Here is a 57,646-nt window from a genome sequence, read left to right as displayed (position 1 = left end):
GCCAATAAATGGCTACATTTTCTTCTAAACACTCTCATCCTATCAAGAAGCCTTCCGTTGGCACAGATTGCTTGTGGTATAGTACCTGTATTAATACCTTGTTAACTAACTTCTCTCTACTAAGGAAATACAAGAGGGTAAAAATCAGTTCAATCTATACACAGATTACCCCCAAAGTTCACAAAGACTCACTGTCCCTGTCTCTCTTTCTCTCTCATTCCCTCCACCCTCAACTCCCCCATGTGGTTCTTGACTGAAACTTGTCGTTGCCCCCTTCTTGTTTTATAGTGGAAAGAGCACTGACTAAAGTAAAAGGACCTCTGTTCAAATCCATCCTATTTTTTTCTTTCCTTATCCCTCCTCATAAAATCTGTGCCTATCTGGATTTTGTCAGATAATGTACCTATATAGATGGAGGCAGCTAGGTAGCTCTATGGATAGAGCACTGGGGCTGGAGTCAGGAAGATGTGAGTTCAAATTCAACCTCAGACACTTACTAGCTATGTCACCCTGGGCAAGTCACTTAACCTCTGTTTGCCTTAATCCACTGGAGAAGGAAATGGCAAACTACTCCAGTGTCTTTTAAAAAAATGTGAAAGTAGTCAATATTTTTATTTTTATAATTCACAATACAAATATAAGTTGCATTTCTGTCCCACTCCACTTCAGTGTCTTTGCCAAGAAAATCCCATGGACAGTATTGGCATGCTATGGTCCACGGGGGTCAGAAAAGGTGGAACACGACTGAACAACTGAACAGCAACATATGGGTTGCAGTTCCTAACCCACACATTTCACAACACCTTAGAAGTGATCATGTCACTGTGATGTAAGGGAGGTCAGCCTGTGTGATTCACAAGTATGTCTTGCTGGTTGTCTACCATACTGGAAACTGTCAGGAGGGAAAGACCAGAGAGTTGTGTAAGGAAGAGCATGTGAGACTGACCGACTCTTCCCTGAAGTCCATATTTTGTTCAGGAAGGGGAAAAGAAGACAGTGCAGAAGCAAATGAACACAGTAGCATGCTGTTTGATTAAACCCAAAGAATCTAGTTACTGGTCTAAGAACTCACTATTTGATAAAAAATGCTGGGGAAAATGGAAAGCAGTTTGACCGAAACTGGATATAGAAAAACATCTCACACAGTATGCCAAGACAATCTCCAAATGATATATGACTTAAACATAAGAAGTGATACAAGTAAAATAGAGAAGAAAGGAAGAAAGTCATAAATTCTAAAGGACTAAAGAAACAACAGGCTCGCAGAAAATAAAATGGACAATTTTGATTATATAAAACTGAAAAGGTTTTTCACAAATCTAATATAGTTAAAAATTGCAAGGAATATGACAAATATCGGAGGGACTGCAGGAAAACTGGCACACTAATGCACTATTGGTGGAACTGTGTGTGAATTTGTGCAGATATTCTGGAAAGTGGTTTGGAACTATGTCCCAGAGTCACTAAACCATAAATATGCCTTGACCCAATTATACCATAACTAGACATCCCAAAGAGAGTGGAAAAAGACCCATATGTATAACTATTTTTAGCTCTTTTCATAGTAGCCTCAAACAGGAGACTAAGTCGGGGGTGTCTACCTATTGGGGAATGGCTAAACAAATTGAGCTAGAGGGCTTTAATGGAATATTAGTGAGCCATAAAAAAATGACAAAACAGACAGTTTTAGAGGAAGCTAGAAAGACATCTATGATGCAGAGTGAAGTGAACAGAACTAAGAGAAAAGTTTACGTAATGACAACATTATAGAGAAAAATAACTTTGCTAGACTTTAGAAGGCTAACTAATGAATCATGAACCACAAGTCTAGAGAATTGAAGATGAATCATACCAGCCAGCTCCCTGCCAGAGAGGTGATGTACTTAAAATCCTTTGCCAATGAGGGATTATTGTTGGTGTTGTTAGGCTTAGATATTTGTTGTTTTTTTGGGGGGAAGAGAGGGATGTTCAATTAAAGGGAGGCAGTGGGAAGGAGAAATAACAAATGCTTGCAAAAATAAATAATGATTGGAAGGGGGAAAAACTTGTAAGAGGATTAATAAGTCAGTAGCAGTCTGAAGAGTGGAGTTTGGTGTGTTTATCCCCACGATAACCTGAGTGGTATTTCTCTTATCTTGCTTACATCCTTTTTCATGGAACTGCTATAGGTAGATTGGTAAAAACCTGCTACAAGGACATGTTGTCTCTTCCATTAAAATCTAAGTTTTTGAGGGTAGAGATGGTTTCGTTTCTGTCTATGTATCCCAGGAACTTAGGAAAGTATCTGGCACACGGTAGGCACTTAAGAAATACTTGGGGGCAGCTAGGTGGCGCAGTGGATAAAGCACCAGCCCTGGATTCAGGAGGGCCTGAATTCAAATCCGGCCTCAGACACTTTATACTTACTAGATAGTGTGACCTTGGGCAAGCCACTTAACCCTCATTGCCCTGGGGGGGGGAAAGGGGAATCATAGGAGTTAGAGCTAGGGGAACCTTAGAAATACTTGATTGATTCATCCACAAGCCTCCAGGAAAAAAAAATATATATATATTTTTAGCAGCCCCTGTTGGGTGTATTTCATTCCTGGCCAAGAGCTTCTCATTGCTATAGCAGAGAAATCCAAAATCCATGATCAGACATCATCTTCTTAACCAGCTGGTCAAACATCCTATTTCTCCCTTTCTCTTCCAGTCTTTGATTAGTAGTTGTAATTAAAACATAGCCTGTTGCCTGAGGTCTTCAGTTTCTTGGCCAAGACTTTATACTCCTTAGCAGTCTCTGAGATTCCCTCTGGCAATTATCATTTATGTTCACAGGAATCCCCTGAAGTGGTTAGTGGTCATCAGGTTTAACAAGCCTTGAGGATATCCTACATATATAGCCTGAGACGGTAGCCCAACCGCTCTTTTTGTTAATTTGCCTCAGTAGGGAGTCCTCAGTGCCATTACTTGTCTTCTTCTTTTGAACTTGTTGGCTGATCCCTTATCCATTGCCACCTATGGACTTGTCAGTTCCTTAGAAGACAAGCAGCTGCTTTTCCCTGAGGGTCTAGCCTCACTTCTTTTCAGGAAGAGTAACATATCAATTTCTTAGCTCCAAGTGTTCAATGGTCTTTATTCTCTTTTTCCTCGGTCATGTTGCTCCACCCTATAATCTGCCAAAGGTCAGGATTTTCCTCTGCTTCTTTAATCATTTTTCTTCCATTTTTTTTAATCTTTTTTTTTTTGTTTTTGGTGAGGCAATTGGGGTTAAGTGACTTGCCCAGGGTCACACAGCTAGTAAGTGTTAAGTGTCTAAGGCCGGATTTGAACTCAGGTCCTCCTGAATCCAGTGCCACCTAGCTGCCCCTCAGTCCTTCCATTTTTAAAAGGGACACTTTATTCTCTCATAACTTAAAGCCTTTAAAGTGGGGGTCATGCTCTGACCCCAAGGGGCATGTGATTGGTTGCTTTCTACCTTCCCTACGATAGCTAGTTATGGAGATTGTCTCCAACAAAATCACTCCTACATACAACTGTCTCCTCTTTTTTTCCTCTGGGCAATTATAACCTAACTGCTTCAGACTACCCATAGAAGCAGCTGGTTGGTTGCCAGTGGGATCCTCCCCTCCTCCTCCATCATACCCACCTATTTGTAGCCCTAGATCATCCTGTGGCTATTGATGGCACCCTTTGGAGGGTGGCCTCTGGCTCCAAGAAATGGCCTATGAGTAAGAGTCCCATCTCCCCTTTTTCCATTTGGGGTAGAGCAGAGTGAGTTGCACAGATTGCGCAGACATGCCTCTGCCCCCATATTCTCTATTTCTGTGTATACTATACAGGTGTCTGGACCCTCTTTGGTCTTTGTGGTTTCCAGAGAAGGCCAGATTCTGCACATCTCCAACTCATGGAGTTAAGGTTGGGGACACTGAGAAGCTTGAGTTCCTGAGGGACAGAGGCAGTTGCTTGAGGCTTAGAGCTCTACTGCCTCCACACTATGGGGACTGTGGTTTTGGTATACCTGGCAGCCCCCCAGTCTCAGCAGCCAAAGGGTTTCTGGGGTTTGATTTCCTCGATATTGCCAGAGGAGTCACTCTGAGTGGGGATTCAGAGGCAGTAAGAGGCTGGGGCAGTTGAGTGAAGAGAATCTTCCAAAGGCCTGATCATAGGTGGGACTGGGGTGCCCATGGAGAAAGCTACTGATGGACCACAGTGGGGGTGATCATTGTCCAGGCTGAAGTGGGAAAAATGGGAGACTATGTTCTCCTCAGACAAGAAATGCTTCTGAAGAGTGTCCTGATGCTCTTCCAACAATTGACCGCTGCTCTGAGACTGAATTCCTTGGGGAAGGGAGCAGGCATTCAGGGTCCTGTCGGGCCCCTATGTTTCCCTGGCGTCTTTCTGGGCCCCGATTAGGTGACCCAACTTCATGGGCAGCTGAAGGATCATGGAATTCTGGGAACCTCAGCAGGCCTGGTGCTCATGGGGTCTCCCCCCAATTCCTTTAAATATCCAGGGCCATCTCCAGTCATTCTGATATATATCTTGCCACTGGACCCAGATGGCTTTGGAGGAGAGAGTGAGGTTGGTGACTTTGCACAGCCCTGTCTCCCTTGAATCCAATTCACTGCAAGTCATTACATCACCCTGATGTCATGATCCTCTTCAAGAACAAAGTACAGGGGGCAGCTAGATGGTGCAGTGGTTAAAGCTCTGGCCCTGGATTCAGGAGTACCTGAGTTCAAATCTGGCCTCAGACACTTGACACTTACTAGCTGTGTGACTCTGGGCAAGTCACTTAACCTCCATTGCCCCACCAAAAAAAAAAAGGACAAACAACAACCCTGATCACTGCCTCGAGTCTCTCCTCTCTCTATTACATGCTCCACCTAGGTGCTAAAGGGATTTATTTCCCTAAAGTGCAAGTCTCACCATGTTACTTTCCTATTCAATATACTCTCAATGACCTCCTATTGATTCTAGGATCAAATATTATTTCATCTCTATCTCATTCTTTTTTTGCTATTTTTGTGTAAGTTTTATAATATACATAATTATTAGTACAGCAGTGTATTTATAAAACATATAAGTAAGTGATGATACACATATTTGGCATGCTCAAAACTTTTTTTACTGATAGAAGTATGTAATCGCAAAAGTTTAGAGACCACTGAATTAGAGCATGAAGATTCTTCTTTACCTTATCTATTAAGAAGGAGATTCCCTTTTACTTTGTTTTTGTTTTGGGGTTGTTGGGGGTTTTTTTGTGAGGCAATTAGGGTTAAGTGACTTGCCTAGGGTCACACAGCTAGTAAGTGTCAAGTGTCTGAGGCCGGATTTGATCCCAGGTCCTCCCGACTCCAGGGCTGGTGCTCTATCTACTGCATCACCTAGCTGCCCCCACCTTTTACTTTGAATATATATTACTGATGTAACCGCCTCTCTGAGATGCTCTCCTAAACATGTACTCATACATGTTTTGTCTCCAGAGGGTTGCTACCATTTTGGATTCTAGGTAACTCTATGGTGGTTACTACTAAAAATGTAACTCATGAGACCCCACCAGGGTGCTTCCCATTGGCAATCATCCAGTAGGCTTAATTAGCTTTTTTTTTTTTGCTTTTTTTTTAAGATTAATTAGCTTTTAGCAAAGGCATTTACCAAAATGCTATAGTAAGAACAGTCAGTTCAAAATATTTTTGCCAGAAGCTTGGAGAACAGTCTGTTATGAATACACACAGTTTCTGAGGAAGAGTGGGTTCAGGCCTAGAACAAAATGGCAATGAGGCCCATGTGTAGTATATGCATGTGTCACAGCATAGTTTCTGGTGCTTCATGGCCTGAAAGGGCTCATGAAGCTTGCATCAGGTTCAGCACCTTTTCTGGGCTGATTTGCACAGACAATCACGCTGTTCCATCATTTACCCAAAGAGGCTTCAACCCCACCAAGGGATAACTAACAGGGCATAACTGCATCTTGTTTATGTATTAAAATCTCATCACATGTGATTAGAGCAGCTGGGTAGGGGACTTCCCCTTTACACTAAGAAGGAACCAACCTAGCTCATACCACTTGAGTTCCCTCAGCTCAAAAATTCTCAGCATCTACTGTGTCCTTTTGAGGTATAACTCCTCACCTTCTCCAATAACAGGCTTCAGCACTCATCTTTTGCTCATGTATTTTCAGTCACTCCCTTTTAATTGGCTCTTTCCTATCTTCCTAAAAATGGGATCAGGTTTCCCCCATCTTAAAAACCAGACCAAACCAACTTCTTCTCCTTCCGCTTTCTAACCCATCTCATCTCATTTCTATTCTGTCACTTGTCACTGAACTGCTAAACTTCTTTTTAAAATGGTTCATATTCAATGCTTTCACTTCCTCTCCACTCATTCCTTCCTCAATTCCTTATGTTCTGTGACCATAATTCTATAGAAACTACTCTTTTTTTTTGAAACTACTCTTGCAAAGGTAGTCAGTACCCATGTAATTGACCAATCCAATGGCCTTTCCCCCCATCCTCCTTCACCTCTTTGAAGCAATTGACACTGCTCACCTTCCCTTCTTATGGGATGTTCCATCCACTTTGAGACTTGGAGACATTATGCTTTCCTAGTTCTACTCTTCTCTAACTCTTCCTTGATTTTCCTGATCATACTTGCACGTTGTCCGCCCCCCCCCAAAGTTTTGTCTTTGACCTCTCCTCTTCTCTTTCTAATCTCTCCTCTTTGCAATCTTTTTCACTCCTAAGGTCTTAACCACAACCTCTATGAAGGTGATTTCCAAATTTATATCTCTAAGCCCTATCACTCTTCTGAACTCCAGATTCACATCTCCAACTGCCCCACTGGCACTGAAAACACAGTGCATTCAAGACTGAGGCCATCATCTTTCTCCCTGAATTTAGTCTTCTGTGTGACTGACTACTATTTCTGTCCATAGCACTCACTCTCCCATGTTCTAAAACTCAGTGTCACTAATTCTCCCCTCTCTCATCTCTCATCATCATTCAAGTTCTAGCAGTTCTACCTCCACAAAGCTTTTTGCATCCATTCCTTCCTCACTTTAGCCACCGCTACTGCCATACTACAAACCATCATTACCACCCATGTGGACCATTGTAAAAACTTCCCAATAGGTTTTCAACCTCCACTGAATTGCCCTTCCTTCATACCACTGTCAGAATAATCTTTCTTATACATTAATGGGTTTATCTCGTTTCTTTCCTCAAAAAACATCAATGACTCTTTGGCCTACTATTGAAGTTAAAATTTCTTTGCCCTGGCAATCAGAGTACTTGCTGAACTTTTCCTTGGGCCCTGAACCACATTTTCTTACTTCCATATCTTCACTCATAACTGGAATGGACTCCCTTTTCCTCTTTGTATGTAGAATTATTACCCATCATTGAAAGCTAAACTCAAATACCATCTCCTTCATGCTGCCCCCCCATCCCCATCCACTGCATCCATAATTCTCTTCCCCCACCTACTTCATAATTCATATTATTTTGCTCCCTTCTGGTACACTTACCCTATATAGCATATTAGCATTGTCTTCATATATGTGTTATCTCCCTGCTTGACTACATTCTGTCAGAGCAAGAATAGAGCCTTACCTAAACTTTCTATATATTCTAGCACCTACCATGATTGGCACAATGATTTATGCACATTAGTTCCCATTTCGACTGTCTCTGGTTCCATCATGCACATTAGTTACTAAATTTTTTTAAATTTTAATTTGGTTTCCTCCAAAGAAAAGACAGCTCTCAGCCATCTTATGGCTACAAATCTGATCCTTCCTCCAGATCTTTCTCTAAGCGTCTCTGATTCTCTTCATGTCCTCCAGCCTTTTCTCTGTTTCTGCTTCTGTTAGCCACAGGGCCCTGATCTAAGCAGCTCTTCATTCCTCAGGCCTCACAGGATGTAAAAAGGAGAACTTTTTTTTCTTTCTTTTTTTTTTGTGGGAAGTTGTTCCATCTCATGAGTGGGGGCATTGTCCTCAAGTTTCCTGTTTCTTATGTTTGTGGTATAGCAGCTGCACTGTAAATGTTTGTAGCATGCCTGACAGGCAGTGAATCTGAATGAAACATTCCTCAAAAACAGGTTAAAATCTGGGGGCATTTTGCCTTATAATCACATTCATACTGTTGCATATAATATCATATGATAGATGACAGACCTCCCTCCCCTCTGAAGTTTCCTATCTTGTATCTGCCTCTTCCTCCTAGTGGAGAGAGGGGAGCACAGGGGGAAGGTACCATACATTTCGTTTTAAAGATTGGCACTAGGTCATCTGCATGTTGCATTTTAGATATTTTGTGGGGGGTTTTTTTATCTGTGTCAATTTTGCCTATTTTGCCTACCTAAATCATTATTTTTTTTTAAACAAAAGAACAAGGATCATAGTCTTTCTTTCATATGTCCTTATGGTGACTATGCACATGGTAGTTCTTTGAAGAATGTTAACTGACTGATTAATCAACAGAATAATTCAAGTTATGATGTGATGCTAGCTTTATGGTTTTTCACCAGGGCAGGTCCTGAAGACACAAAAGAAATCCAAATACACATATTCGATACCTTCTAAGTACAACATAATGATTGTTGTTGTTCAGTTGTTTCAGTCATGTCTCAATTCTTCATGACACCATTGGGGGTTTTCTTGGCAAAGATACTGGAATGGTTTGCTATTTCCTTCTCCAGCTCATTTTACAGATGAGGAACTGAGGCAAACAGGGTTAAATGACTTGTCCAGAGTCACACAGCTAGTAAGTGTCTGAAGGTAGATTTGAACTCAGGAAGATGGATCTTTCCAACTTCAAGCCTGGCACTCTTTTCACTATGACACCTAGATGCCCCCCCACATCATAACAATAGTTCAAATTTATGCAGGACTCTTGTAGTACTTTCTGTTCTTCTACTTGCAATTTTAGGTTTGAAAGGTGGTTCTCCAGAAGGTGGTTGCTATCTTGAATTCTAAGGGTAGTAACCCTGTGGGTTTGTACTTCTAATGTTCTAGCTCATGAGCCCCAACCAGTATGCTTTCCATTAACAATCAGCCAGCAAGGGGGCGGCTAGGTGGTGAAGTGGATAAAGCCCTGGATTCAGGAATACCTGAGTTCAAATCCGGCCTCAGACACTTGATACTTACTAGCTGTGTGACCCTGGGCAAGTCACTTAACCCCAATTGCCCCACCAAAAAAAAAAACACCCCACAATCAGCCAGCAGTCACAATTAGCAATGGTATTTACTAAGATGGGATATCAAGAACAATAGTTACAAAATATTCCCCTCATGAACTTGGGGCACACTCCCCCACAGATATTCTCAATGTCCATGGAAAGAATGGGCTCACAATTAGAGTCCAATGGTAATGGCACACACACGTATGGGCTACTCATAACTTCTGGTACTGGAGGGCCTGAACCCTCTTTCTCTGGAGCTTAATGAAACTTGCTCTGAGTGCAGCTTTATTCATATCTGTCTAAAATTTGTGTCTCTTGTACATGCTGGATGTAATGTTTTCTGCTGATTCAGTGGCTCTCTTTCAAAGCTATATGACTGATGATGAAGCGGAGAGAGAAATCCTCTCTTTTTTCCTTGAAGGTGTTTCCTCTACAGGCAATTCCAGGTTTGCAGTGTCTCCAACTGGAACTTCTGAAATTTGTCCAGGAATTGTTGGGGTTTTTTAAAGCTTCCTGAGGTGGGACTAATTTGTTTACTCAGATTATCTCATTGTTTTTCTGTTGACTCAAGGAATTGTTTGAACATATAAAGAGATCAGGGCCATACACACATTTTTTTTTTAAGTGAGGCAATTGGGATTAAGTGACTTGCCCAGGGTCACACAGCTAGTAAGTGTCAAGTGTCTGAGGTCGGATTTGAACTCAGGTCCTCCTGACTCCAGGGCCAGTGCTCTATCCATTGTGCCACCTAGCTGCCCCAACACATTTTTTATGTCTAACTTAATACCTCCTGAGTACCTTCTGATTATATTCTGAACCTTCTATGATTACATTAGCAGGTAAACCAGCCTAATTGAAGCAGTAGGCCATCCTGAGGGTGAGATGGGAGGCTGTATGTGCCAAGTAAGTAGAACCACCACCACCACCTCAGACTCTGATCAAGATAGCTCATGATCCTAAACTCAAGAGTCTTGAGATTAGCGACGCCCCTCAAACCACCAGGCCTGTTTCTAGTGTAAAAAAAATTAATTATTAATAAGTATATCTAACCTGAAAAGTATATAATTTTGGACTTATGAAAAATTATGATTATATGAAAAATGATAAGTTTAGAAAAATTATAATTGGGCCGTAAGTCCTGCCACGGTTGCCATTAAATGTAGAAATATTTTTGATGATTGGGCCTGATTTTGGGGGGCCTAATCTGTGGATGACTAATCTGGGGACTGTTGACTCACTGGCTATCTGACTGCATTTAATTTAATATGGGCCATTTATAAAGTTCCTCCACACTGCTCCACTCCCAAATTGATAAGCAAAATATTAAGAAGCCTCTTAACTAAATAATCAAAGCAGAGTTTATTTATGAGATACTATTGAAAATTAAGAATACAGGGAAATAAAATGCACAACCTGACTGCATTGTGGCACTTCTCTTTCCACTGCGTCTCTTTCCCACCTGCTGTGCCTCAAACTTTTTTAATACAATAAGGGGGGCAGCTAGGTGGCGCAGTGGATGGAGCACCGGCCCTGGAGTCAGGAGTACCTGAGTTCAAATCCGGCCTCAGACACTTAACACTTACTAGCTGTGTGACCGTGGGCAAGTCACTTAACCCCAATTGCCTCACTAAAAAAAAAAAATACAATAAGGGCCTTAGCCACCTCTTGCCTCAGTGTATTTTTACTTGCTCAGCTACTTTCACTAACTCCGCCTGTACCCTTTCACTTTGTAAATTCCCCTGCTTCTAACTTTCCTCTCCTTACTGCCACTGCTGAACCCCTGTGTTTCTCTCTCACCGACCTTTCTGTCTGCTCTGTCAGTCTGCCCTCTGCTGCCTTTGCCACCCCTCTAATCTTGTCTGCCTCTCTTAATCTTGTCCTCCTTTTCCTCCTTGCTCCTAGTCCTGTGTTACTGTTCATCTCGTCCCCCAGTCTCTCTATCTCCAACCTTTCTCAGCCTCTCTCGTCCGCCCTTGTCCTCTCCGTCCTTGTCCACCCCACTGAGTCTAACCCCCAGGTCTATATATACCTTTTCTTCTCTCCACTCAAATCTCGGGGCTTCCTGCACCCCCACAGACCAAGCTAATCCTCCAGCCAGGGCTGAGGCTGGTGGGGGGGGGGTGTGCTCCAGCCTCACGTGTCTCAGCCCAGGCTATCCAGGATCTTTCGGATAGCTCTGCTCAGGTCAGAGGGAGCTGGGGGCTTCCCCCCCCCCCAGCTGTCTGACCTGGTGTCTTATACAGCCCACGGGGCTTTTGGGCTCAGCTGAAGCAGAGGGGGAGGGGCACCAGCCCCTCCCACACAGAAGAGACCCTGAGGGCCTAAGGCTTTCCAATCTCAGCCCAAAGGTAGGGTCCCCAAATCAAAATAAATTTCCACAGTAGCCGTCACTAAGCACAGAAATCATTATGGAGAAGAGGCCCACTTTCCTCATTACCACCACCACAAACTGCTGACTGACCGTTACCAATAGGCAGATAAGCACAGGAGCCCTGAGAATGAAAGCAACCCCTTTCCTAACCCTCCCTCCCCCCAACCCAGCACCAGTTCTCATTCCAGCCCAGCCCTCACAGTCATTGAGATGGTGGCTCCTGTGAAGAAGGGCCCATCATCATCCATGAACTATCAACCCACAGAGCAGGAAAGCCTTAATAAAGCAAAAAGGCACCCTGAGGGAGAGACAGGAGGCAGCATGTGCCAAGCAATCTGAATCACTTATACTTTGACTGCCATTTCCTTTCAGACCCTGATGGAGACAACCAAGGACCATGAACCCAAGAGCCTTTGTCATGTCAATGCTCCCAGCCCAGTGTCTGTAGCCATCATCCTGGAGGCAACCCCTGTGGAGATGCAGCTCTTGCCACAGCATCATGTATTGAAGACTCAGAAAAGAAAGGTTTTGCCACCAAAGTCCTTGGTAGTAATCCTAAATAAACATCTGAAACTGATCTTATCTTCTCAGTGGAAACGGCATTGAAGAAGTGTTGTCATCTGCTTTGTAGCTACACCCTAAAGACCATGGGACCTTTTTATCTGCTTGTAGCTAAAATTTTCTTATGTTATTCTCCTCCCCCCCCACCCCAACCTCCCACTAGAATGGGAACTTCTAGAGAGCAGGGTCTGGCTTACTTTTCTAGTTGTGACCATGTACTTTGTACAGATTAAGGCTTAATAGACACTTCATCCATCCATCCATCCATCCCATTAACTGAGGTGAGAAGGCAAATCACAACTTTACTACTTGGCACTGTAGACATATTATCTCCAATTCATATTTTTCTTGGAAGCTTTAGGCCCTGACGTTGACATCTTCCTCTGAGGGTGCACCTTGATCTTCCTTGTCACTAAAGAAACTTTCTATGATCCTCACCTTTCTCTGTTTGCTTATCTTGCCTTTCTTTTACTTGACTTTTAGCTCCTTAAAGTGGGGCACTATTTCCAGGCTGCAGTATCCCAAGCTTCAGATGTCCCAGGTGGTATGATTTAAGGAGGATCAGGTTCTTCACTCGCCTGGTCGTAGGTGACCCCAGACCAACTTGCTAATCAACCAGCTTTGTGTGTTGTGGTTGTCAGCTCCGACAAGCCTATGCCCCTCCCCCACTGGGTCCACTGCTACTCAAGCCTCCCTCCTGGTTCCCAGCAGGGGTGAAAAACCCAAGTTCTGCCTCAGCACCAGTATAGACCCCTGTAGTCTCCCTGCTGCCAAGGGCTCAGCCCTCTCACCAGACTGTGAGCTTAGTTCCAGTCGAGACTGAGACGCTTCAGCTGATTCAGAGGCTCTGGGAGTCTCCTTCTCTGGTGAGGCCTTCCTGGGACTGGATCTGTGTCAGGGTGACTGTGGGGTTGGGCTCCACTCCTGTATCAGCGCAGCAGCTCCCTCCTTCTGACCTTCCAAGCCGTTCTTGGTTAGAAGATGATTTTAGCACATTCTTCTGCTCCAGGCATTGTCCTATGGCATTATTTGGATGTTTTTTGGAGCGATTATCTGTAGACCTATTATCTCATTTGATCTCCACAACAATCCTTTGGGGAAATTGAAGCTCAGAAAAGTGATTTACTCAGAGGCATAGATCTGCTCTCTGAGATGGGATTTGAATATGGGTCTTTCTGACTATAAGACTACAAGTTCAGTGCCCTGCCCAGTATACCACACAACTGCTCTTGTGATCTTCTTGTGGTCTGCAGCAGGGTACCTTTTTCTAAATGCTTCCCATTTTTTTTTTTAAATGTATGAGGTATTTTATTTTTTCCATTACATGTAAAGATAGTAATGCTTCCCATTTTGAATGAAAAAGGTTCATAGGATTTGACAACTTCAAGCAAAAAACAAAGGAACCATGAACATTTTTGGAGGGGTCATCTCAGACTTGCTGCAATGCTTCTCTTTTTTTTTAATCATAAAAGTATTTTATTATTTTCCAGTTACATGTAAAGATAGTTTTCTACATTTGTTTTCATAGGATTTTTAGTTTCAAATTTTTTTCCCTTCCTCCCTCCCCTCTCCCCTCCCCAAGACAGAAAGCAGTCTTATATAGATTATATATGTACAATCACATTAAACATATTTCTGCATTAGTCATGTTGTGAAAGAAGAATTAGAGCACAAGGGAAAAACCTCAAAAAACAAAAAAACAAAAACAAAAGTCGAAGCAGTATGGTTCAATCTGCATTCAGAATCCACAGTTCTTTTTTCTGGATGTGGAGAACATTTTCTATCATGAGTTCTTTGGAATCATCTTGGATCGCAATGGTTCTTTTAAAAGGTACAGTTGGAAAAGGACCAATATGGTAGCATTCTACATAACTACACATGCATAACCTATATCTGATTACTTGCTGCTGCAGGGAGGGAGAAGGGGAGGGAGGGCAAGAGGGATAGAATTTGGAACTCAAAACTTTAAATAAAAATGTTTATTATCAAAAAAAGTATAGAGTCAGTCAAATATATATGTTTATATACATATATATAGTATAAGTGAATGTCAATTTATTATTTGCATGTAGGAAATGGCTGAAAGGAATATTGGAAGAATCTGAAAGTTTATTGATAGGGTACTCCCTCCATCAACAGAGCTGATAACTTTTCTCTAACTAATCAACATGGTCAAAAAAAACAGTCCCCCTGCAGGTAAGTGGTCATGAGACTAGGAATATCCATCACTCTTTGAGAACTTACGTCCTTTGAAACATTTATTTTATTTATTATTTTTTTTTTTTGCAGGGCAATGAGGGTTAAGTGGCTTGCCCAGGGTCACACAGTTAGTACGCGTCAAGTGTCTGAGACTGAATTTGAACTCAGGTCCTCCTAAATCCAGGGGCAGTGCTTTATCCACTGTGCCACCTAACTGCCCCTGCAACATCTTTTTTTTTTTTTTTTTAGCAATAAGAGAATAGAGTTAATGTTCTGCTGACATTTTTGAGTGACTTTATCAGCTCATGTAAACTTAATCAGCTCTGTGATGATTGAGGGCAGTCAGGTATTGCTGTGGATAGAGTACCAGGTCTGGGGTCAAGTAGACTCATCTTTTTAGTTCAAATCTGGCCTCAGACACTCACCAGCGACAACAATATATTTGGTAGACAAGGCATCCTTTGGAGCATGCTGACACTTCCTTGAGGGAGCATAGCACCCAATCATTACATGCCCCAACATTCAGAATGAGAAAAATATATTTGGTGCAGAAGAAATACAAGTCATAGCCCTTGAGGTTGAGGAACTCATGACAAACCAAACCTACTGATGGAGATTTAAAGGATATTGGAATAAAAATATTAGACCTGAGAAAGAATTGCTGAAATACAGTCTAGTAATATAAGGATTTAAATTTTCTGCATCCTGTCACATCTATGAAAAAATCAGTACTTATAAGATGTTATTTGTGTCTCCCTGTATGGAGCAAACTGCCTCAGTTTACCCAAATAACTCGAGGAGACCACCAAGTCAAGCAGAGACAGATTTATTACATCCTCATGAGGACGGGCAAAACCCAATTACACATTGAAGTCTTGCAAAGATATGCCCAATCCTCTAGGTTTTTATAGTAATCTTGAAAAGGATTGTCCCCACGTACACCTAGGGTGGATGAGCTCACAATCTAACATCCAATCCTGTCTCATCCAAGGTGCGTGTTCAGCTCGTGATCAATGTATGGAGACATGCATACGTGTTCCAGGAGCAAGGGGGAAAAGGGGAGGGGGAACAAGGTCAAACCAAAGGAAAAGGAAACAGGGGAGTGAGAGTCAGATGTTTCAAATCTCACAGTTCCCACTGACTCCCCTCTCCAGGCCCCTGTCTCTAAAGATAAGGATGACAGGGTTAAAATTTATCTTCGGCTATGTTGGGAAGTCAAAGAAATAATTGGCAATTAAACTTAACAGAGACAGTGAGAATTTGACAAGCAATAAACTTCTAAACTAACTATATTGGGTTAGGGCTGGGTACCTTCCAGACCCCATCCTCAGAGTTTAATCTGACTCAAATCCATAATCATATCATACATCCCCAACACTGGTGTCAAAAAGAAGTTACACTTTATATCATGAGCAGGTCAAAGGTGAATGTGTTTATGATTAATATGGTAGTGTTTTACATAATCATACATGTATAACCCATATCTGCTTGCTTATTGCCTCAGGGAGGGGAGAGGAGAGGGGAGGGGAGGGAAAGAGGGATAAAAATTGGAACTCAAAACTATGAGTAAAATCTTTGGGGTTAAGTGACTTGCCCAGGGTCACACAGGTAGTAAGTGTTAAGTGTCTGAGGCCAGATTTGAACTCAGGTACTCCTGACTCCAGGGCCGGTGCTCTATCCACTGTGCCACCTAGCTACCCCCATTTTTTTTTTTTTAAAGGTGAATGTATTTTGTGAGTGAAGATCAAGAACTAGTACACTGAGAGGGGGATTGAGAAAAATAGCCAAGGCAAGGCATTCCATATCCAGATTAGAGGTAGAGAATTACTGATATGAAGCAGACTGGTAATTCTAAAAAGACCTTCTGGAGGAGATGGGATTTCAGAAGCTTCATCTTAATCTCATTAATAACTAAATGCTCACATTTATATAAAATGGAGCTACCTGGGAATCAGGAGGACCTAAGTTCAAATCTGACCTCAGACACATACTGGCTATGTGACCCTGGGCAAGTCACTTGACCCTGACTGCCTCCAAATAAAATAAAATAAAATAAAAATAAATAAAATGGAGTTAGATCTTTCTTGCACCACTTAATCTGGAGAAAGGATATATGTTTGGCAAGAAGGATTCAGGAACAAGCTCATTTGGCTGCTTTTTGGGGTGCTTTTTACGAGTCTCAAGTTGTCTGGTCTGGAGGGTGAGGCAGTGGGGAGGGGATGACCATTTAGGTCCATCAATTCTGAACAGTTAGGACACTGTTATTAAAAAAACTAAAAAAAAAAACAACCAGGAAGTAGAGGATTGCTGACCAGTTGAATCATGAAATGAAAGTGAAATCACTTTGCTTCCTCTTTATGTAGGACTCATGTGACAAGTTCTAATTTACCAAAAAGTAAATTCTACAGATCTCCTGTTGCTTTGAAATCTCAGAAGGAGCTCACCGGCAGACATGGGGAGGTAGGTTTTTACTTATCTTTTCCTTTGTTTTACTACTTAACTCTAAATAGTCGATTTACATTTTTATCTTCCTCTCCTAGCCAAATTTCAAGTATGTAGTTTGAGGAAGTAAACTAAGACATTATGTAGTCCATTTTGCCTTTTCCCCCCCATACTCTAAAAGGATTAAACTCTTTTTTTAAAAAAAAGTTTATATTTGGCCTGTATGTCAAGGACATAGACAAATTGTTTTTTGTGTTATAAACCAAATTCAGGAATGGATAAACTCCTTGGGTCTTTGGACTGAAAAGAAGTTAGAAAAGAGAGAGAAGTTAGAAAAGAGGAGAGGAGAGGAGAAGAGAAGCCCAAGTGGGAGGGAGAAGTTTCTTTAACCACCTGTCGAACTCATGAGAAAACACAGCACATATGAGCTCTCCTTTTCCCATTCAGAGGTTTTACCTAATCTTCAGGTTTTTGTCTTTCCTCTGAAGCAGGGGAGAGGAAGAAGTTTCTCTGATTAAATTTCATTTAAAATTTTGGAAATTCCCAGGGTTGGGTTTTTAAAAAAAATTTTTTTTTGGGGGGGTGGCTAGGTGGCGCAGTGGATAGAGCACTGGCCCTGGAGTCAGGAGTACCTGAGTTCAAATCCAGCCTCAGACACTTAACGCTTACTAGCTGTGTGACCCTGGGCAAGTCACTTAAAACCAATTGCCTCACTAAAAAAAAAAAAAAATTAATAAAAATATGTGAGTTAAGGTCACCAGGGATTAGGAAATCTTAGTAAATCCTTGCTTCATAAGTGCTGGTTAGTGATGGAAGTGGTATTTGCAGAATCTCTGCAGAATTGAAACAACCACGGACTCATCCTTGACATCTCTTCCCCTAATCCTCCACCCCCACCTAATCTAAACAGATGAAATTCCACCGCATCCCTCATCCACGATATCTCTCTGTTGCTATGGAGAGCAGCATTCTCTCTGAGGAGCAGTTTTCTTCCCCTTTCTTTGAGGGCATGGATAGAACTGACTCCCGCTGACCATGCTTATCTCTTTCCATGAGGGCTAGAGGTCTCATCTTCCCTCCTTCCCATCTCTTCCTTGGACAGTGGAGAAAAGCCACTGGCTCTTTGTTCAAAGCCACTTTTCTGCTGGGAGATAAGGAAGTGAGTTCATGAGGTTTTTAGCTTTTAGGGCAGGGGTCCTGTCTCCACATTGCTTCCTTTTCCTGCAAAGTTAGAACACTTAAAAACTGTGCAGTATTAGGGGGGCGGCTAGGTGGCGCAGTGGATAAAGCACCGGCCCTGGATTCAGGAGTACCTGAGTTCAAATCCGGCCCCAGACACTTGACACTTACTAGCTGTGCGACCCTGGGCAAGTCACTTAACCCCCATTGCCCCGCAAAAAAAAACAAACAAAAAAAAACTATGCAGTATTAAATAAAAGCTGTGATCCACCTCCTAGCCACGCAATCTTTTGAAATGAAGTTTCCCAGAGTCTTAGTTTCTATGAGACTTTCCCTCTCAGTCATACTCTATAGCAAAGATAATAATTGGTAATAATTAAAATGATCGGGGGCAGCTAGGTGGTGCAGTGGATAGAGCACCGGGCCTGGAGTCAGGAGTACCTGAGTTCAAATCCGGCCTCAGACACTTGATACTTAGTAGCTGTGTGACCCTGGGCAAGTCACTTAACCCCCATTGCCTCACTAAAAAAAAAAAAAAGAAAAAGGAAAAAAAAATAATTAAAATGATCTTTAACTAGAAAACCTATATTAAAAGTAAAAAAAAAAACCAGGAAGAAAAATTTAAAAAGCAGAGAAGCACTTAGTAAGAAACAATGCCACCTATTGTGTGTAGAACAGAAAAGGAGAGAGTAGAATAACTTCACTCTTGTGTCACTGGTTTCTTGGAGTAGGCATAATTTAGTCACTCTTGGTGTATTTCTTTCATAAACCAAGCAGTGAAACTTAGATTGAGTTTTCCTAAAAGCATCCTCTCTCTACTGTTGCTCCAGACACTGCTTTCTGTTGTCCTTGCTGATGCTCCCAGACTCCCCCCTTTGTGTCTCTAATAGACCAATTAAAAACTGCTGTTGCAAAAAAAACAAAACAAAAAACAACACCAAAAACCCCAACACAAAAAACAACCAGACCCCCTAGCCCCCCCACTCCCCACCTCCCACCCCCACTACAGTTCTCTTAAGAAAAAAAAATATTTTATTCATGTGTGATTGTGTATTCCCGGAATCCCTTCAACTGGGGTAGGGAGACCCTGGTGGATTGCATAAGTTTGGAATTTCTGGGCTACAAGTGGCTTTAAACCAATCAGGGTTCTTCACTACAAGTGGGTTTAAGCCAATCAGGGTTCCTCCCTGAGTTGGGTGCTGATGTGTTAAGCCCCAAGGAATGCAGGCCTGCTGAGCTGCTTAAGGAGGAGTGAACTGGCCCAGGTGCCTGTTACACTTCCAGCCTGTGTGAGGTAGGGAGACTCGGTCTCAGATAAATAAATACATTTTAATTGATATCTTGCTTTTATATCAGTAGATTTCCTCCTGTATTTCTCCTCCTGCCCTTTTCTTTTCGGTGAGGCAATTGGGGTTAAGTGACTTGCCCAGGGCCACACAGCTAGCAAGTGTCAAGGGTCCGAGGTCAGATTTGAACTCAGATCCTCCTGAATCCAGGGCCAGTGCTCTATCCACTGAGCCATCTAGCTGCCCCTCCTCCTGCCCTTTTCCACAGAGTCATCCCTTCTAACAACCAAAAAAACCCAAAAATTTAAAAAAGAAGAGAAAAAAATTCGGCAAAGCCAATGAATGCATTAAACAGAATGGTCATATCTATGGACCTGGACGTCGTCAAAGATCTTCTCATATCTCTTCTTTGGGGTCATGCTTGCTCTTATAATTCATAATATGAATTTTTTTGCATTTGTTGTATAATCATGTATATTGCCTTTCCCTTTCACTTCGATTCAGTTCATGTAAGTCTTACCAGGCTTCTCAGTATTCATCACACACATCATTTCTTACAGCACAGGAATATTCCATTATATTCATGTACCACAATTTCTTAGCCATTCCCCAATCTATATATATCTACTTTACCACAAAAAGTGCTACTATAAATATTTTGATGTATATGGACTCTTCTTTTCGTCAGTGACCAGTTTGAGGTCCATGCTTAGCAGTAGAATTATCTGTGTTAAAGGACACGGACGTTTCTGTTACTTTATTTGTATTCATTCCAAATTGCTTCCACAATGATTGTACCAATTTACAGAAACACCAACAACGCACTAGTATGATTGTTTCTGAACTCCACCCCCTGCCAGCAATGGCTATTCCCATCTCTAGTGATCTTTGCCAATTTTCTGGGTATGAAGTAAAACTTTAGGACTGCTTTGATATGCATTTTTCTTATGACTAATGATCTAGATTCTAGGGCATTCTTTAATATGCTTGTTAATACTTTGCAGTTCTTCTTTTGATAACTGTTTATGTCCTTTGACCATTTCTTTACTGGAATGGTTTTTGGGTTTCATATCTTTCCATTACCTGTCTAAATAACTTGGTTATCAAGTCTTTATCAGAGATATTTGATATGAAAGGGTTTTTTCACCCCAGTTGACTGCTTTCCTTCTTATTCTAGCTGCATTAGGTTTGCTTGTGCAAAAGCTTTTCAATTTTTTGTGGTCAAAATTATTTATCTTTTGTAATTGGTTCTCTTGTTTGGTTAAGTATTCATCTCCTACCCTTCTCCTGCCTATGAAAGGTATATGATTTGTTTTTTACCTAATGTTTGTGGTATGATCTTTAGTTTTCTGGATATATATCCTTTTGAATTTATTGTATAATAAGGTATAAGACATTGATCTAGGCCCAATTCCTGCCAGACTGTTTTAGTTTTCCAAGCAATTATGTTTTCCAGTTTGTTGAACATTGGGTTATTGAGTTCGATTTGCCCTTCAGTCCTGAGACAGTAATAACTTTGTCTCTTTCTGGACAGGGAAAAACTACAACTCCCATGGTCATCAGTGACTTAGTCCCCTTCACAAAGCAGTCAGTATGAACCTTGTCTGAATGACTGTGATTTATGTCTCCCATCCATCCCTATGTTTCGCTTACATTGCCACTCCCTCACTACTGGTCCAATTTATCTCTGGTCTGTTTTATGGGATAGCCTCCCAACTGGTCTCTTTATCTCTTCAGTCTCTCCCCTCTAGCCCATTATTCACATAATTACCAAAGTAATCTTCCTGATATGTAGGTCTGACAATGTCATTCCCTTGCTTAAAGACTTTAAATTGCTTTACATAAATTCCATAGGGCTGACATTTAAGGCCCATAGTCTAATTACAACCTATAATCCTGGGTATAATTCACAGTCCTCCCTTCTGTGTAATCTGTTTTAGCCAAATGACTATTAGCTCTTCTCTGATCTTGTCCCACCCTCTCCTAACTCTGAGTCTTCACATAGGTCACCTCCCTTACCCATAACACACTCTCACTTAATTTTTCCCGTACTGAAATCCTTTTTTCCCTTCAAGATCCAGCCCAGGTGACCTTCTTCATGAAGGTGGTGCAATGGGGGCACTGGACCTGAGGTGAGAAGATGTGACTTCACCTGTGGCCTAAGACCTTATTAGTTAGCTATGTGATCCTGGGCAAGTCACTTAATCTCTGCCTGCCTCATGTTCCTCATCTTTAAAATGGGGACAATAAAGGCACCTATCTCCCAGGGTGGTGGCGTATTGTTGTGAGGATAAAATGACAGATATTTGTACAATGCTTTGCAAACCTTCAAGTGCTATATAAATGTTCACTATTATAAAGCTTCTCTTGATTATTTGAACTGAAAGTGATTTCTCCCTTTTCTCTCCTTCCTAGAGCACTTTGACTTTCTCCTTTGTGCCTATCACATTCTACTTTGAATCCTGCTTATTTCTGAACATACTGTATGTCCCTGGCAGACTAAACTCGCTGAGGGTGGAACTATGTCTTTTGTTTGTTTTTTAATAAACATTTTTTGGGGGTGGGGCAATGAACACAGCTAGTGTATCAAGTGTCTGAGGCCAGATTTGAACTCAAGTCCTCCTGAATCCAGGGCTGTTGCTTGATCTACTGTACTACCTAGCTGCCCCCTTGTTTGTTTGTTGTTGTTGTTGTTAAAAATTTATTCTTAAGGCCTGGCTCAATTTCTTACTTGTAGGCACTCAATAAATGTTTGTTGAATTGAATGACTAAGAGTTATCTCCTCTCCTTTTTCCTTTACAGAATGAAGCTGGTCATCTGCATGTTTCTGGCCTGTGCTTCTACAACAGCACAACTCCATCACGATCCAATGCTGGATAACCACTGGGAGCTGTGGAAGAAAACTTATGGCAAACAATATGAGGAACAGGTAGATAGATGAGTTAACAGCTGAACAACTGCCATTAGATGCACTTGAATCATATGCCACCCTGATTTCTTAGGTGGAAGACGGCTACGTGGCTAGAATGCTGTGATGCAGAATCAGGAAGGCCTGAGTTCAAATCATGACTCAGATACTTGGGTGACCTTGTGTGAGTCATTCATTCAGGTGCAGTTTCCTGATCTATAAAATCTGTGAAATTGGTGATACAGGACAGCAAAGGATGAGATGGATACATTGGATCATGGAAACAATGAACATGAACTTGAACAGATTTTGAGAGATAGTAGAAAATAGAAGGGCTTCTGTGTGCTATGGCTCATGGGGTCACAAAGATTTGGACATGATCAGGCAACAAAAAATCAGCATCTACCTCCTAGAGTTGGGTCAAATGAAGCTAAAGATATATATATATATATATATATATATATATATATATATATATATATATATATATATATATATATATGTATATATATGTATATGTATATATGTATATGTGTATATATGTATGTATGTATGTATATGTGTATATGTGTATATATGTATATATATATGTAAAGTGCTTTGCAAACTTCAGAGTGCTATATATATATATATAATATATATATATTTTAAAGGCAATTGGGGTTAAGTGACTTGCCCAGGGTCACACACCTCTTAAGTGTCTGAGGTGAGATTTGAAGTCAGGTCCTTTTGACTCCAAGGCCAGTGCTCAATCCACTGTGCCACCTAGCTGCCCCCAGAGTGCTATATAACTGTTAGCTGTCATTAATTTCTATTATTACACATAGAAGCCAAGGATTCAAAAAAGAAGAAGAAGAAGCCAAGGATTCCACTCATGGCGAGGTGGCTGCTTCAGACTCCTTCCAATTCACTTTGAAAAAACTATCAGATGCTATTCTTTCCCTGCTAGTGTTATTCTATTGAATAAGCATTTGTTAAGTGTCTGTTTTGTGCAAGGCACTGTGCTTAGGGATCCCAAGGCAAGAGGAAAACATTACCTGCCCTTTGAAAGCTTATATTCTATTGAAATTAGATATGTGTGGTGGTGGTGGTGGTGGTGGTATTGTTCAGCCATGTCCAACTCTTTGTGACCCCATTTGGAGTTTTCTTGGCAAAGATACTGGAATGGTTTGCCATTTCCTTCTCCAGCTCATTTTACAATTGAAGAACTGAGGAAACATGGTGAAATTACCTGCCCAGGGTCACACAACCACTAAAAAGAAGAATGAAGAAAAGAGAAAGTAAAAGGCTAATAACAGAGACTAGGGTAGGGAATGGAAGTTACCACTGCTGAGGTGCAAAGGTAGGAAACAGATCCATCAGGGAACAGAGAAGAAGCAGCAATGAGAGAGGCAGCAGAACCAAAATGGAATCATATCATGGAAGCCAACAGAGGAAAGAGTGATCAGGAGACTCAACTGTTGGAAACAGGTCACGAAGAAGGAGGACAGAAGAAAGACCTTTGGATTTGGCAAGAAGGAATTCCTCAGTCACCTTCTATAGAACAGCGTCTGTAGATCATTGGGGACAAAGCCAAATTGCCACTGGGTACTGAGGAAATAAAAATAGTGAGTAGTTGGAAGGACCAAACGAAAGAGCTGGATTTTTTTGTTCTTTAAGGTAGAGAAATGTTTGCCTGTTCCCTTCTTGTACCTTCACCAAGGATACTGTCAACGTGTTTATAAGTTATTCTTATAAAGATTTTGTAGTGATGGGATAGTAGTGATATAGATGAGAAGTTATTGTTATTTTCTGTTGCCTTCTGGGCTAATAATATGGTCTATGATTTTTTCCCCTAAGTATTAGGTACATTATCCTATTTCAGTTATATTGAGAATCAGTCTCAAAGCATCCTCAGAATGGTTTTGCCTCCAGGACAAACTTAATTCTGTGTGTAACTGGTCTCATTCAATTATTCTTCTATCCCTTTCTTTAGTACCATTTCTACTTCTTTATATAGTACATCAATCACTGTGATGTTAGAGTCTCAAGTTTCATGGTCATTGATAGATAAAAATGTTTGTTAGAAGAATCTTTATGGATCTTTTCCTTTTCTCTTTTTGTTCTGTTATTGTCTTCCCAGTTTCTTCCTAAAATGCCATGAGGTTGGGGCAGCTAGGTGGTGCAGTAGATAGAGCACCAGCCCTGGATTCAGGAGAACCTGAGTTCAAATCCAGCCTCAGACACTTGACACTTACTAGCTGTGTGACCCTGGGCAAGTCACTTAACCCCAATTGCCTCACCAAAAAAAAAAAAGAGAATTCACAAGATGTCATAAGGTAGAGCTGGCTTATTGAAGCTAAACTTTTGGGGCAGCTAGGTGGCACAGCGGATAAAGCACCAGCCCTGGATTCAAATCCAGGCCTGAGTTCAAATCTGGCCTCAGACACTTGACATTTACTAGCTGTGTGACCCTGGGCAAGTCACTTAACCTTCATTGCCTTGAAAAAAAAAAGAAGCAGCTAAACTTTCTGTAAATGGTTTTTTTCTCTATTGCTTCTCATTGTTTTATGAGATAATAGGATCATGGTGGAGGATTCTAAGCAGTATTAAGAAACACAACTATCTGATAAAAATGACCTTGTGAAAATGTGAAAGTGATTCTTTGTTAATATTTTGATGATTTGAGGGGCAGCTAGGTGGCGCAGTGGATAGAGTACCGGCCCTGGAGTCAGGAGGACCTGAGTTCAAATCCAGCCTCAGACACTTAACACTTACTAGCTATGTGACCCTGGGCAAGTCACTTCACCCTAATTGCCTCACTAAAAAAACAAAAAAATATTTTGATGATTTGAAGAGGCAGAAAAAGAATTTTAATTTATTTTAAAAATGGAAAAATATAAATACAGAGAAACCGCTTCAAGGACACTTCTATCCTAGATGACCAAGCTATTCTAACTGTCCACCAAATAGTCCTATTGTTAATAATAGAGAATTATCATGAGAGAATGTTATATATTTATACTGCATATTGTTATAATCATCTCTATCAAATAAATTAAAGATAAAATAAAATTAAAGTTTGCTTAATGCTGTTGGAATGGAAGTTGACTTTTGGTAATTAATTATATTAGGTATATTCTATTTGCATGGTCTCAGACACATTACATCTTACAAAATGCTTGACTATATATTTTATTTATTTGTTTGTTTGTTTGGTGTGGGGTTTTTTGCAGGGCAATGAGGGTTAAGTGACTTACCCAGGGTCACACAGCTAGTGTGTCAAGTGTCTGAAGCCAGATTTGAACTCAGGTCCTCCTGAATCCAGGGCCGGTACTTCATCCACCTTGCCACCTAGCTGCCCCAACTATATACTTTAACATAACATGCTAGTTTTCATTTGTAGCTTTTATTCAAAGTATAAAATAACTATCTATTCTTCTTAAATCTTAGAATGAAGAAGTAGCACGGCGACTCATCTGGGAAAAGAACCTAAAATTTGTGATGTTGCATAACCTGGAGCACTCAATGGGACTGCATTCCTATGACCTAAGCATGAACCATCTGGGTGACATGGTGGGTTCACTACTTACAAGCCTACAGTGTTGTCTGCAGGAAATCTGATTTCTTTTTGATAGAAGAGTCTGAAGGCAGTCAACAAAAGGGATACTTTAATAAGGAGAAAAGTCATATACACATGAAGGTAGATACAACACCCTTCCCTAGAGCAGCTTGCAACCCATCCATGCTTTCTTATTCTGTTCAATTTTTGTTCATGTCCTCCCACAAAGTCTCCATAGAAGATATGCTCAAAACATTGGAGACCATTATTTGAATCTTTTAATAATTGTGTGGCTGCCAGTGTAACATTCAGGTTGTGTGTGTAATTACTCACTTTTGTTACATAACCAATCTAGCTCCTTTTCCATTCGTCTGTGTGTTTGATAATATCACATAGGCAGCTAGGAGGCACAGTAGATAAAGCATCAGAGTTGGGTCAGGAAGACCTGAATTCAAAGTCTGCCATATACATTTACTAGCTGTGTGACCCTGGGTGAGTCACTTAACCTCTGGTTGCTTCAGTTTCCTCATTGTAAAATGGGGATAACTACTAGTATCCATCTCAGAGGATGGTACTCAAAGATTCTTTTTTACAGATTCTTTTTAATTTCCATATTCATCCTATAATAATTTTATTTCACTTATACTTTGCAATACCTGCATTTTCCCTTGCACTAATTCTAGATAGGATTTTGGAATTTCTTTATTCATTCACAGCTTTAAAATTTTAGCTCGTTTCTAAAAGTAACCACTGTGAATTGGTTTGGCCACTCTGGAAAGCAATTTGGAACTGTGCCCCCAAAGCGTTTCCCCAACCAAGTCAGAGACTCCCAAGCCCCAAACCTAGGAAGGAAAAGAACAAGCAAAAAGGCAAAGGACCCAGGTTCCTTTCTCAGGGAGTGCCAAATGCTGTTAGATGGGATAAAGATCCCTTATAGCACAGTCTTTCACTAGATCCCATGACCAAAAGAAGCCTCAAGTTCCCCCAGACCAAAAGAAACGAGGAAGAGCTGGTCTTTTTGAAGATGTTGACAGTTCTGGTTATTCAGTCAACAGGAAAAAAAAAAAAAAGCCCCTTCCTGTCGCTTGAAGGCATTTAGTCACAGTTCTATGAGAAGTAGTTCCTTGGTGTCCTTTGCCCCTTTGCCAGACCCCCACGGTGCCTCTTGTGATCTGATACAGAGTGGAATGAGCAGAACTAGCAGCACAATGTACACAATGACCACACAGAAAAAAAAAATCTTTTTGTTGCAAGTCTTTAGAACTCTGAATAATGCAATGATAAATCACAAGTTCATGCATGAATCATGCCACCTGTCAAAGAAATGATGGACTTGAAATCCAAAATGAGGCAGGAATATTTGGACATGGCCAATGTGGGAATCTGTTTTGCTAGACTATGTGTACTTTTTGCCAGCTTTAAAAAAAAAAAATTGTACTGCTGGGGGGAGTAAGAGGGAAAGATATCAAATGTTTATAAAAATAAATTTAAAAGAAAATTAACTACCAAACAAAATTTTCCCCTAGTAATGGGCACAGCTGGGGGTTCTGTAGATAGAGCGCTGGACCTGAAATCAGGAAAACCTGAGTTCAAATTCAGTCTCAGACCCTTACCAGATGTGTGACCCTGGGCAAGTCACTTAACTTCAAATTGCCTCAGTATCCTCAAATATAAAATGGGGATAATAATAGCATCTACCTTCCACAGTTATTGTGAGGAACAAATGAGATAATTGTAAAGCATTTAGCACAGTGCCTAGCGCACATGGTAAATGCTATATAAATGTTAGCTTTTATTAGTAGTTATCAGATAGCACATGAACAACTATTTCTGTAAATAATTTTCCAATAATTTAAACTTCATCCCCTTCTGCCAAGATTTTAACAAAATTGCTAAAAGTTGCAGTTTTCACCAGTTTATTGTTCTCTTGTTCAGAGCTTGACAGGGCTGTGGGAAAACAGGTTCCACTTTTGGTGGAACTGTGTGCTAGTCCAGCCATTCTGGAAAGCAATTGGAACTATGCTCAAAAAGCTATTAAACTATGCGTAAGCCTTTGACCCAGAGATACCAATACTAAATCCATACCCCAAAGAGATGAAAGAGGAAAAGGACCCATATGTCAAAAATAATTGTAGCACCTCTTTTTGTGGTGGCAAAAAAACTGGAAACTGAGACAGTACCCATTGATTAAGGAATGCTTGAACAAGTTATGGCATATGAATGTGATGGAACACTATGGTGCTGTAAGATATGATAAAGGGTGGTTTTAGAAAAACATAGGAAGAGTTGTATGAACTGATGCAAAATGAAATAAGCAAAATGAAGTAACCAGGAGAAGAATTTATGTAATAACAACAATATCGTAAAGACAAACAACTCTGAAAGACTTGGGAACTCTTCAACATAATAACCAACCACAATTCCTGAGGATTATGAGGAAACATACTATCCACCTCCAGATAGAGAGGTACCAAACTCAGTACAGATTGAGATATATTTTGTTTTGCTCAACTGGACATGTTTGTAACAACAATTTATGACAAGGGTTTTGTTTTTCTTACTTTCTCAATGGGTGGGTAGGATGGGAAATGGAAAGGAGAGAATGGAGACCTAAAAATAAAATTATTTTAAAAATCATTTTCTCATCCAAAGAGAATTGTCACTGAAAAGTGAAGTGGGTAAAACAGTGTGGGGGGATGCTGCCTAATCCTAAACTTGATAACTGATTTTGAACTATTAAGGAAGGCTGTTCCTGAAGTTTATTGAGGAGGAGGGTGACATGGTCACTTTGGCAGCTGAATGGAGGATAGATTGGAGAGCAGATTGACTTGAGACAGGGACACCAATTAGGAAGGTATTGTAATAGTCAAGGGGTAAGTGATAAGGGCCTATACCAAGGGTGGTGGCTGTCTGAGGAGAAAGAAGGGATCAGATAGAGATGTTGTAAAGGTAGAAATGACTGGGATCCTAAAAGGGGCAACACAAATGAAAATAAAGAAATGTTTGTTTTGTAGACCAGTGAAGAAGTGGCTTCTTTGATGAGTTCTCTGAGAATTCCTAACCAGTGGAACAGGAATGCTACCTACAGACTAAACTCCAATCAAAAGTTGCCTGATTCGGTGGACTGGAGGGACAAGGGATGTGTTACTGAAGTGAAATATCAGGTGTGTTTTATGTCCCCAAACCACTATGGCCTACATTGATCCCTGCTAATTCCATAGCCCTTATAGACTGATAAAATTTAGCAACTTGTCTGAAATATCTCTTTCTAAATAGATTGTTAATTCCTTGAGGGCAGAGACCACATCTGTGAGCGAAAGCTGAAGCCTTCCTAAGCAGGCTATTTACTCATGGTATCTTATTTTGTCCCATAATTCCTAGCCCAGTACTGCACAGGGCTAGCCCAAGTCAGAATTTCGAAGGAAGGAAAGGGTATCTTCAAGACCCTCCCACCAATCATATGGATGGCTTTTCCCCCCTTCACTTCATGCTCCTATGCTGCCCTCTTGCTGTACTAGGCCTTCAAACAAGTCACCCTCCAGGAGCCCATTTGCTAGTAAAACCCAGGAAAGACAGATAAATTATTTCACGTTTAGGTGATGATGACTGTTAACAGTTTATTGTGTAGCTTCTCTCAATTTGGGTGGGGGAGAGGATCAGTGTCCTAACCTAGAGCAATTAAGTCAATGTTTCAGGTTTCAGTTGAGAGATCACATTTGGGGGAAGAGAGGGGTGTAGAAAGGGGTAGCAAAATGAATACTACAACAGGCACCTGTCTGCCCTACCTACTTTAAGGTCATATGATAAATGCTCAATAAATTTTATTGATTGGATTGGTTGGCTTGACTGACTAGTCTGTTCTGAGTTTAGTCCTTTGTGGAGGGGAGAGGAAAAGAGGGGGAGGGGGAGAGGGAGAGCGCATGGGAAAGGGAGGGAGGGAGAGGGAGAGATCGAGAGCACGAGAGCGAGCGAGAGCGAGAGCGAGAGCGAGAGCGAGAGCGAGAGAGAGAGCGAGAGAGAGAGAGAGAGAGAGAGAGAGAGAGAGAGAGAGAGAGAGAATGAGAGAGCCCTAGTCTGTTTTGTGGAGGTCAGCTGACCCTGATCTCCATGATTACCCTTTTCTTTCCTCCTTTCCAGGGCGCTTGTGGTTCCTGCTGGGCTTTCAGTGCTGTGGGAGCCTTGGAAGCACAAGTTAAGCTGAAAACAGGAAAGCTGGTGTCTCTCAGCGCCCAGAACTTGGTGGATTGTTCAACTGATAAATATGAAAATCACGGTTGCAATGGTGGCTTCATGACTCAGGCCTTCCAATATGTCATTGATAACAATGGCATCGATTCAGATATTTCCTATCCTTACAAAGCTACGGTATGTTGGAAGAGTCATTTATGCCCCAGGTCCTCAGTTTCCTCAATTGTAAAATGAGGGAGTTGGTCTAGCTGGGCTCTGAGTTCCCTTCCAGTGCTCAATCTAAGAATTTAGGGTCCTATGAGCTTTCATTTTGAAATTTCTTTAATCTTCATAATCTTCCTTCCTACACAGGGTTCTGTTACAGGGTTAGAACTATTAAAGTTTAACCCGGCCAGCTGACATGGGTCTTCTCCTTGAGACACACCTTGAAGCAAGAGAGATAAGCCCATTAGGCATTGCTGTTGCCTGAGTGGCATGAGGGGGACAGAGATGGCTCAAGAAATCAGAGCTGCCTCTCACCCGACTTCCCCCAGCCACCACCAGTGGGGGATGGCCCTCCCTCGGGTGATCACAGCCACTAAGGGAACTTTTCACAGTCAGATGATCGCCCCATCTGGTCTCTCCACCATAAGTCCTTTATAAAAGTATTTGCCTTTCTCCTGCTCAGGGAGATTGATATCTCAGAGAACCACCTCTCTGGAACTATCTCCCCTTGAGAAGAAGTTCAAGGACTTCTCTCTTGGTTTCCTTTCTCTAGCGTCCAAATAAAATATTATTTTATTCTAATTGGATTTGTGTGCAAGGGGGTGTGATTCTTTAAAGAGGAATACCCCCAATCCCAGCACCCTGACCTCAACCTACTTACTTCCCTATAACATAATTGGTGCCCAATTTAATTTACCAATGGCATATTTTTAAAATCAGTGAAGATAATTTGATTGTTGAAATCTTGCTGCATCTCCATCTATCTAAGGCAGTGTTGTTGAAATTTTTGCTTCCTGGAAGATTCCTGTGATAACCCCATCTCATTCTCAATATTATTCCCTCTTACAAATTTCTTAGAGAGTATTAGACATTTCTTGATCATTTAATCCAACCCTCTCATTTTATAGGTAAGGAAACTTAGACCAAAAGATGTTAAATGACTTGCCCAAGGTTACATAAGGTAGTCAGTGGCAAAACTAGTGCTTGTTTCCAAATCTTCGAACTCCTAAGAGAGAAGTAGCCCTTCCCACCCTCTCCCCATCAGAAACAAACTCTATTGAAACTCTGATCTCTCATTAGTTCAGCATTCAGGGCAGAATAGAAGCATGTCATGAAAAAATTCATTAAAGAACTTGAGGTGGTTAGCTCGAAGAAGAAAAGACTTAGGGGAGACATGATAGCAGCAATTAAATATTTGAAGGCTGGTCATTTGGAAAAGGGATTACATTTTTTCTGTCTGGCCCCACAGGACAAAACCAGAAGCAATGGGATGGAATTCAGAGATTTGTCTTGCTATAAGAAAAATTTCCTAAAAATAATCATAGCTAGAATTTGTATAGTGCTTATAAATACCTCATTTTATAAGGCTCCAACCCACCTTTCTAGTCTTAAGTGATCCTCTTCTCTCATAATGACTATGGGAGGTAGGTGCTATGATTATCTCTTTTTTACATGTGATGAAAATAAGCAAACAGGAGTTACATGACTTGTCAGAGGTCGCACAGCTATGAAGTGTCTGAAGCTGGATTTGAACTCAGGTCTTCTGACTCCAATTCCAGCCTCTATCTACTGTGCCACCCAACTGCCTCTAAGAATTCAGGTAGTACCAAGTAAAATGGGTTTTTTGGAAGGTGCTGAGTTCCCCTTCAGTGGAAGACTTTCAGAGGAGACTAGAAAACCACTTGTCAGGTAGAGAAGGTTCCTGTTGAATTAAATGTTGGGCTAAATCAAAGCTTCTTAAACTGTGGGTCGCAGAGACCCCATATGGGGCTGTATAACTGAATGTGGGGGTCATCAAAAATTTGGTAACAGTAAAAGGTTATGTATACCTAGTTTATATACCTATATACCTGGGGTTGTTTAAGGCCTGGGCTAGATGACTTCTGAAGTTCTCTCTAGGTCTCAGAAGCTAAAGCTCCTCCCTACCACTGAGTCTGAGGGCCAGTTTCATAGCACCTTTTCTTTTGCTTTTTTTTTTTTTTTTGCAGGGCAATGAGGGTTAAGTGACTTGCCCAAGGTCATACAGCTAGTAAGTGTCAAGTGTCTGAGGCCGGCTTTGAACTCAGGTCCTCCTGAATCCTGGGCCAGTGCTTTATGCACTGCAACACCTAGCTGCCCCCTTCATAGCACCTTTTCAATCAACATTAACATCTCCACCACTTAAAGCAACATAGCTACATGCTATGAATGTGCAGAGATGCCACTGCTTTATTTCAGGGACCTTCCCCTGTGGTTAAAGCAGGTAGTTACTAAATCTTAGATTAGATTTTCTTTCTGCCAAAGGAAACATTGAGATGCCTAGGAATGCAGAAACTCAGTGACAAAGGGGTGAGAATGGGGGGGGCAGTTATAATTATATGTAAGGTGGGGTTCCAATCACCCTTGACTTTCTCCTTTCTCCAAGGACAATTCCTCCTCAGGGACATGGCTTCAACTCTCTGGTTTCCCACTTGACTGACTGCACATGATAAGCTTTCTTTTTTGGTGGGGCAATGAGGGTTAAGTGACTTGCCCAGGGTCACACAGCTAGTATCAAGTGTCTTAGGTCGGATTTGAACTCAGGTCCTCCTGAATCCAGGGCCAGTGCTTTATCCACTGTGCCATCTAGCTGCCCCCTGACTTGTTGCTTTTTATAGTAATCCAAGAAGTGTGACTTGATCTTTTCCCCCAATCCCAAGGTGTTTCCTGTGAGTACCATTTCCCTTTCATCCAGTGAATGCTTTCCTCTTCAAGTATTAGAGTCTTTTCAAATTGATTAGAAGTTTATACACACAGAGTGGTGGGGTTATAGAATGGTTTCTTGATACATGGTTTACTCTGTTGATTAATTGGAGAGGGAGTAGAACTCTATGTCCTTACATATATTTAGGATTTCAAAGGGGTTACAGAATTTCTGTAGGAGTTTGGAATGTGCTGAAGCATTTGAGCCACATTTCTCTTTTCAGGATGGAAAATGCCAGTACAATCCAGCTAACCGAGCTGGTACATGTTCAAAATACGTAGAGCTTCCCTACGGAGATGAAGATGCCCTGAAGGAAGCTGTAGCCAACAAAGGACCTGTGTCTGTTGCAATAGATGCTACTCAACCTTCTTTCTTCCTGTATAAAAGCGGTAAACTCTCAGATTCACCATCCATTCTTTTTCGGTATCCCTCCTGCACTATAAATAGGAACACTGTCATCTCCACCCTTAAATGTGAAGGGATGTACAAAGGAATTTGTTTTATGTTAACTAGATGATGACAGATCTCTACAAATCTTGTAGTGAGAGCAAAGGAATAATAGCCCAAAATGTGCTGCACTGGTGTCTGTACTGTCAAGAGATCTCCACATGCTGGGTGGTCCCCACTTGGAGATTTATAGAAGGACATGGCCAAGAGATGCACAGAAGGAAAGGCCATGGAAGAGTTAGTTAGGAGTTAACAATCTACATGGTTGGGAGCTTCCAAATACTGAAGTAACCAAATCCTCGTATGTTTGGTCTAGACTGGTAAATGACTTCACATCTTGTTCTAATCAGTAAAGCTAGAGACTGAACACAGCAAAGATCTCAAATAAGCCAGTTGATTCATAGACTATTACACGTAGAGCTGGAAGGGCGGTCAGAGGTTATCTCTTCCTACCCTGGGCAGGCTCAAAACTCACCAGTAGTGATTCAGCTAATGAATGACAGAATGAGGCTGTGATCCAACCTGCCTCCCCAGTCAGGGCACTTTAACCCTGCCAACATCCCTTAAGAACCTCTTCTGTGCCCTGTGCTGGGAATAGCAAAAATGAAAACAGCCCCATATCCTCGACAAACTGAAATTCAACAGTCTTTATATTGAGCATGTACTTCATGTGTGACATTGTTCTAGGCATCATGGGAAAATAAGGGATCTGGAAAAACATTTTTAAAGAAAAACATTTCTCACCTTATAGGCCAGTTGAAACCAGAATATTTATGTATGCATATGTGAAAAAACAGGCATATTTACAAAGCAACATCTTAATAAACACAAATCAATTCTAGAAACTGCTGAATAACAGCATCTACAACTCACACTCCTTTTGTGCTGTAAGATTTACAAAGTGCTTTCTGCACAAGAGCCCTTTCAGGCAGGCACTGCAGGTAGGAAAATCCTTATTTTGCAGGAGGCTTATAGTGGTTTTGTAAAATTCAACATCTAGTCAAGGCAATGAGCTTAATACATGTCAGACACCATGCTGAGTTCTTGGAATACACATACCAGCAAAAACAGAGACAACCTCTGCCCTCTAAGACTTTATATTCTCTGGAAAAGGGAACACATAAAAGGGGAGCTGGAAAGCAGGGGAGAAGGTGCCTTCTCAGAGGCATGAAGGTGAAAGTGCGTTCCTTTCTTTGGTTCATCTTCTATTCAGCTACCAAAGGATACTCATAAACTATCCGAGACTTCATAAACTCCAGTGCTTCCTATTACCTAGAAGGAAATACAAATTGCTCTGATTGGCAGTTAAACCCCTTCACAATCTGGCTCCAACCTACCTTTCTAGACTTCAATGATCCTCTTCTCCCAGTGAAATCCTAAATCAAGTCCCTCTCTCTTATGTGTGTGCATGTCACTTTCCCTCACAGGATATAAGTTAGAGGGCCAGCATTGTTTCATTTTTGTATCAGTATCCCCAGTATTTAGCACAGAGCCTACAGTAGGTGCTTAATAAATGCTTATTGATGTGTTGGTTGAATTGCTGTTATTTTTTTTTCTATATAGCTATACATATTTGTAGGTATTGCTGAGGAGTGATTAGCATAGAGTAGGGTTAATTGAGGAAGGACTCTGCAGGAAGTGTGGTTGGATTGATTTTTTTGAAAAGTTTTTCTGAATTTGGGTATTTTCAGTTTTGGGGTGATTGAGGCAGATGTTGTTTCTGCTTATGACTTTTTTGTGGGCCTTGCTGAGCTATCCAAAGATGCCTAATAAAAAGCAGCTGCCTATCCGTGTCTGTCCCTGTCACATGTAATCCACTCCTTATTCCAGGTGTCTATTATGACCCATCCTGCACTCAGAAGGTGAATCATGGTGTGCTGGCAATTGGCTATGGTAACCTGGATGGAAAGGACTACTGGCTTGTTAAAAACAGGTAAGGATCCAAACAGATTTTTGTTTATCCCTCATAACATGCATCAATGGAGCTATTTCAGCAAATTCTTTCAGGTAATAAAGAGGATAAGATTCCATAGTTTCTGGTGAAATGGCATGTCAAATGACTGCATGATATCTATATAGAACCATGGTAAACATAGACCATAGTGTGGTAAACAGCCTTACAAGATGCATATCAAGCACTTCCCAGCCTTTTACTAACTACTGTGATTTCACTAAGTTAAAAGAAAATAAGATTAAAAACCTAACAGGGGGGGCAGCTAGGTGGCGCAGTGGATAGAGCACTGGCCCTGAAGTCAGGAGTACCTGAGTTCAAATCTGGCCTCAGACACTTAACACTTACTAGCTGTGTGACCCTGGGCAAGTCACTTAACCCCAATTGCCTCACTAAAAATAAATTTAAAAAAAAAACCTAATAGGGTCCTCTTTCAGCCATCTTGCAGTGCCACCACCATGGTACGCATGAATGTCCTGGCAGATGCTCTCAAAAGCATCAACAATGCAGGAAAAAAACAAAGAAAATGCCAGGTTCTCATTAGGTCATGCTCTAAAGTAATCATCAGGTTCTTAACTGTGATGATGAAGCACATTTACAATGGTGAATTTGAGATCATAGATGATCACATAGCAGGAAAAATTGTTGAGAACCTCACAGGCAGATTAAACAACTTGTGGTATAATCAGCCCCAGATTTGATGTTCAATTGAAAGATCTGGGAAAGTGGCAGAATAATCTGCTACCATCCCATCAGTTTGGGTTCATTGTGCTTACAACCTCATCTGGCATCATGGACCACAAGGAAGCAAGACAAAAACACACAAGAGAAAAAATCCTGGGGGTTTTTTTTTAGAGTGTGTAAAACATGCATACAAATAAAATGCTCCAATAGACAAAAAACAAAACAAACAACCCTAATAGAAAGAAAATCTTAGAGTGCTGTTCACTTAATTCTATTCACTAACATTGTTTTGTTTCTTTTTTTTAAAGCTGGGGCCTTACCTTTGGTGACAAAGGATTTGTTCGGATAGCAAGAAATAGAGGAAATCATTGTGGGATAGCTAATTTTCCTTCTTACCCAGAAATCTAGAAGATCTCTTCATTTCACATGTGATCAATTAAGAAAGATGGATGACACTTTGTTCTGAGTTTAATTTTACTTTACTTCTACTAACCAGTAGAAATAACCAGAAATGTATGTTGAATAGACTTAAATATAGTAAAAGCTTCATTAACTTGGGTTCCATCAATTTATAGTTGTAATGCAATTGAGACGAATTGTAATCTTTGCATATTTGTGGAAAAAAGAGGCTTGCTAAATAATTTCACCTTGTATTTTACAATCACAGAAAAATGCTTGACAGTTTAAAAAATTATTATAATTTAATCTTTAATCATCCCATTTTAAAATATAATTTTGTAAACTGATCCAAGCTTTTTATGATTATTTAGGAATAAATTCTAAATAATTTAGGATTTATATATTTCTGAATGTCTATTATTATCATATTACATTCATTTCTTATTCTCAGGTGTCTGTATAATCCATCTAGTACTTAGAATATAAACCACAATGGATTAGTAATTAATTATAGTAATTTTGGTGGAAAAGACTACCAATTCCTGTGTACATGCTTTGTCTTCATTGTAAACTCCTTGAGGACGGGACCTTTTGTTTTCCATGTTTGTATTCCTTTACAAAGCCTAATGTAATACCTTTCACACAGATGCTCAGTGTTTGCTGAATGAATGTTGAAATAAAAAAAAAAAAACTTGAAAATCATTTAAGAACTTTAGAGGCCTTCATTTATATGTCAACAATTAATGTGCAACAATAGTTACACATTTATTTTTATCTCATCATAAAAGTTTAGGCCAGCCAGGTACTTGTGCAACATTTTGGTAACTGAGTTCAAATTACTGCATAGATATGAAAAACTGCCTGTCCTTACAATTCAAACTTTTCACTAATTCAGAGTGATTTTCCTCACACCTATTCCAAATTACTGAGGTTTTGTGCATAGTTTAGAGGGAAGTCGTAGATTCTGTAGGTCTCTTAGCATGGATAGGGTTGTAGGGAAATAGATTGCTGGTGAAACTGCAAACTTACAGAATCTTTTTTGGAGAGCAATGTGGCAATACACAATCTTTAGTGAAGTTACAAAAATCATTCTACTTTTTGACCCAATAATTTCATTGTTGGGAAATAACCTGAAAGGTGTTATCAAATACAAAGAGCTTTCATTTACAAGACTTTCATAGCATTATTCGAGGATTGCAATAAGCAGAAGGAAAACCAAAGTCCAACAATAAGGGAATGGTTAAATAAATTGTGTAACAGTAATATAATGGAATACTTGGTACTTGCAATTTCATTGGTGCAGGAAATTCCCTATAAGACTGCAGACAGCAACTGTTCTGCAAATTAATAGTCTTAGCTGGTTAAGTGATATCCCCAGGGTTGCACAGCCAATATGTGTCAGAGCTGAGACATGAATGACCCAGGTACACCTTAGCACCTCTAGGATACCCTATGTAAGTGACTGACAACTTTGTGAAACAAAAATGTGAAGGGGAGTGCCCCCTGTCACAGAAATGTCCACTTTTCCTTGACAGAAAGGCAGGCAAGTCAAGACAGGCAAATCCTGTGAGCACACACACGCCCCTACTGCTTCTAGTGCCTCTTGAGGGCATGGCTGGAACTGCTGCTCAGTGTGAGATGCCAAAGGCCTTCTGAGCTCAAGCTGTTCTTGCTCCTGCCCTTTACACATATGCAAAGGGAACTTGACTGGGTCCATGGCTCCCAAAGGCTAGGAAAATTCCCATGAATAATTCCTAGTGTCCTGAAATATGGACGGCTGGGGTCTCCCTTTCTCCTCCTTCCACCATGGTCCTCTGGAACTCCGGTCGTTTAAGTCTTGTGGGCAATGGGAAGAGAGGCCTGTTGGAGTCCTCGGTGCACTTATAATATCCAGGCTTATCAGCCAATCAGAAGCTTGGTCAAGCAGTGGTCACAGAATACCTGCACATCCTCTGATGGGGACAAGAGAGCCTTTCATTATGCTTTTCCAGTAACCAGCGGATTGCCAACCACAAGGCAGAGCAGACTGGGCATATTCAAGGTACTAAGATCTCTACTGGATCATTAGACTAGTCTATCAAAATGACTCAGCGGCATCTCTAGTTCAGAATCTAATTTCCTTTCCAACTTTGCATGGCTCAGCAAGACTATAAGTGAAATCCAGAGCAGCAGGTATGCTCCTGGACAGACAGCATGTGAAATCTCAATTTCCCCACACTCTTTACTACGGTGAAAATAAATACAACAAACAAAAAGGCTTCAAAAATTTGAAATCTCCGCTCCCCCCAGCCCAGACTTTTGGCTGTGAATTTCCTAGATGTTCCAGTATGGTTTTCAGGGAAGCTTTCTCTAGGATACTGTTTTTTTAAGTCTTATAAAGGGAAGGAGAAAAATCATCTCCCCTCTACCCTGTCCCTGTGGTAACTGCTCTTAAGTCCTGGCTGCCAGACAGGTAAATTTGCTACCAGCCTCCTTGGCCTGCTGCCCTGGGGGCAGCAGTTGGGTGAAGTACCAGGTCCGTTCCCAAAGGCCTTCAATGTGTGTCCCCAGAATTCCCGCCAATCAAGCCGCTAGGAACACAGACTCCTGAGAGTCAGAGAATCCCCAAAGTTAGAGTGAGAGAAAAAGCAAAGCACTGCATCAAGCTTCTAAAAGCTCTCACCTGAGTTCCTGTTGTGACCTTCTGCTTTCACCCTACTTCTACCTACAACACCTTAGGCAAATCACTTGCCTCTCTGGACCTCAGTTTCCTGCTCTGTAAAATGAGGTCACTGGAGTAGATGACTTCTGAGGTTCCTTCCAATCCCAAATGCATGATTTATGGTCAGTAACTCAAATTAGCTAATCTTTCCACTCACTTTTTCTGTTTCTTTGGCAGCTAGCAGAAAATTAAGGGGCTTGGGGACTTGGGGGAGAGAGAAACACTAGGCACCTGCTACTTGAGAAGGGCTGCTCCAATCAGGAATTGCATTCAGAAATCTGGAATGGCCTTTATGAAATAATGCAAGAAAAAAGGAGAAAAAGAACATAGTATACACCATGGCTCTATAAAAGGAAAAATGAATGACCAGGAATAGATAATCAAGAATCCTGTTAGATGTGGAATGACTAAAAACTTGATATTTTCACATCAAAATTAATTTAAATCAGAGTTACTAACCACATTCAATTACTTGTTCAATATTAAGTTTATGATAAACCATTTAGTAAAGTTATTTAAAAATCACAGGTCGGGGGCAGCTAGGTGGCGCAGTGGATAGAGCACTGGCCCTGGATTCAGGAGGACCTGAGTTCAAATTCGGCCTCAGACACTTAACACTTACTAGCTGTGTGACCCTGGGCAAGTCGCTTAACCCCAATTGCCTCACTAAAAAAAAAAAAATCACAGGTCAATGTTTCTGAGATGAAAACCAGTAGGATAGTACGATTTATAGGTCTTAAGCCAACCTGGAGCTTAACAATGAATAATTGTCTATCTTCCCCTTCCCAAGACAGGGGGAATTTTTTAAAGAATGAGGAAAAATTTTAGCTAAATAACTATGGCCACATAATAATTTCAGCATAATAATATGAAAATCAAGATTAAAAAGTACAGAGATGGGGCAACTAGGTAGCACAATGGATAAAGCATCAGCCCTGGATTCAGGAGAACCTGAGTTCAAATCTAGCCTCAGACACTTGACACTTAACACTTAACACTTACTAGCTGTGTGACCTTGAGCAAGTCTTTTAACCCTCATTGCCCCACAAAAACAAAAATAAAAGCAATACAAACAAACCTTATCTGTAAAGTCATTTGAACTCAGGTCCTCCTGAATCCAGGACTGGTGCTTTATCTACTACACCACCTAGCTGTCCCTTAAGATTTTATATACTTTATCTCATTTGATCCTCAAATCAGTTCTGTGAGGTAAGTGCTACAGGTATTATTATCTCCATTTTACAGATGAGGAAACTGAGGCTGAGAGAGGTTAAGTGACTTGTCCAGGGTCACACAGCTAGTAAGTGTCTGAAGTGGGATTTGAACCCAGGTCTTCCTGACTCCAAGTCCAGCACTCTCTGCCTTGCCATTCTGTCATTTTTGAGATCATACCCCAGTACTGCTTTTCTTACCCTTTTATTGACTATGAGGGCAATTCCATTTCTATTCAGGCCCCTCCTCCATGACAAGGCAGCCATCCATCCAGGAGGGGCTGGCTGGCCCACAGTAGGTGCTTATAAATTTGGAAAAGAGAAATTTGGCAAAATTTGGGAGAAATAGGGGAAAACATGAAGAAAAATCACTAGCCCCAGATTCTGTTTCTGGCTTATAATAGAAACAGAATCAAGGACAATTAAGGAGGCTATAAAAAATTAAGGAGGCTCAGGAAATAGAACCTAAAACTGCAGACTCAGGGAGGATAAGGAAAAGGTAGTTTGGTAAGATAAGGCAAGGTTAAAAAAGAAAAGATAAGCAGAATAATTGGACAGTTAAGAGAAACTGATAGAATGGTGAGTGGGGGCAAATTGCTGAAACAGATAGGAAGCTAGTGTCAGGATGAAGGGGAGGTAGGAGGTGTGGAGCTGTTGAAACAAGGAAAGGAATTTGAGTGAGGTCATTTGCAAAAAGTTTTAAACAGATGCTTATGATAGAGGTATAAACACTTGCAAGGCTGAAAAATATAAACCATGAGAGAGAGTAGTGGAATTTGTGCAGTGACTTGCATTTAGTAATGTTTCTCTTTCTGCCACAGCCAAATGGTTATTATCCATGTTCTAAGTGTTATGGGGGAAATGGGGTACGGGTTTGGGGTAGAGGTAGGGGTTCTTAGGGATTCCTCTTTAAAGAATTACACCCTCTTGCACACAAAAGCAGTTAGAATAAGATGGTAGTTTATTTAGGGGCAAGGGAAGGGAAGGGGGGGAAAGGAAGGGAAACCAAGAGAAACCAAGAGAAATCCTTGGATTAGATCAGATTGGATCAGATTGTTTACTGTCTTGGGGAGGGAAGGGAGGAAAATTTGGAACTCAAAATCTTATAAAAACAAATGTTGAAAACAATCTCTACATGTAACTAGAAAATAATAAAATACTTTTATGATAAAAAAGTATGATTGGTTAGTTGTTGTCCTTTGTTATCTTAAGAAGACCAGAATGATATCACTATGTCAGGATGAAGGTATATTGTGTCCAGTTGTGGCTGATTAGACCAACATGAGCTCAGAATGCTCTACCAGAGGTTAGACACAGTCTATTTGCACATTTGGAATGGAAATGTCTCTACATTTGTGCACCTCATGTTTCTTTTGTTTTGTTTTGTTTTTGTTTGTTTGTTTGTTTTTGGTTTTTGTCTTTTTGCAGGGCAATGGGGGTTAAGTGACTTGCCCAGGGTCACACAGCTAGTAAGTATCAAGTGTCTGAGGCCGGATTTGAACTCAGGTACTCCTGAATCCAGGGCCAGTGCTTTATCCATTGCACCACCTAGCCGCCTCCACCTCATGTTTCTTTTGAGCTATTGCAGCTCTGCTTTGCTCATAGAGCATAGAGACTTCTTTGATGCAGCCATGCCATGCTGGGCAGTCCTGGGCCAGTGTCTCCCATGTCTCACAATCAATTCCAAAGTTTTTCATTGAGATCCTGAGAGAGTGTCTTTGTATTGCTTCTTCTGACTTCTGTGAGAGTACTTGCCTTGTGTGAGCTCTCTGTAAGATAGTCTTTTAGGCAAATGTATATGTGGCATTTGAACAATGTGGCCAGTCCATCAGAGTTGCATTTTTTGTAGTAGAGCTTGAATGCCTGGCAATTCAGCTTAAGAAACGACCTCCACGATCAGTTTGGAACTATGCTGAAAGGGCTATAAAACTGTGCATACCCTTTGACCCAGCAATACCACTATTAGTTCTGTATCCCAAAGAGATCATAAAAAGGGGAAAGGACCCACATGTACAAAAATATTTATAGCAGCTCTTTATGTGATGGCAAAGAATTGGAAATTGAAGGGATACCCATCAATTGGGGAATGGCTGAACAAGTTGTGGCATATGAATATAATAGAATATTATTGTTCTATAAGAAATGATGAGTAGACAGATTTCAGAAAAACCCGGACTTACATGAACTGATACTGAGTGAAATAAGCGGAACCAGAAGAACACTGTACACAGCAACAGCAACATTGTGCAATGATCAACTGTGATAGACTTAGCTCTTCTCAGCAATACAGTGATCCAAGACAATTCCAAAAGACTCCAAAAGACTCATGATGTAAAACGCTCTCTACATCCCGAAAAAGGACTATGGAATCTTAATGCAGATCAAAGCGTGCTATTTTAACTTTATTTGTCCTTTTTGTGGCTTTTCCCTTTTGTTCTGATTCTTCTTTCACAACATGACTAATATAGAAATATGCTTAACATACTGTACATATATAACCTATATCAGATTGCTTGCTGTCTGGGGAGGGGGGATGGAAGGAAAGGAGAAAAATTTGGATCTTACAAAAAATACCATTAAAGGGGGAAAAAAGGACTTTCACATCCAGGCTCTTATTTTGCCAAGTGCTTTTCAGAATCATCCTAAGACAATTCAAATGGAAGCAATTCCGTTTCCTGGCATGTTGCTGGTTACTGTTGAGGTTTCACAAACATAACAATGAGGTCAGCACAAGGACTCTGTAGACCTTGGTAGGTAGCCTAATACTTCTTCTCTTTCACACTTTCCTTCAGAGCCTCCTAAACACTGAGCTAACTCTGGCAATGTGTGCATCAACCTCATCGTCTAGGTGTACATCCCTGGAAAGTGAACTTACCCATAGCATTCTAAATTTATCCATTTACTGTAACCAATAGTTCCATGGATGGATGATGTGGTGCTGGTTGGTGGAGAACTTCTTTTTTCTTGGCGTTGGCAAGCCAAAATTAGCACAAGCAGCAGAGAATCAGCCCATACTCTATTGCATACCCAGTCTCAGAGGCTGCACTGAGTGCACAATCATCTGTAAACAAAAAATCATTTAACAACTTTCCCTCCAATTTAAGTCTAGGCTTGTAGCCTTTTCAAGTTAAGTAATTTATTGTGATAGCTGATCTTCATGGTGTTTTTATCCTTGTTGAAGGTTTCTGACAACACTGCTGAAAACATCATGGCAAAAGCCTGGGAGTGAACCCACAGCCCTGCTTCACTGCATGGGTGCCTGTGAGAGCATTGTCCATTATCCAAACCTCTGCAAGCATGCCATCATGGAACTGGCATCCGATACTGATGAGCTTCTCCAGACACCCAAATTTTACCATGATCTTCCACAAGCCCTCACGACTGACGGAATCAAAGGCTTTGGTCAGATCAATGAACATTGTAGTAGAGCTTGAATGCCTGGCAATTCAGCTTAAGAAACGACCTCCACGATCAGTTTGGAACTATGACCAAAGGTCTATAAAACTGTGCATACCCTTTGACCCAGCAATACCACTATTAGTTCTGTATCCCAAAGAGATCATAAAAAGGGGAAAGGACCCACATGTACAAAAATATTTATAGCAGCTCTTTATGTGATGTTCACATAAACATATGTGATGTTCAGTTCCTAGCATTTCTCCTGGAGTTGTTGGGCAGCAAATACCATATCAACTGAGCCTCAGCCCTTTCTGAAGTCACATGGGCTCTTGGGTAGATGACCATCTTCCAGGTAAAGAATCACCTATTAAGGAGGACTCTAGCAAGAATCTTGCCAGCAATGACTAAGAGAGTGACAGCCTCCCTTGATTGTCACAGGACAACCTATTTTATTTTATTTTCCTTTATAGAGATGGACATCCTTGAACTCAGGGGATAACCTCCTCTTGCTATATAACCTGGAAGATTTCCTTTTTATATGAACAGTGGACCCCCTGCCTTGCAAATCTCAAATGGAATAGAATCAGCACTAGATGCTTTGCCACATAAAAGGATCCTAATAGCATTCAAAGCCTTTTCAGTTGGAAGTTCAGCTAGAGAGGGATTAACTTCAACGATTGTCATGGCCATTGACTGATGACAGTCTGTTGAAAATGCTATAGAAGTCTTCAGCCCATCTCTCCAGGATCATGTTCTTATCATTAATCAATGTGGCTCCATTGGTGCTGAATAGTTAAGGTACCTTAGGCCCATAAATAGACTTCAGGGCATCAAAAAAGCACTTTGGATTGTTACTTTCAGCTTAAAACCAAATTTCATCTGCCTTCTTACTTAGCCAAGAATCTTGAATCTCTCTAAACTTCAGTTGTACTTTACCATTTTTGTTTTTTTGTTTTTGGTGAGGCAATTGGGGTTAAGTGATTTGCCCAGGGTCACACAGCTAGTAAGTGTTAAGTGTCTGAGGCTGGATTTGAACTCAGGTCCTTCTGACTCCAGGGTCAGTGCTCTATCCACTGCACCACCTGGCTGCCCCCTGTACTTTACTTTTGATGGAGTTAAACGCCACCTTCTTACAGCAGATGAACTATCCTGCTGGTAAATCCTGTGGAGTTCTTGCTTTTCATTTAGCAGCTTCTGAATTTCCCCATCATTTATATCACACCAATCTTGATGTTTGTGAGTGTTCTGGCCTAGATGAGTAAATGCAGTGCTCTATACCAAATCTCTGAAAGCTCACACTCCCTTTCTGCTTCATTGTTGTCAACCATGTGTTGGTTCAGTTTTCTTTCCAAGTTAGCAACAAGCCATTTACACTTAGAGAAGTGCTCTAGTCTGTTGATATTAAGTCTGGTAGTCATCTTGCCTTGGGGCTGCCACTTTGGCTTAATGTGAATGTTTGGCTTGGAGAGGGTAAGTCTATGATCAGTCCAGCACTTTGTACCACATATTGCCTTTGTCACTCTTACATCCTATCTCTTCTCCCTATAATAACATAGTCTATTAAATGCAATGTTTGCTCCACAAAGTTTTATCGTGTTTAGGCAAGCAGAAGACAGTGTTAGCGATGAGAAAGTCACGGGACACATAAGTCTTCAATGGTAAGTTACTGTTGCTGCTTCTGACTCTGTTCCTCCCACAAACTGCCTGCCATGTCTGATAGTCTGTGTCTATTCAGGCATTAAAGTCACCCAGAATTAGAAGTTTGTCATCTTCGAGCACATTTATAATGAGGGTCTCCAGGGCTCCATAAAACTTTTCTTTGCTCTCATCAGGGTTCATTATGGTGGCATGGAACTTTCTTGCAAGTGGCAAATCACATTGTCAAGAGTCTGTCCTTCTATTCTCAACAATACAATGACCCAAGACAATCCCAAAGGAATATTGATGAAACATACTATCCACTTCCAAAGAAAGAATTGATATTGATGGGACAGACTGAAGCAGGCTATTTTTCACTTTCATTTTTTTTTCTTTTAATCAAGTTTTCTTGTACAAAATGACAGATATGATAATGTTTTACATAATCAGACATGTAGAACCCATATATGATTGTTTGCCACCTTGGGTGGGGAGGGAGGGAAAGAGGGATAAAAATTGGAACCCAAATCTATAAATAAAAATGTTTATTATTAAAATGAATGAATGAACAAATGATTGAATTAATTAATTCTTTTTTTAAAAAAAGAGTCTTGGGCGGCTAGGTGGTGCAGTGGATAAAGCACCGGCCCTGGATTCAGGAGTACCTGAGTTCAAATCCGGCCTGAGACACTTAACACTTACTAGCTGTGTGACCCTGGGCAAGTCACTTGGCCCCAATTGCCTCACCAAAAAAAAAAAGTCAAGATGACTGGTAATAGCTCAAGATTCAAAAGATAACCCTGGCAACTTCAATGTCTAACCGAGCTCTAAGTGCTGCGGTAAAAAGTGAAAGCTTTTAACAGTCGGTTAAGATAACTGAAGGATGCCAGTTTTTGAAGGACCACCCTTTCAGGGAGGAGACTGTGTCTGCTAAGCACTCCACTTCCGGGGTTCGAGCTTAAAGGCAAGGAGAGAATGGAAGTGGAGCCTCTTTTCGCTTGCTGGCTCACTCGGCACACAGACACACTGACTCAGGTTCCACAGCGTGGTCCTGGGTGATGCGCCTGGTCCTCCGTAATAGCGTGCTTGACGTGGTTCTCAGCCTCAGAGGTGGCCTTGGGTTTTTGGTGAGTTTGGTGAGTTCTATAGACTAAGCTTAGATCTAAGACTATTTGTATTTCTACTTTCCTATCTCTCTAATCAACATCACCTTGTTTTGTTGGCTAATTAATTCCCAAACAATAAAAGCTAAGTAATCCATCTCTAACTAAAGCTCAGAGGCTTTCACTTACTGGTCTGGGAGATATATAAGGGAAAGGTTAAAGGGGAGTTTAATGCTCTTGTATACAATTTTAAATCTCACAGTGCTCTGCTGCCTTCATGGCCTATTGGAACAAGTCATTCATATCCACCTATTCCACTAGGGGAAGTGTTCACATGCTTAGGGTAGAAACCCCCTAACTCACTAATGGGTTTGAGGTCCCTTGGTTACTCTCAACACAGTATAGCCTGCCTGCCAAAACAGTTTACTAGGGTATAGACAACTCATGCTACAATTTTGTGGAGCGACAGATGAGAGTTGGGTGGCAGGTAGACACCAAAGGTGGAAAGCATCCTTGAAAAGGCCTCAGCAGCCCTCACACTAGAGGTGCTAGTGTTCCCCAAACATCTGTATACCCTAAAATATGGTAAAAATCTATTTCCTAAATGTCTTGAGAATCTAATTAAAAGGGCTTTTAATTTTAAAAAGTATGAGGGAGGAGGGGCAGCCAGATGGCGCAGTGGATAGAGCACCGGCCCTGGATTCAGAAGTACCTGAGTTCAAATCCGGCCTCAGACACTTAACACTTACTAGCTGTGTGACCCTGGGCAAGTCACTTAACCCCAATTGCCCCGCAAAAAAAAAAAAAAAAGTATGAGGGAGGGAAGAGACTCTGTGTATATTTTCTAAGTTGGATACCATAGAGAGTAGCTACAAAGAAGGAAGAATAGTGATCGAGACAAGAATTCACAGGAGACAAAAAGAGAAAGGAGCCAATAGAAAAATCCATAGCATCAAATTTCGATACACAAATGCCCAAAGTCTGGCATCAAACAAGAGAAACTAGAGGTCCCAATGCAAAGGGGCAAATTTGACCTCATAGGCATCACTGAGACTGAGCAAAATGAAACTCATGACTGAACCATAGCAGTGAATGAATATATCTTATTCAAAGGAAACTTTATTCAAAAGGGGATGAGGCAGCGTTTTACATTAAGAAGGTATGCTCATAATTTGGAATTATGCCCAAAGGGCGATAAAGCTGTGCATACCCTTTGAACCAGCAATACCACTTTTAGATCTTTTTCCCAAAGAACTCATGGAAAGGGGAAAGGGACCCACATGTACAAAAATATTTATAGCTGCTCTTTACGTGGTAGCAAGGAATTGGAAGTTGAGGGGGTACCCATCAATTGGGGAATGGCTGGACAAGTTGTGGTATATGAATACAATGGAATACTATTGTGCTGTAAGAAATGATGAGCAGGAGGAGTTCAGAGAAACCTGGAGGGTTTTACGTGAGCTGATGATGAGTGAGATGAGCAGAACCAGAAGAACATTGTACACAGTATCATCAACATTGAGTGTTGATCTACTGTGATGGACTATATTCTTCTCACCAATGCAATGGTACAGAAGAGTTCCAGGGAACTCATGATGGAAGAGGATCTCCAAATCCAAGGAAGAAAAAAAAAAGAACTGTGGAGTATAGATGCTGAATGAACCATACTATTTCTTTTGTTTTTGGTGCTGTTGTTTTTTTTTCTATTTTGAGATTTTTCATCATTGCTCTGATTTTTTCTCTTATAACAGGACTAATGCAGAAATAGGATTAATGTTATTATGTGTATATATATATATGTGTGTGTATAGATATGTATATGTATATGTATATAGATACATAGATATAACCTATATCAGATTACCTGCTGTCTAGGGGATGGGGGAGGGAGGGGAGGGAGGGAGAAAAATCTGAAATTGGAAAGCTTGTATAAACAAAAGTTGAGAACTATACTTGTAACGGAAAAAATAAAATACCTTATATGTAAAATAAAATTAAAAAAAAAAAAGAAGGTATGCTCATGTGAGGAAGGGCAGGAAACATAGGGGAAGCCTGAAAGAGAGTATTTAAGACCCACCCCCATTGGAGTGTACTGTAGAACACCTGGACAGAAAGAACTAGAAAACTTGGGAAACAGATCCTAAGCCTGGCTCAGAGGTAGAGCAGTGACAGGGGACTTAAATTATCCAGTTTCTCTCTCTCTCTCTCTCTTTCTCTCTCTCTCTGCCAAAATCCTAGTGTCTAATAACATCTTCATTTAACTTGGTGATAATTTCATCCTTCAAAAGGTGGAGAAACCAACAAAGAGTATTGGATTCTTGCTAACAGGGAGGAACTGGTTGTTGGGATAAAAATGATGGGAAATAGTGTGGAGTGACCATTTAATCCTAGAGTTTGTGATAGAGTCAGAGAGGAATTCCGGGCACAATCTATTACATACCATAAATTTTGGGAAAGCAAATGTCAAAAAGTTTAGAGGAAAGACAGGTAGGGTTCCATAAAGTGCTTCAGGGAAAGTTAGCCCAGAGGGGATGGCACATATTTAAGAATGAAATTCAAAAGAAATAAAAGGAAATCATTTCAGTAAGGAAGAAAAACAGGATTTATCTGAAGAGACCAGTGCAGATGCATAGGAAATTGAGCAACTTTTAAGGGGTTCAGCAAGAGATGTGCAATCTTGCCTTTCCTGGTTTTGGCTAAATATTCATTATAGCTCAGCATTTGGGAGTTTTAAGGATGACAACATCTCTGACCCTGCCCCTTTTGCTGACTCTGCTAAAGGGCTGTTGGGGATGACAAAGCCAGTTACCTTTATAAAGGAAGTGGCTCCACCTCATGGCCTTCATCTTCTTTGGATTCCTCATATATATAGGAAGCCAATTTCTCTTCACATTAGCAGAAATGGTTGCCATGGAAACACAGAAGCTAAAGGTCACTTCTTTTTTTTAAAATAATAAACGTTTTTATTTATAGTTTTGGGTTCTGATTTTTATCCCTCTTTCCCTCCCTCCCCTCCCCCTCCCTGAGGTAGCAAACAGATATGGGTTATACATGTATGATTATTGAAAACACTAACATATTTGTCATTTTGTACAAGAAAACTTGATTAAAAGAAAAAAACGAAAGTAAGCGAAAAATAGCATGCTTCAGTCTGTTTCATCAATATCAGTTCTTTCTTTGGAGCTGGATAGTGTGTTTCATCAATAGTCCTTTGGGATTGTCTTGGATCATTGTATTGTGAGAAAATAATGGGGTTTTGGGACTCTCCAGAGGCTGCTGAAAGAGCCAGGTCTGACCTTTCTTTGTTTATTTATTTTTTGTTTTTTTGTGGGGCAATGAGGGTTAAGTGACTTGCCCAGGGTCACACAGCTAGTAAGTGTCAAGTGTTTGAGGCTGGATTTGAACTCAGGTCCTCCTGAATACAAGGCCAGTGTTTTAATCCACTGTGCCACCTAGCTGCCCGGGTCTGACCTTTCTTAAGGTCAGCCTGGAGTCAGGAAGTTACCTCATTCAAAACCACACCTACCTGAAAGCCTTGTTCCCCCCAGAGGATCTGTTCTCTGACCTCAGCACAACTGGACATACAGTGAACCAATAGATTTGAGTGATGCTAGCCAATTAGCTTTGAACAATATTTATGGGCAGGCTCTCCTCCTTCCCTCAGCAAGCTTTTAAAGACACTTGATCTCTTTTGCCTGGGAACTTGGAAAAGAGCTGATGCAGGCCACTAGGGTACCCCATTTTCTCTCTTGTCTCTCTTCTATTTCCTAGATAGGCTTTCCTATCCTTCAGAGCCATGTGCATTCTCTTTACTAATATTTAATATGCTTTCCTTTTTTTTTTTCAAACAAGAAAGTAGAGAGGACTAAAGTGCACTACACTAAGCCACAATGAACAATCAGTCTGGAATGATAGGAGTCCCACGGCACAAAATCAAGAAGTAGGTAGTGTGGGAATTTATTGTGATTTGGGGACTCTGCCTTTGGGCTGAGATTAAAAAGCCTTAGGCCCTCAGGGTTTTTCCCTGTGTAAGCAGAGCTGCCCCTCCCCCTCTGCTATCCCAGGCTTGTCCTGCCAGGCAGGACAAGCAGGGGGCACGGCCCCCTCGAGCCCTGGGTGTGGTGCTCATGACTCACTCACTCGAGCCCCGCGCGCACTAGCCAGTGGATTAGCTTGGCTTGTGTCGGGGCACCGGGAGCCTGAGGTTTACTGTGAGAGAAGAGATGCTGAGGGGGGTGTTGACAAGAGAGATGGAGAAAAAGCTAAGGAGAAGGTAGAGATGCTGGGAGGTTAATGAGAGAAGAAGTGCTTGGGGGTTCATCGCGACAGTACAGAAAGGGGGTTCACAAAGGAGACTGAGGCTATGGCAGTGAGAAAGAAGTTAAAGAATGAAGCAGGGGGCTTTTCAGTGAGGGGGACGCTAGAAGAAGGTTGGTTGGTACGGAGACGCAGGAGGACGCTAAGAAAGTTCCAGGTGAGGCACACAGGAAGCGCAAGCGGTGGCAGCAGGAGAGATAGTTAAAAGATAAAGTGGAGAGTTCCTTGGCAGAAAAGCTGACAGGTCGTATTTTATTTTTGTTGTCCTTGTTTCTATATTTAACTCTAAGTTTATTCACCTAAATAAACCCCATATTTGCTTTAATTAAAAGAGGCATTTTAATCCTTTTTTTCTTATCAGGCTGAGCAGTCAAAAATTCACAGAGTAGGACCCCAGCTAGTCAGTAAAATATTTCACATTTGAATGGTGACCGCAGCAGGACTTATAGCCCAATTATAATTTTTCTAAACTTATAATTTTTCTTATAGTTATAATTTTTCATACAAGTACAATTATATAAGTTTTTCAGATTAGATATAGTTAAAAAATTTTTTTTACAATTACATTCATATATCACAACTTGTTTAGCCTTTCCCCAATTGATGGGCATTCTCTTGATTTCTAATTCTGTGCCACCACAAAGAGAGCTGCTATAAATATTTTTTGTACATGTAGATCCTTTTTCCCTTTTTTATGATCTCTTTGGGATACAGACTTAGTACTGGTATTACTGGGTCAAAGGGTATGCACAGCCCCATAGCCCTTTGGGCATAGTTCCAAATTGCTCTCCAGAATGGCTGGATCTGTTCACAACTTCACCAACAATGCATTAGTGTTCCAATTTTTCCACAGCTTCTCCATTATTTATTATTTTCCTCTTTTGTCATATTAGCCAATCTGATATGTGTGAGGTGGTACCTCAGAGTTGTTTTAATTTGCATTTCTCTAATCAATAGTGACAGAGCATTTCTTCATGTGGCAATAGATAGCTTTGATTTCTTCATCTGAAAAATGCCTGTTCATATCCTTTGACCATTTCTCAATTGGGGAATGACTTGCATTCTTATAAATTTGATTTAGTTCCCTATATGTTTTAGAAATTAGGCCTTAATCAGAAACACTGGCTGTAAAAATTGTTTCCCAGCTTTCTGCTTTCCTTCTAATCTTGGCTGCATTGCTTCTGTTTGTATAAAAACTTTTTAATTTAATGTAATCAGAATCATCCATTTTGCATTTCATATTATTCTCTCTCTCTTATTTGGTCATAAATTGTTCTCCTTTCCATAGATCTGAGAGGTAAACTATTCCTTCCTCTCTTAATTTACCTATGGTATCACCTTTTATGGCTAAATCATATACCCATTTTGACCTTATTTTGGTATATGGTGTAAGATGTTGGTCTATGCCTAGTTTCTGCCATACTGTCTTCCAGTTTTCCCAGCAGTGTTTGTCAAATAGTGAGTTCTAATCCCAGAAACTGAAGACTTTGGGTTTAACAAACAGTAGATTACTACAGTCATTTACTACTGTGTCTCCTGTGCCTAAACTATTCCACTCATCCACCACTCTATTTCTTAGCCAGTACCAAAGAGTTTTTTGTTTTGTTTTGTTTTTTTAAGTGAGGCAATTGGGGTGAAGTGACTTGCCCAAGGTCACAGTGCTAGTAAGTGTTAAGTGTCTGAGGCCGGATTTGAACTCAGGTACTCCTGACTCCAGGGCCGGTGCTCTATCCACTGTGCCACCTAGCTGCCCAGCGCCACCTAGCTGCCCCAAAGAGTTTTAATGACTGCCGCTTTATAATATAGCTTTAGATTTGATATGGCTAGCCCATCTTCCTGTGCATTTTTTTTCATTAGTTCCCTTGATATTCTTGACCTTTTGTTCTCCCTGATGAATTTTGTTAATATTTTTTCTAGCTCTATAAAATAATTTTTTAGGTAATCTGGTATGGCACTGAATAAGTAAATTAATTTAGGTAGAATAGAGGATATTTTCAAATATTTCTTACAGTAGGTAGAATCTGCATTAAGAGGTAGCATGTCCTTTTGTCAGGGAGGTGTCAAATGGTGGTCAGAGTCCTTTGTCAGATGGTAGAGCTAACAGCATAGTGCTTCATAGGGAGAGTGAAGTTTCCAGATGATTTCTGCCTTCCTGAGAATGTCACTAAGGGTCATTCCATCTCTGCTCCTGTGGCCTCAGTGCTCAGCACAGTCTGATTACTTGGACCTCTGCTTCATCTTTCTCCTCTTGCATTTCAGCCTACGCATTCATTTCTTCCTCCACTTGGCTCTCATGGCGCAGTGGAAATCGACAAGATGACACTAAGAAGAAGAGCTAAAATTAGTATTTCTTTTTTCTTTCTTTCTTTCTTTTCTTTTCTTTTCTTTTCTTTTTTTTTTTTTTTTGCTTGCAATGAGGGTTAAGTGACTTGCCCAGGGTCACACAGCTAGTAAGGGTCAAGTGTCTGAGGCTGGATTTTGTGTGGGACAATTATGGATTTGAGTCAGATTAAACTCTGAGGATGGAGTATGAAAGATACCTAGCCCCGCCCCCCAGAATAGCTAGCCTCTCGCTTTGCCTAAAAGTTAATTGCTTGTCAAATTCTCACTGTCTCCTTTAAGTTTTATCGTTGAGATAATGGACTTGGGACAGTTCTGTAAACTTTGGGGATGGGGTCTGGGAGATATCCAGTCCCCCAGTAAGTTTTATTACTTGTCACAGTTCTACCAATTAACACTATTTACTTTACTTCTGCTTAGTTCCCATATGCCAGCTACACCTTAGTTTATGGCCTGTAATAAAAAACTCCCCTCTCACATGTCAGAATCCCAGTCCCTGTCATGGCAGATAAGGGAGTGATTTCTGCCTCCCTCTTTCTTTGACATTCCTCAGACTTGTACTCCTTCCCCTTCTCCCCTTTGTTCTTGGACATATCTCCATATATGGATCAAGAGCTGGGTACGCACCTTGGGTGAGACAGGATTGGATGTTAGATTGTGAGCTCATCCACCCTAGGTGTACGTGGGGACAGTCCTTTTCAAGATTACTATAAAAACCTAGAGGATTGGGCATATCTTTGCAAGACTTCAATGTGTAATTGGGTTTTGCCCGTCCTCATGAGGATGTAATAAATCTGTCTCTGTTTGACTTGGTGGTCTCCTCGAGTTATTTGTATAAACTGAGGCAGTTTGTCCCAAACAATTTGAACTCAGATCCTCCTGAATCCAGGGCCAGTGCTTTATCCACTGTGCCACCTAGCTGACTCAATATACTTTAATAAATGCTTAAAGCCTCCAAACTGGTGCAGTAGCCTCTAATTTATAAGTAACAAATATATGATAAACCCCAACTAATTTTTCCTACGCTTGGGACAGAAATAGGGTGACTCACATATAGTTTTACTCGTCACAGTTTTGTTGAGAATAGTCAAGTCATTCACAGTTCTTCATCAAACAATATTGCTGTTTCTGTGCATTAATGTTCTCTTGGTTCTGCTCACTTCACTATACATCATCTCATATACGTCTTTACAGGCCTTTCTGAAGTCATCCTACTTGTCATTTCTTATAGCACCATCATAGACCACAGCTTGTTTAGCCATTCCCCAATTGATGGGCATTCCTTTGATTTCCAATTCTTAGTCACCACAAAAAGAGCTGCTATAAATATTTTTGCACAAACAGGTCTTTTTCTCCTAAAGGCTGCTTCTTGCCCAGGTGATCTTGATCCTTGGCTTTGGTCTTGTCTTTTCCATATTTTTCCTTTTTTATCTCAAGGGAATGAGTATCTATCCCAAAATGGGCATGTTCAGGCGTGGAGCACCTTGTGAATTTAAGAAGTATGATAGCCATGGATCCTTCGATCAGAGCAGCCTCGCAGCAAGGGGAAGAGTCCTCATCCTCAGCAATTATCCTATTATTTTTGTAGCAGATGACCACCAATAAAGGAACTAGGCCAAACTCTGGCCTGTCTTGCCAGAAGCTATCTACCATTGAGGAAGAAGGAGAAGAGCTGAGGTGAAATGCTACATAAAGAAAGCTTTAAGTTTAGGGGATATTTAAGTTTGAAACTCCTAGCAAACTATAACAGTAGTTTGTAGTGATGCTTATTTAAGTTTGTTTCTGTCAAATGTATTTCTGTGGGTAGCATTTCTTTTTTGTGTAGGAAATACCTGTTCCTTACTTAATTTTTATTGCATATTGAGTACTCTTCTATTTTTTCCTTTGGGAATACCTTAGACATGACCTAAATTATTATTATTTTTTTTTTTTAGTGAGGCAATTGGGGTTAAGTGACTTGCCCAGGGTCACACAGCTAGTAAGTGTCAAGTGTCTGAGGCCGGATTTGAACTCAGGTACTCCTGACTCCAGGGCTGGTGCTCTATCCACTGCACCACCTAGCTGCCCCTCATGACCTAAAATTTTAAATAAATCATGCTTAGGTTGTTGGGGTGAGGTTTTAACAAGCCAAAATTTGAAAAAGGAAACTAAGCCTCCCTATTAGAAGCCAGGTTTCCCCAGAACTGAACCTGCTCCATACCAGGTATATGGGTCTAGAACAGATGGGACCCTTGGCCTCGCCAGTCTGTAAACTCCTGGCTGACTGGAGCTTCCAATCTGTGAGGGGGGGTTTTTTAAAAGATCCTCCAGATTCATTAAGCCCTGTGTGGGGACCTAATCTGTAAGGGCCTGCCCCTTCCCCAACTGCTTCTCCCAGATTAACAAGAAACAAGATTAAAAAGTCTCCTTTCAATAAAAGCAAAAAAGCAGGGTTTATTGATATGTAACAAACTTAGAAATAAGGACAAAGAAAAGCAAGATATGCGACCTGTGAACTTGATACCCCCTGCGAGTCTCTTGTCTCTTGCCTTCCACCGTGAACTCTCCTAGCTTTCTCCTTGTCTCCTCCTCCCGTCTTCCCGGTAGCTCACTCTCTGCGGATGTGGCTGGCCTGATGTGGCTGGCCGCTGCCACCACCGCCTGTGCTCCCTAGCTCACTGCTTGCTCTATAACCGCTGCCTACACTTTCTCTCGTCTCCTCCCATTGCTCGCCTCTTGTCTACCATCCTCGCCCCCTGTCTCCTTTCTCCATAGCTCCTTCACATCTCTTGCTCATCTACCCCCCAGAATAAAAAAAACCTTCTCTCACAGGAAACTCGGGCCGACTGCCCACACACCCCAAGCTAATTAGTTGGCACCTCCAGGGGCCATGCCCAAGGCCAGCTGGGGCATGGAGCTTCTGTATGCACCCCTGTCTGGCAGAGTAAGCCAGCGCTTGGGGCCTCCGTGCATACCCCTGGCTGGGCAGAGGGACCTGGGGCATGCCTGGGTTTTCCATGATGTGCCCAAGGCTTATGTGCCCAGGGGCAGAGGGAGCCAGGTGGGGCGCACCTGAGGCTTTTTAATTTTAGCCAAAGATGGGGGTCCCCAAACCAATTTCTTTTTGTGAGGCAATTGGGGTTAAGTGACTTGCCCAGGGTCACACAGCTAACAAGTGTCAAGTGTCTGGGGCCAGATTTGAACTCAGGTCCTCCTGAATCCAGGGCTGGTGCTCTATCCACTGCGCCACCTAGCTGCCCCCCCAAACCAATTCTTACAGTGGAAAGGGAAGAGAATAGTGTCCTAGGCCCCTAGGCCCAGCAGTAGGTCATATTGTTACAAAAGAAATGTACACATAATAGAAGCAATGGTAGATGATGACTGCAAGATCATGATGTGGTCCTAGAAAATAGTATCAGGAGTGCTAAAATTCAAAATGGACTGAGACTGGACAGTAAAGCAAAGACTAATAAGAAAGGTTTGCTTTGGGGGGGTTGTTTACAGTGACTTGAATAAGGGCATAGATGGCATCCCTATAAAATTTGTATATAACAATACCATTTGACAGCCAGGATCCAAAAAGATCTTGATGGGTTAGAACACTGATTCAGTAGGGATAAATGTAAAGTTTCACACTAGGGTACATTTATAACATGAATGTTATATCATGCTCAGGCCACGGTTTGTCTTTCTAAAAGATCCAGGGGACTAGTGGACTGCAAGCTTAATATTGAGTCAGCAGTGAGATATGGTAGCCAAGAGAGCTGATGCAGTCTTGGGATATATTGAGAAGCATAACTCAAGAATGAGGACATGATAGTCTGTCATAGAGATACAACTTGGCAGTTATTCCTGCTGGTGCTATAGCCACATCTATTCAAGACTTAGAAAAAAAGTTTTTGCCACCAAAGTCCTTGGCACTGTCAAATACTTCAACATTAGAAACTGATATAATTTTATTGGTAGAAATGGCGTTAAAGAAGAGGCATTAAAGGGCGATAAAGCTGTGCATACCCTTTGACCCAGCAATACCACTTTTGGGTCTTTTTCCCAAAGAGATCATGGAAGGGGGAAAGGGACCCACATGTACAAAAATATTTATAGCTGCTCTTTATGTGGTGGCAAAGAATTGGAAGTTGAGGGGGTGCCCATCAATTGGGGAATGGCTGGACAAGTTGTGGTATATGAATACAATGGAATACTATTGTGCTATAAGAAATGATCAGAGAAACCTGGAGGGTCTTGCGTGGGCTGATGATGAGTGAGATGAGCAGAACTAGAAGAACATTGTACACAGTAACATCAACATTGAGTGTTGATCTACTGTGATGGACTATATTCTTCTCACCAATGCAATGGCACAGAAGAGTTCCAGGGAACTCGTGATGGAAGAGGATCTCCAAATCCAGGAAAAAAAAAGAACTGCGGAGTATAGATGCTAAATGAACCATACTATTTCTTTTGTTTTAGATGCTGTTGTTTTTTTTCTATTTTGAGGTTTTCCATCATTGCTCTGATTTTTTTTCTCTTATAACATGACTAATGCAGAAATAGGATTAATGTTATTATGTGTGTATATATATACATACACACATAATAACATTAATCCTATTTCTGCATTAGTCATGTTATATGTATGTATATGTATATATATGTATGTGTATATATATATGTATGTGTGTGTGTATATATATATATAACCTATATC

At 41.0% G+C, this 57,646-nt stretch overlaps 1 protein-coding gene and 1 pseudogene across 2 annotated transcripts; one reads left to right on the top strand and one right to left on the bottom strand.

Moving 5' to 3' along the window:
* Window positions 1-3,952: 3,952 nt before the first annotated feature.
* Window positions 3,953-4,431, bottom strand: LOC122753293 (annotated as a pseudogene).
* Window positions 4,432-16,662: 12,231 nt separating this feature from the next.
* Window positions 16,663-36,952, top strand: CTSS (cathepsin S). Of its 2 annotated transcripts, XM_043963637.1 has the most exons (9): window positions 16,668-16,759; window positions 21,282-21,338; window positions 22,009-22,135; window positions 25,547-25,669; window positions 28,670-28,819; window positions 29,793-30,020; window positions 32,993-33,158; window positions 35,047-35,149; window positions 36,160-36,952. In XM_043963637.1, exons 1-9 carry the CDS (start codon window positions 16,752-16,754, stop codon window positions 36,257-36,259), a joined length of 1,062 nt encoding a protein of 353 aa, XP_043819572.1. In that variant the 5' UTR covers window positions 16,668-16,751; the 3' UTR covers window positions 36,260-36,952. The 2 variants fall into 2 exon arrangements, with proteins under 2 accessions (XP_043819573.1, XP_043819572.1); XM_043963638.1 differs by lacking the exon at window positions 21,282-21,338 and having other exon boundaries at window positions 16,663-16,759.
* The last annotated feature ends 20,694 nt before the right edge of the window (window positions 36,953-57,646 follow it).

Source organism: Dromiciops gliroides, chromosome 4 (assembly GCF_019393635.1).
Source record: "Dromiciops gliroides isolate mDroGli1 chromosome 4, mDroGli1.pri, whole genome shotgun sequence".
NCBI lineage: Eukaryota > Metazoa > Chordata > Mammalia > Microbiotheria > Microbiotheriidae > Dromiciops > Dromiciops gliroides.
The sequence above is the reverse complement of the archived record's forward strand: the minus strand, read 5'-3'. Positions and strand labels throughout refer to the sequence as shown.

Bases quoted from the DNA above. Each gene is read 5' to 3' on its own strand.
- CTSS (XM_043963637.1), top strand. The intron at 25,670-28,669 runs GTGGGTTCACTA...TTTGTTTTGTAG, and splicing joins TGAACCATCTGGGTGACATG to ACCAGTGAAGAAGTGGCTTC. The intron at 33,159-35,046 runs GTAAACTCTCAG...TCCTTATTCCAG, and splicing joins TTTCTTCCTGTATAAAAGCG to GTGTCTATTATGACCCATCC.